At 46.8% G+C, this 66,779-nt stretch overlaps 1 protein-coding gene and 1 pseudogene across 9 annotated transcripts; one reads left to right on the top strand and one right to left on the bottom strand.

Annotated features, from left to right (window-relative positions):
* Nucleotides 1–10,369: 10,369 nt before the first annotated feature.
* On the bottom strand, nt 10,370–11,881 carry LOC123454213 (annotated as a pseudogene).
* Nucleotides 11,882–27,398: 15,517 nt separating this feature from the next.
* On the top strand, nt 27,399–35,529 carry LOC123454153 (sperm motility kinase 2B-like). Of its 9 annotated transcripts, none has more exons than XM_045132732.1 (7): nt 27,399–27,443; nt 27,707–28,584; nt 31,895–33,787; nt 33,886–34,028; nt 34,277–34,656; nt 34,905–35,006; nt 35,257–35,529. In XM_045132732.1, exon 3 carries the CDS (start codon nt 31,905–31,907, stop codon nt 33,585–33,587), a length of 1,683 nt encoding a protein of 560 aa, XP_044988667.1. In that variant the 5' UTR covers nt 27,399–27,443; nt 27,707–28,584; nt 31,895–31,904; the 3' UTR covers nt 33,588–33,787; nt 33,886–34,028; nt 34,277–34,656; nt 34,905–35,006; nt 35,257–35,529. The 9 variants fall into 9 exon arrangements, with proteins under 9 accessions (XP_044988667.1, XP_044988669.1, XP_044988665.1 ...); XM_045132734.1 differs by having other exon boundaries at nt 27,399–28,584; nt 34,277–34,334; nt 34,511–34,656; XM_045132730.1 differs by having other exon boundaries at nt 27,399–28,584; nt 34,277–34,412; nt 34,511–34,656.
* The last annotated feature ends 31,250 nt before the right edge of the window (nt 35,530–66,779 follow it).

The raw sequence follows: 66,779 nt of genomic DNA, 5'->3' as shown, positions 1-66,779 counted from the left end.
TGCCCATTCTTTCTCTCTTTCCCTCTCTCCGTCTCAAATAAATAAAAAATATGTTCAACAAGGCTGGGTGTGGTGACACACCCCTTTAAACCAAGCACTCAGGAGGCAAAGGTAGGTGAATTCCACACAGTGAATTCCAGGTCAGCCTGGGCTAGCAAGTGAGACTCTACCTTGAAAAGCCAAAAGGAAAAAAAAAGCATACGTGTGTGTTTAGGATGGGCATGGTTGCACATGCCTTTAATCCCAGCACTCAGGAGGCAGAGCTTGGAGAATCGCCATGAGTTCAAGGCCACCCTGAGACTACATAGTGAGTTCCAGGTCAGCCTGAGCTAAAGTGAGACCCTACCTTGAAAAAAGAAACAAAAAACACCTCTATTTATTTATTTGGAAGGAGAGATGGAGAAAAAGGAGAAGGAGCGGAGGAGCAGAAGGAGGTGTGGACAACTCCCAACACTTGCACCCTTTTGTGCGTTTGACTTTATATGGGTACTGGGAAATTGAACGTGGGATGGTAGGTTTTGCAAGCAAGCATCTTTAACCACTGAACAATCTCTCCATCACCCTGTTGTCGGAATTTTAAGTTTGTTTTCCAAGTAATGAGCTTAAGTAGCATATGTTTTTGGTGTTGTTTTGAAGTTCCACCATTATTAATGATGTTAAACAACTTTAAAGTCTTTTCAAAATACTTTTTAAAGAATTTAAAAAATTTCTGTTTATTTTTATTTATTTGAGAGCAACAGACAGAGAGAAAGAGGGAAAGGGAGGGAGGGAGGGAAGGAGAGAGAGAGAGAATGGGTACGCCAGGTCCTCAGGCCACTGCAAACGAACTCCAGATGCATGTGCCACCTTATGCATCTGGCTTATGTTGGTCCTGCGGAATCGAACCTCAAACCCAAGTCCTTAGGCTTCACAGGTAAATGCTTAACCACTAAGCCACCTCTCTAACCCCCAAAATGTTTTTATTAACTTACTTGGAGAAAGAGAGAAATATGAATATGAATGAAGGAGAATGGGTGTGCCAGGACCTCTTACCACTGCAGATGAACTCCAGACACACATGTGCCACTTTGTGCCTCTGGCATGTTTGTATACATGCATGCACGCGTACACACACACACAAATATACTTTGTATTTTTATTTATTTGTTTGAGAGAGGGAAAGAGGCAGAATGAGAGAGAAAGAGAGAGAATGGACATGCCAGGGCTTCCAGCCACTGCAAATGAACTCCAGATGCCATGTACCACCTGCGCATCTGGCTTACACGGGTCCTGGGGAATCAAACTGAGATCCTTTGGCTTGTAGGCAAGCACCTTAACCACTAAGCAACCTCTCCAGCCCTACTTTGTATTTTGTTGTTGCTTTGAGGTGGCATCTCACTCTAGCCCAGGATGACCTGGAATTCACTATGTATTCTCAGGGTGGCCTTGAACTAATGGCATCCTCCTACCTCTGCCTCTCTAGTGCTGGGATTAAAGGTGTGCACCACTACGTCTGACCTTACTTTATATTTTTTGAAATAGGGCCATCCCTAGTTGGGAACTCATTATATATCCCAGGCTGCCTGGAATTTTCAGTCCAGACACTGGCTCTGGAGTTATTTCTGTTTCTCAGATAGAGATTGTCGGAATACTGTTGTAGTGTGTGGCAACCACTCCTCTACCAAATAAGGATCCTTCTGCATAGTGAAAAATGGTTCTCTTTTATTAGCAATGGCCTATCTCTGGACAGAACATGCAGTATCATAAGAAATGGGCATGGATCAGTGAGGTGGGATGGACTAAACTGCCCAGCCAGTCAGATCAACAGAGTCTGCCCTGAGGATGAGCGGTGGCTTATTTCACAGCCAAATCACCCTCCCATTCTGGTTTTATTATTTAATTAGCTTTTTCTTAAGTTGTTATTTTAAGAGGAGGTCTCATATAGCCTAGGGCAACTTTGAATTTGTCATGTCACTCAAAGGTTATCTTGAACTTCTGATTCTTCTGTCTCTGCCACTCCCGTTCTTGGCTTATAGGTGTGAGCATCATGCTCAGTTGATGGAGTGGTGGGACTGAACCCAGGGCTTTGTAGGTACTACGCAAGAATTCTAAACAGCTAAGGTTTATCCCCAGCCCAAGATTTTTTAAAATAGTGTTATTTATTTGAAAGAAGAGAGGAGGAGAGGGAGAAAGGAGGAGAGGGAGAAGGAAAGAAATAGGGGGAAGAGGGAAAGAACTTGGAGAAGGAAAGGAGACAAAGGGAGGGAGAGATGGAGAGAGGGCAGAGGAAGGGGAGAGAGAAAGAGGGTTGTGTGCATGTGCATGTACAGATCAGAGCCTCCTGACACTATAAATGAACTTCAGATGCATGCACCTCCTTGTGTATCTGGCTTTACATGGGTACTAGGGAATCAAACTCAGGTCCTTAAGCTTTGCTGGTGATGCATGCCTTGCTGTGCATGATCCACTCTTCTGCTCTTGGGTATTTGTGATGGCATTCTGCCTGATGGTACTATACGTATGTGTCCCTAAAACACATGCAAAACCATTTCTCAGGTACAATTTGAGGAATTGAATTAGTGGCTCAGAGAGTATATGACTGTTGCATTTCATGATAAAATATTAAACTACTTTCTAAAATGATTCTATTCGTTTCCACCAAGAGCAGTGTGCAATAGCTTCTGTTATCTGTACTCTCTTAAGCACTTGGCATTTCAGACTTTTAAGTTTTGCCAAGTAATGATTGTGACTGTGGTATTGTCTTAAATCCCCTTATCACTAATGATGTCACAGATCTTTTTTGTTTGTTTCTTTTGACTTTGGAGAACATACTTGGAGGTTTTTGGAGGTTCTTTTGGGGAACATGACTACTCCTACATCCAACCCTGTGGCAGGGCAGCAAGTTAAGATCTGCCTAACCTATAGGATGACTAAAGACCAAAATGAGTAATAATGTAAAACTAAAAATAAAAGAAACCTGGGTATGTGGCTTATCCCTGAGTAGAATCTTCACTACCTAAGGGAGAGAGAGAGGTGAAAGGGAAACAGGAGGAGAGACAGAGAGAGAAGAAACATGTGGTAAGCGTTTTTAAAATCTGAAGGGCTGGCTCAACAGTTAAAGGTACTTGTTTGTAAAGCTTGACCACCCAGCTTCGACTCTCCAGTAACCACATAAAGCCAGATGCACAAACTGTCCCTACATCTGGAGTAGGTTTGTAGTAGCAAAGGCCCTGGTGTGCCCATTTATTCATGTTCATTTTCATTCTCTTTCATTTATATTCTCCCATATTCATTCATTAATTTATTTGTTCATTCATTCATTGATCCATCCATCCATTCCCCCCCCCCCACCTCTTCCCCTCTCCTGGCAAATAAATAAATAAATAAATGTATTAAAAAAAGAAAACCTGAAATCTCAGACTGAAGCATAAATATTACCAGTTCTAGGGCAAAGGGGTCACATATTTGTTACTGCATGCATGGACTATAGAATGTCTCTCTCTCTCTATAGCAAGAGAAAAAAAAAAATTAAGGACAATAGAAGAGAACATTATTCAGTGCTGAATCATGACTATGAACCCAGCTCTTGGGAGTCTGAGCAAAGGGAATAGAGAGTTTCATTACTCCCTGGAGCACAAAGTAGAAACCACACCAGCCTGGGCTAACTAAAGAAACCTGCTCGAAACACCGTCAAAAGTGAATGATAACGGGAAGAAATAAAAAACTGTACGTGAGGAAAAGCTGAGTAGCTCCTGAAAATTGTAATAAATTGCTAATTGTGAAAGCGGGTACCCATTCAAGGGCTGGGGCGGGGCGCGGGGAGTGAAGGACTTAGAAAGTTCCTGAAAATAACCAGACTCCTGAGGAGGCCTGGCAATTCTGGAAACCTTCTACCTACCTCCAGGACAAGACCTGGAATCTACGAAGTCAAACTGTTAAGATCAGGATCACAGGAGAAAGTGCACAATGCCAGGAGTCACTTCCCACCAGGACACGCAGTGAGCACCGGCGGCAGACGTCCTGCATCGCCCTCTACTGGCAGAGCGTACAACCCGGTGCCCAGTGAGAAAGTGGCACATGCATACAGCTCCGGGATTACACAATGGAGGGAAGGGGAAAAGTTGAAGCATTCCCGTTAAGTCTGGACCTGAAGAGGAGTGTCCACACTCACCATGCTTTTCAACATATCATCCAAAGTCTTAGCTGAAGCAATAAGGCAAAAGAAATGAATGAAAGGGCTACAAATGGGAGAGAAAGAAGCCACACTAGCACTACTTGCAGATGCCATGATTCTACACATATATGCCTGTAAGATTCCACCAAAATCTCCAGGCCAGCCTCACATACAATGAGAGGCTCTCCAACAAAACGAACAAATCAAACCAGGTGAGTATGAAATGGGAGTCTGCTGTAAAATATGTCACCATGCTACCACACTGAGCAGCAAGGTTCATTCTCCTAGACTAGAACATTCTCCCATGCTCCCCCACTGATCCTAATGTGTCTCTCAGGCCTGCTCTGTGCTCTGAGGAAGACAACCTTCCAGAGGAGGACTCTTCTTCCCGCGCAGGAAGGCTGCTCTTGGTGGAGGACGTAGCAGGAGCTGTCCTTCCCTGGTAAAACCTCTAAACAAGCTCTCCAGGAAACAGAAAAAAAAAAAAAAAAACAGTTGTCCAATATTAATAATAGTAAGAGGAGGTCAGGTCTTACCACAGTCCCAGGCTTATGACTTAGAAAATGTTAAAATTCTCACACTAACAAGGTCTCACGCCATATTTCAGCACAATCTTTTCTATGCATTACATTACTCTTAGTAAAGATAGAATATCTATAGAAAATGATTTAACCCTTTATCATGAACAACAGTCACATAATGTAATTAAATAATTCCACCCTGTCATGTACCCAGAAAACTCTCACATTTATTCTAGGGGGAGGTATAGCCTTGCTAGCATTTCACGTGATAACCAAAAGTCTGAAACCAATACAAACGCGGACAGAAGAGCGTATTAATCCACTGCAGGACATGCACACAGAGCACACTCTATATGCATTCAAATAAATCACAAGTACACCAATATGAATGGGTACGATGCAAACATTCCATACATTTTCACACACTTTTTGAAAATTTAAAATTAGTAGAAAACAGGATTTGTGCCAGGCTGGTGTTGCTTCTGAGGCAAGAAAGTGGCAGATGCAAAACCCAACTCAGGGCTGAAGGGATGGCTTAGCGGTTAAGGTGTTTGCCTGCAAAGCCAAAGGACACAGGTTTGATTCCCCAAGACCCACATTAGCCAGACGCACAAGAGGGCGCACGCGGCCGGAGCTCATTAGCAGTGGCTGAAGGCCCTGGTGCGCCCATTATCTCTCACTCTTCCCCTCCCTCTTTCTCTGTCAAATAAATAAATAATTTTTTTTTTTAAAAAAAACCTACCTCAGCTACATGGTGACTGAAGATGTGAATAGAGAACCTAGTGGGACACTGACTCAAAATAAAAGAGCACAAGGAAGACTGCTGAGATGGCTCAGCAGTTAAAAGCCTTTGCTTCCAAAGCCTGCCGTCGGGGGTTCCATCTCGCAGGGCCCCGGTAAAGGCAGATGCAGAGTCCGTTTGCAGCCGGGAGGCCCTGGCATGCCGGTGCCCGTGTTCTCCCTCTTTCTCCTCTATCTCCCTCCCTCTCCCCTTACTGATAAGTACAATTAAACAGCCAAAAGAGACCTGGGAGTATGGCATCTGCCTAAGGTGAGGTCCCCAGTACCTATGGGAAGGAGGGGCACAGAGCAAAGACGGGTGAGGAGAAGCGGGGCGGGGAGGAGGAGATGGGCAGAGCCAAAGGGGGGCAGGAGGAGGACTAAGAAGAAAAACCAAAATAAAAAGTAGTTTTAGCGCCCGAAATCCCATCGCTCGGCAGGCAGAGGCGGAACCCTCACCAGCTCCAGGCGGGGTCCAGCACCCGGCTTCGGGCTCCGTCGAGGCTGCGCCGGGCGGCCCGCTGGGGAGAGCGGCGGCGCGGACCGTCCAGCACGCAGGGCGCCTGGCCGCCTGGGCGAGGGACGCTCAGCGCAGAGCCACGAGGACACCGGACACGCCGCCTCGAAGGCAGGACGCGCCGTGGCCCTTGGAAACGTGGCAGGGGAAAGCGGGGTTCCAGAAGGTTCCAGAAGGCAGCACACCCACCAAGGTGAGAGGCAGACTCCTGAGAAGGCCCAGCAGTGTCAGAAATCCCACCGACTGCCATAATGAGGAATGGGACCCACGCGGCCCAACGGAGACCAGCATCTCCCGGGGAGCAGCCCACGCGGCCCAGAAAACTCGAGGCTCCACGGGGCCAACGGGCCTGGCGCAGTCCGTTAGGCGCAGCGAGCGGACCGGAAGTGAGCGGGAAGCAGCGCACGGCGCCCCCTGCTGGCGGCGCGACGGCGCGGTCCGGGAAAGTGCGCCTCCAGAGGCCGGGCTGAGCAGTGCATGGAGCGGGAGGAGGTGACTTGAGTCTCCGCTCCAGTTTTCCAAACCGTTGGACTAGCCTAGACGTTGGAAGTGGGTTTACAAAATTCAGCACAGAGCTAACGTTGACGGCACAGAAGGAAGAAAAATGGAGGAAATACAATGTTCCTTGTCTCCTTTCTGTGTTTCTTTTCCAGATTAGAACACTTGACATGAGATCTTATCGTTTAACAAACTTTGTTGTGCACACTATACTATGGGTAACTGTCACATTATGTCCTCCTTGACGGTGCTCTGACGTTACTCAGCTGAACTTCCCACCTTACACCACCCTTGGTGACTGGTTCAAGATGGCATCTACCTCATGCACCATCTGTAATCCCTGCTTGGGACTTACTAGTAATTTACCCTCAGAAACAGAGCCTCCTCTTGTTTAGATGACCACATCTCTCGTGTTATTAAGCATGAGGTTCAAAGGGAACTACAGAAACAAGGGACCTCCAGTTTCAGTGAGACACTGTTTCAGGGAAATAAAACAAGAGCAGAAGGCTAACAGAGAAGGACACCCCATGTGTTTCCTTGGCCCCCAAACATGTGACCAATGGAGAACACATCTGCAATACACCTCTCATAACACACACACACACACACACACACACACACACACACACACATCTTAACAAAAGCAGTTTACAGATTTAATGAAATTCCCATCAAGATTCTAGTGTCATTCTTTTCAATGGAAGTAGAATTCTAGGACTGGAGAGATGGCTCAGAAGTTAAATGTGCTTCCTGTATAAACATGATGGTCTGGAGGGCCCAGTTGTAACCCTAGTCTCCCAAAGAGGAGCAGAGACCAGGGAATCACCTGGGCTGGCAAAAAGCAGCAAGCTCTAGTATCAGTAAGAGACTCCAGCTCACACAAGAAGGGGTAGAAAAACGATGTAGGGACACCTGATGCTCTGCTCTGGCAACCACAGATGAGTGCACACACCACAGGCAAGGGTATAGGGTACCACAAGGGCACATACACATGCACACACAATACACACAGAGACAGACTCTCACAAACACACCACATTACACACTCATACACAAGCAGAACAGTAAAAAAAATCTCAAAGTTCATTTGAAAACACTAAATACCTATGCAGTCCTGAGAAACAAAAATGAGGCTGGGGGAATCACCATAATTGGCTTCAAGGTCTATTACAGAGCCACAGTAATAAAAACAGCACGGTCCAGGCACAAAACCAACATGCAGATCAATAGAACAGAATAGAGGATCCAGATATAAGCCCATGCAGCAAAAGCTGGTTTTTTTTTTTTTTTGGACAAAAATGCCAAAACTCACTGAAAAAAGCAAAACAGTATTTTTAACAGATTTGGATGCCTATATGTAGAAGAATGAAACTAGATCCTTATTTCTGTTCATGCACAGGACTCCAAATGGATCAGAGATCTTAACATCAGATCCGAAACTCCTAAAAGAGAAAGTAGTGGAAACACTTCAACATAGGCACTGCAAGGACGTCTGAACAGAATTCCAGTCACCCAGGAAATAAGGCCAAGAATCAACCAGCATCCAAAATGAGAGAAAATATCTGCCAGCTATACATTGGACCAGATGGTTAATATCTAGAACATACAAACAACTCAACAAAACTAAATAGTAAGAAAAACACCTCAATTAAAGATGGGATTTTGCCAGGTGTGGTGGCACAAACCTTTAATCCCAGCATTTGCGGGCTGAGGTAGGAAGGCTGACATGAGTTCAAGGCCAACCTGAGACTTAATATTGACTTTCAGGTCAGCCTGGGCTAGAATGAGAACCTACCTCAACATGCCCCTAAATGGGCTATAGAACTGAATATAGAGTACTCAAAAGAAGTAATACTCTAAATAAATAAATAAACTTAAAAAAGTAGAACAGCAATAAACTTAGTTTTTAAAAATATTTTGTTATTTATGTCTTTTATGACAAAGAGAGAGAGAGAGACAGAGAGAGAGGGAGAGAGGGAGGGAGGAAGGGAGAGAATGAGTAACTCAGCCTTCAGCCACTGCAAACAAACTCCAGACTCATGCACCCCCCTGTGCATCTGGCTTATGTGGGTCCTGGGAAATTGAACTGGGGTCCTTTGGCTTTGCAGGCATCTCTCCAGCCCTAAACTTACAGTTATTGACTAGATATAATCCCTAGTAAAAGGGGGGGGGTGAGTGAGAGAAGGAAAAATAGCCACAAAAACTAGGAGGTGGGGCTGGAGAGATGGTTTAGTGGTTAAGGCACTTACCTGCAAAGCCTAAGCACTCATGTTCAAATCTGCAGGTTCCATATAGCCACATGCACAGTTGCGTAAGTGCGCAATGTTGTGCATGCGCCACAAGGGGGGGGGTTCATTGACAGCAGGCTGAAGGTCCTGGCACGTCCATTCTGTCTCTGCCTCTTTCTCTCAAAAACAAACAAACAAAAAACCCTAGGAGATGGGCATAGTGCTGGAAAGTGCTCTGAGAGCAGGTGGAAAATAACAGATGCCAACTGATTTATTAAGTAGGAGATCCTGCCAGTTACCAAGTCAACCAGCCGGTCAAGAAGTACACGTTCCTGCAGTAGTGGCATACGGCTGATGGAGGCAACCAACTGCTCACGGATCGGACGTGAGACCAGCTCCGTGGGGTAAACCTGTGTGTGGCTCTGCGAACCAGGCCAGAGTCCCTAGAACAAGAAACCAGCAGGCTCCAGAGAGAACCTCCACTGCTCTAACAAGAGCGGATATACACACCAATATATCCTTCTAACGACCGCTGACTGTCTGCCAGGCGATGGGCCTCCTCCGCCTCATCTGCCCGGACCAGACGTCATTATAGGGGAAGTGGTGACAAGAATCCTGCTGTCACGGCTAGCCAGTTTCAGGGAGATGGCGAGAGACACGGGTCATGCAAACCTCATAAAATCAGATCCAGTCTGCAGAGAAAGCAAGACTGAATCAGATGTCCAGCTTTCCCACCAAGGCTGGGGAGCCTCACAGAACAGGGGCGGGAGGATTGGAAGAGCCTTGGGGCGGGAGGAAATAGCTGAGACGCCATGTTTCTCCATCCCTGCAGAGACCGACTGAGGCCTCTTGGTCCCCAGAATGAATTACCAAAACCCACCCAAGACCCTCAGCAGAACTGGGGTGGGAGAGAGGGATTATGTGTGCAACCTCTTTAGAATAAAATTTACTTTTTTCAAAAAATGATAGTCAATTAGTTAAAAGCCTACAAGGAGGGGCTGGGACGATGGATTAGGGAATAAAACATTTGCCATGTAAGTGTGGGCTCCTGAGTTCAGATCCCCAAACCCACCCACAATGGGTGATTACTTTCCAGATGTTACTATGACAATGCTTTGTACCTTAACTTTTGTGACCCTAGACACTCAAATAGAAGAATATGGAAAAGGTTCCCAATAAGTCAGCTAAGCATTCAGCCTTAGAAGACAGAGCACACAGGGCTGGGGATGTAGCTCCGGAGGCAGGGTGCTTGCCCAGCATGCACTGTTTGGCTTCAGTGCACAGCACCTAATGAAGCTGGGCATAGTAGGGCACCTCTGTGATGTCAGCGCTGCGGAGCTGGAGGCAGAAGAATCAGCAGTTCAAGGTCGTCAGTGGGGCTGGGGAGATAGCTCAGTGGATGACACATTTGTCTGTAACTCTCTTGAGTACTTGAGTTCAGATACCCAGATCCCACGTAAAAGCCTGAAGCATGACAGACTCTGTCTCAAATGAAGTGGAAGGCAATGATCAACTCCAGAAAGTCATTCTCTGACCTCCCCGTGTAAACCATGGCATGTGCACGCCCGCAGTCGTACACATAACTACATGTCATATACATGCAACCACATTTTTTTTTTTTTTTAGAAATGGAAAGAAAATTCTCTTTACTCCCTTTTAGTCCCACCTGCCCTTCTAGCTGCCAGGACAGAATCAGCTGTAGGAGAAACAGTAAAGGTTCTGCTGGAAGGCTGTGAGCAGCCCTGGGGCTCCCCGAAGTCCCCCGAGCCAGGAGGAGAAGGCCACACTTGGAATGTCAGCCTTGGAGGCAGGATATGGGGAAGGTATGGTTCTGAGCAGGTGGGCATCATGGAGGCTCCAGATTCTTGTGTAGCAGTCTTGACCCACTGCCACCAGGATTCCTTCCTCCTCGTGCACATGCAGGGGAAGGTAGGTGTACTCATTCACATGGCCTTCATACTGCCTCACACACTTAGTAGCCCGCAGGTCCCACAGCTTGATCTTTCCGGCCATGTCTGATGCCATCAGGTACTGCTCCTCCTGCAGGATCCGCACAGAGGTCATCGCTGAGTCATGCCTTCCAGCCCTTGCCTTGACTTGGAGAGCGCAGATCAATGGCAAAGATCTCCCCAGATAGACAGCCATTAAACAGCAAAGGAGTCGTGACAGCAAACTGCTGGGCCAAGACATCGGTGCTGATTCCGTACGACTGCCGGTGTCCTGTCACCACGTTGGTCAGCAGGACCCTCGGGGACAAACCAGTACTGAAGCAGTTATTTGTCTGCATGTTCAGGGACCACGCACAGGACCAGGCCCCGAGGATCCGGAAACTGCAGAGCATGCCGGGCCGGTCTGCACCTGCTGGCTGCCTATTGACAAGCAGTGATGCAGGGAGCAGAGTGGCGCAGCCGGGTGTCTCTGCAAGGCCCATGAGGCACAACAGAACGCTGGGAGTCCAAGTGATTCAGCGAGGCCCAGCACACAGAGTTCACCTTGCAGTTGGTAGAGGTTTTCATGCATGTGCACCTTGAACATGGGAGCTTTCAGACCATGCAGGTCAATGATGCCATACTTGGAGCCTCCGATTTTGACATCATTCACTGTGAAGAGCCGGTCACTGTTGGTATCTGCCAGGATGAAGTTAAAGCGGTCGCTGGACAAAGCTGAGGGGTCCGAGCTCTGAATCTGGACCTTTTTCCTTTCCGTGCAGCTCACTCGCGGCTCGTGGGCTAAACGGCAATAACTGGTGATGTTGAGGAAACCCAGCTGGTTTTTCCACAGCAAGGAAGATGTATTAAATCCCATTCTAGCTACTTTCTTCTGCTTGGTCTCTTCCTCCAGCAGCTGCAATCTTTTCCTCTCCATTTCCTTGTGCTGGATACCTTCATTCGTGAGGGGGTTGCAGTTGTTATGACCAGGGAGCAAGCGGAAGTAGCGGTTCTTTTCAGGATCGAAGTAATACCCTGGTAGTTCTGGCACGGAGGATTGCCCAGCTGCACTGGATGAGGTGGAGTGGAGGGGGACTGCCATCACTGACGCGAGAATCCTGTGGGCTCTGCAGTGCCCCTGGGGTGCTGCACCTCTCACTAGAATCATGCTGTCCGAGCCCAGGGTCTGCTGGCGGCTTCTTCTCCCCTGTCTTCTCCTACCCTGCCAGCTGCTCCTATTCATTTCTGTTCCTGCCGGGACGGTGCTCCCCGCTCCCTCAGGCCCGGCCCCACAGGAGTCCCGGCGATATATTTATATTTATATTTATATTTATATTTATATTTATATTTATATATATTTGGTTATTTGAGGTAGGGTTTCTCTGGCACAGGCTGACCTGGAATTAACTATGTCATCTCAGGGTGGCCTTGAACTCACGGCAATCCTCCTACCTCTGCCTCCTGAGTGCTGGGATTAAAGACATTCGCGATCATGCTCAGCTACACAAATTTTTTTAAAAAAACATTAAAACTTTAGGGCTGGAGAGATGGCTTAGCAGTTAAGCGCTTGCCTGTGAAGCCTAAGGACCCTGGTTCGAGGCTCGGTTCCCCAGGTCCCACGTTAGCCAGATGCACAAGGGGGCGCACGCGTCTGGAGTTCGTTTGCAGAGGCTGGAAGCCCTGGTGCGTCCATTCTCTCTCTCTCCCTCTATCTGTCTTTCTCTCTGTGTCTGTCGCTCTCAAATAAATAAATAAAATAAAAAGTTTAAAAAAAAAACATTAAAACTTTAAACAAAGAAGCTCAAGTTCATTCTCTGCTACAAAGCAACTTCAAGGCCAACATGAGCTACATGGGAACTCATCTCAAAAAAGAAGTTAGGAGAAATCACCAGTGAAGATACTCAACAGTGGATGCTGCCAGCCTTATGTTTGGCCAGCCAGGGCAAATGAGCCAACTGGTGCAATAGTGGCACATCTGTCATGGTGGAAACCAACTGCCCTCTAGTTGGACTGGAGGCCTGCTCCATGGAAGGGAATATATCCTGATACTGAAAACTTAACACAGGGGTAGTCATGAGCCCTAAGAGTGTAACATCTGCTGCTGTCTGGCTAAAAGTATATACTATGTTTATCAAACTGCCCAGTAAGCATACATAACATTTAGTTAAAAAACTAGGTGAATGTAAGCCAGGTGTGGTGGCGCACACCTTTAATTCCAGCACTCTTGAGGCAGAGGTAGGAGGACTGCTCTGAGTTTGAGGCCACCCTGAGGCTACATAGTGAATTCCTGGGCTAGAGTAAGCCTCTATCTCAAGACCACCCCAAAAAAAGAAAGAAAATACAAAAGGAAAAAAACTACAAATAATGTCAAATAAATGAAAAACAGAAAATAGAGAATAACAAAGCTGAAAAAAATAACAGCAATTATATCGGATCCGTGTACACCACATACATGTACAGAAATTACATGTGGAATTTTGTTAATAAGCACAATTTATATGTGTTAGTGAAAGGCACAAATGATTCACACATTCACCCAGTGTTTTGTTTTTGTTTTGTTTTGCAAGGAAGGGTTCTGCTCTAGTCCAAGTTAATCTGGAATTCACTACATAGTCTCAGGGTGGCCTGGAACTCACAGTGATCCTCCTACCTCTGCCTCCCGAGTGCTGGGATTAAAGGTGTGCGCCACCACGCCTGGCTTACATTCACCTAGTTTTAACTAAATTAATCTGTAGAATCATGAAATTCCTATCAAATTCCAAAAGTTGTTCTTTTTGTATAAACTTTCTCTTGGGGCTTCTTGCCCCTGGGCAGTCGTGGTATTTTGAGTTCTCTGATGTTCTGTTCTTGGGGACCTGGCTGCACATGGGGGGCATTCAGCAGTATCCTCACTCCGACTTACCATGCAGCACCTGGAACAACAAAGATGACTACGGACACTGCCAACTGTCCCAGAGACGTGGGGGACTGATAAAATCGACAATGATGAATCTGTATTTTTTCAGGAAAAGATTAAAACAACAAGAATGTTCATATACACATACACACACACATGCACTTATATGTGTGTGAATATTTACAAAGTGATTCCAGCTACTCAAGAAGATGAGGCAAGTGTACTACAAGCTGGAGGCCCAGAGTGGGCCTTCAAACCAGCTCGGTAATGTAGTGAGACACTCTGCCACAAGAGAGAGAGGAAAAAAAGAAGAAAATGATTCCCTGCGTGCCTATACCTATAATCCCAGCATGCACAGGTGGGAGAATCATGAGTTCATGTCAGGCTAAAAGACATATCACATGCCAGGCTATCTTGGGTTAATAAGAACATCATATCCCAAAAAATAAAAGTTCAACCATTAATAGATGTTAGACAGTATAATTACAGCACCAGAGTAAGGAAAGCAGACACAGAGTTCTGGTCTAGCATAGGAAACACAGTGAAGAGCTATTATGACAAAAAAGACAGGAAGGACATCTCCTGTGACATCTTTCATGACACCAATGACCAGGGCTTATTCCTGTGACCTGGCCAGGTGAGTCTCCCTTCCCCTTCGCTGCCCCACATGTATTCCTCCTAAGCTGCAAGTTACGTCCAGTCGAAACAGATTGCAGATACAGCCGATCCGTGTCCCCATCTAGGAGGACTGTTACTCAGTCAAGGGTCTAAGAGAAGCTGAACTTCCTTAAAAGATCATCCAAATATGTTCTCAAAAACAGAGAAAAGGCTGGGCATGGTGGTGCATGCCTTTAATCCCAGCACCCAGGAGGCAGAGGTAGGAGGATTACCATGAGTTTCAGGCCACCCTGAGACTACATAGTGAATTTGACTTCTAGGTCAGCCTGGGCTACAGCAAGACCCTACCATGAAAAAAGAAGCAAAACAAACAACAACAACAAAACCCAGAGGAAAAAAGGTTGTTCAACATCATTAAGAGAATTCGCCATGAGTTTGAGGCCACCCTGAGACTACATAGTTAATTCCAGGTCAGCCTGGGCCAGAGTGAGACCCTACCTTGAAAAAAGAAAAAGAGAATTCAAACCAATACCACAATCACAAATGCTTTAAAAAGGTAGAACTTGGCATAATGATTTATGTGTTTTTTTTAAAATTATTTATTTATTTGAGAGTGACAGATACAGAGAGAAAGACAGATAGAGGGAGAGAGAGAGAATGGGCGCTCCAGGACTTCCAGCCTCTGCAAACGAACTCCAGACACGTGCACCCCCTTGTGCATCTGGCTAACGTGGGACCTGGGGAACCGAGCCTCGAACCGGGGTCCTTAGGCTTCACAGGCAAGCGCTTAACCGCTAAGCCATCTCTCCAGCCCGATTTATGTTTTTAATTCTAGCATTCCAGAGACTGAGGTAAAGTAAGTTCCAGATCAGCCTGGACTAAAGAGGGACCCTGTCTTTGCTGGGTGTGGTGGTGCATGCCTTCCTAGCACTTGGGAGGCAGAGGTAGGAGGATTGCTGTGAGTTCGAGGCCACCCTGAGACTACACAGTGAATTCCAGGTCAGCCTGAGCTAGAGTGAGACCCTACCTCGAAAAACAAAATAAATGAGAGAGAGACACCTTGTCTCAAAAAAAAAAAAAAAAATCAGAAAAATCAATGTTCAGGACTTAGCAAATTGTTAAAATCTGATTACATCCAGTGCCAACAAGAATACAGAACATAGAGCCAGGCGTGGTGGTGTATGCCTTTAATCCTTGCACTCAGGAGGCAGAGGGAGGAGGATCACCATGAATTCAAGGCCACCCTGAGACTACAGAGTGAATTCCAGATCAGCATGAGCTAGAGTGAAACCCTATCTACATAAACAAGAACAAGAACAAGAACAATACACACACACACACACACACACACACACACACACACACACACACACACACAATACAGAGCAACAGAATCTTTTCCACATTGCTTTGGGAATTGATAACATTGCCATAAAACTGCTTTAATTCTACATTATGAATTACAACAGTCACATACTCTCTGGACCATTAATTCTACACTTAAATATGACCCTGAGAAGTTATTACATGTGTCCTAAGGACAGTTACATACAGTCACTATACCATTAGATATGACACCCAAAATCTGACAGCACAAAAATACCCCTGAACAGAAGAGTGGCCTGAGCTAATGTGGGGTTGCACACAGGAGCACAGTGCGCATGCACTGAAGGGGAATACACTTCAGCAACGCCACTCAAGGGTGATCGCTCTGTGCGTGATTAACATTGCATAGCTGGGCCTGGTGGCTCACACCTATAACCCCAGCACTGGGGAGACTGAGGTAGAGGGGTGCCTATAAGTTGGCTAGCCTAGGCTACAGAGTGAGTTCTAGATCAGCCTGAGCTAGAATAAGATGTTGTCTTTAAAAAAAAAGATTACATTGTGTAAACAAGTATACATGCTAATACCACACACAATTTCATATTTTTTAGTTAACAGCTTCCATACTTACAGATAATAAACAATCATAACCCCCCACACACACTTCACAAATCCACTCTCCATCACATCTCCCTCTCTCCACTAGTCTCTCTTTTATTTTGATATCATCATCTTTTCCTCCTATTATGAGGGTCTTGTGAAGGCAGTGTCAGGTACTGAGAGGTCATGGATATTGAGGCCAATTTCTGTCTGGACGATTGCATTGTAAGGAGTCCTACCCTTCCTTTGGCTCTTATATTCTTTCTGCCACCTCTTCCACAATGGATCCTGAGGCTTGGAAGGTGTGATAGAGATGTTTCAGTGCTGAGCACTCTTCTGGATGAGCCATGAAAATCACTTTCAATCATCAGTACAGTGCTCTATAAGGTGAGATAAACTGGGAATGGAAAGCAGTGAAAACTCTGCTCTTGGGCTGGAGAGATTTCTTAGCAGTTAAAGGGGCTTGTTTGCAAAGCCTGACTTCCCAGGTTTGATTCCTTAGTAGGCACATAAATCCAGATGCACAAAGTGGTGCATACATCCTGGAGTTGTTTGCCGTGGAAAGAGGCCCTGACGTGTTCATTCATATTCTCTCTCTCTCCTCCCTGAAGTTCTCAGATGTGGAGGCTTGACAGCTGACGTAACACCACCACTAAGTTAATGACCATTTGGTAGAGTTAACATGAATAGAACAGAACTTGACCATTTAAAACAAAGACAGTATTTTCAGATATGAAAACCTTCTAATAGAAAATTTAAAATCCTTAATCTCAACACTTGGTTTCCCAGAAGCTAAGAACTTTAAAAAACTTGTAAATCTGCTTGCGTCTGAGATAAAGGGGAGCTTGACCTTGAACTCACTCGGCTAGTAACACTCTTTAAATAGCCCATGCCAGTGTAGTAATTATAATTTCCTTATCTGGAGCAAGAAATGGTGATAGAACAGAGAGCAAGCATAACGGCACTCTAACCTGGTACGTGCAGTCTTAAACAGAAAGGCCTTTGACTAGGAGAGAAAAAGGTCAGTCTCTGATCATCTGTAGGCCACTCAAGCAGTGCAGCAAAGAAGATCAGGAGCTACAGCGGGCTTTGAGCACCGAGGGAATCTCAGTGTGGGGAGGCGGGAGAGCTGAGTCTGCCTTGATCCCCGACTTCTAGTCTGCTGGTGTCAGCAACCATGGGAGACTGGGCGGGGTTGGGGGCGGGGGCGCGATCACACTTAGGACCACTGGGGCTATGCCGCTTCCCCACTCTGCTTTGAGATCGCCTTTGTTTGCGCTGACACAGGAAAGAGGAAAACTGAAGGAGAATTACACCTGTGTTGGTGGCACACCAAGGTGACAGTGTCTTGCCTTTAGACCTGTACCCAGAGAGGGCATTGCACTGTGCTTATGACACAAGACGGGGCTTGATCTGTGTCTGGCCTGCTTAGGCCATTCTACAAAGAAGCAAAGCAACTCAAGTCCACTTTAGAAAGGCTAGGGATGGTATGGCTCCTGCATGACTGCCACCCCCATGTGAAGTGGATGCATCCTACAGCATGGTCCTGACACCCCACAATGTGGAGAACAAACCCTTCCCCTCCCTACTTCCCCACAAGAAGACTAAAGTTCTCTCCCAGGCTGGAGAGATGGCTCAGTGGCTAAGGCACTTGCCTGCAAAGCCTAACGACCCAAGATTGATTCTCTAGTACCTATGTAAAGCCAGATGCACAGAGTAGCACATGCATCTGGAGTTCGTTTGCAATGGCAAGAGGTCCTGGCATGCCCATTGCCTCCCTCTCTTCTCTCTTTGTAAATAAATAAGATATTTAATAAAAAAAAAAACCCTGCAACCCCACTGAGGAGCATCCCATTGGAATGGGGACAGAGACGAGGGAAAAGAGGGTACCCACATATGATATATTGAGACGAAACATCTTGTTAATAATAATAAACATTAAAAATGATAGTAAAAATATATAAGCCAAGCATGTTGGTGCAAGCCTTTAATCCCAGCATTTGGGAGTCAGAGGTAGGAGGATCACCATGAGTTCAAGGCCACCCTGAGCCTACATAGTGAATTCCAGGTCAGCCTGAGCTAGAGTGAAAGCCTACTTTGAAAACCAAACAAACAAACTATATGTGTGTGTGCATACATACATACATATATATGTGACAATTTGCTATAAAATAAAAAGAAAGATATTGAAAGATAAATAAATAAGGACTGGAGAGATGGCTTAGCAGTTAAGGCACTTGCCTGTGAAGCCTAAGGACCCAGACTCAGTTCCCCAGAACCCAGGTAAGCTAGATGCACATGGTAGCATGTGTTTGGTGTTCGTTTGCACTGGCTAGAGGCCCTGGCTTTACCCATTCTCTTTCAAATGTGTAAATAAAAAAATAAATATTTAGAGGGAGGGAATTACCATGGGACTTTTTTTTTATAATCATGGAAAATGTTAATAAAAATTTAAAAATTAAAAAAAATATTTAAAATAATAATATTTATTTACAAGCAGAGATATAGAGAAGAGACAGAGTGGCATGCCACAGCCTTTAGGCATTGCAAATTAACTCGACATACATACCACTTTATACATCTGACTTACTTGGGTACTGGGGAATCAAACCCAAGTCATTAGGCTTTTCAGGCAAGCACCATTAGCCATTGAGTCATCTCTCCAGCCCTTATTTTATTATGTTTTTAGCTTTTTATTTTTGAGGTAGGATTTCATCTGGATCTCAGTCTGTAGTCCCAGGTTGGCCTCGAACTCACAGTGATTCTCCTACCTCTGCCTCTAAGTGCTGGCTATACACAATGACCATTTGTCTATATTCTATTGTACTGTTTGCTGCACCCATCCATCCACCCACCCATCCATTCACATTTGACTAGCAATAAGTGATCATTGAATGAATGAATGAACATCTGTAAATTCGTTCATTTAAGGACATTTGTTGACTGGTTCTATTTCCCCATTTTTTTTTTAATTTTTTTTTGGTTTATTTTTATTTATTTATTTGAGAGCAACAGACAGAGAACGAGGCAGAGAGATAGAGAGAGAGAGAGAGGGAGAGAGAATGGGCGTGCCAGGGCTACCAGCCACTGCAAACGAACTCCAGACGCGTGCGCCCCCTTGTGCATCTGGCTAACGTGGGACCTGGGGAACCGAGCCTTGAACCGGGGTCCTTAGGCTTCACAGGCAAGCGCTTAACCGCTAAGCCATCTCTCCAGCCCTTGTTTTTGTTTTTTGAGGTAGGGTCTCACTCTGGTCCAGGTTGACCTGGAATTAACTATGTAGTCTCAGGGTGGCCTCGATCTCACGGAGATCCTCCTACCTCTGCCTCCCAAGTGCTGGGATTGAATGCGTGCGCCACCATGCCCAGCCTTGGTTTTGTTTTTTCAGGTAGGGTCTCACTCTAGCTCAGGCTGACCTGGAATTGACTATGTAGTCTCAGGGTGGCCTCAAACTTATGGTGATCCTCCTACCTCTGCCTCCCGAGTGCTAGGATTGTAGGCATGCACCCTCATGCCCGGCTTTTTTCTTTTTATTTGCAAGAGAGAGACACACACACACACATACACTGGGAAATGGAATATGGGTCATTAGGTTTTGTAGGCTGCTGTTTTTTTTTTAATTTAATTTTTATTAACATTTCCCATGATTATAAAAAAAAAATCCCATGGTAATACTCTCCCTCCCCCCACACTTTCCCCTTTGACATTCCATTCTGCTGTTTTTTTAAATTAAAGATTTATTTATATTTACTTATTTGTTAGAGATAGAGAGGGGGGAGAGAAAGAAAATGGGTGTGCCAGGGCCTCTAGTCACTGCAAATGAACCACAGACACATGAGCCACCACGTGCATCTGGCTTATGTGGGACCTGGAGAATTGAACCTGGGTCCTTAGGCTTTGCAGACAAACACCTTAACCGCTAAGCCATGCTCCAGAAAAAAAAAGTCTCTACATTTGAACAACAGAAACCCTTAGGAAATATGGTACTTCCCTTGGTGGTGAGAATGAGAAATTTTTCATTTCATTTTCCACAGGGAAAATGGAATTACACATGATTTTTAACTTCTTTACTCCCTTTTCATTCTACATAAGCTCTTCCTAACAAATACCTGTTACTTTTGTGATCGTTAAGAAGCTCTGCTAAAGAGATCCCCAGAGGTCACTGTTTACTCACATCCATGTCAGAGAGGCATCCTGTCACTGTGACGGCCTTTGCTTCCCATGCAGTTTCAACAAGTGACGTGAACTTGGAGCTACATCTCCTTAGTAAATCCTAATAAGGGATAAACATGTAAGTTTTTCAAAAATTAGAAACTCTCAGGGTTGGAGAGATGACTCAGTGGTTAAAGGTGCTTATTTTCAAAGTCTGCATACTCAGGCTCAGCAGTTAAGGTGTTTGCCTACACAAAGCCAAAGGACCCAGGTTCAATTCCCCAGTGCCCACATAAGCCAGATGCACAAGGTGGCACATGCATCAATTTGCAGCAGCTAAAGGCACTGGTGCTAAAGTAAATTAAAAAAAAATTAAAAATAGTGAATTGGGGCATTTGCTTGCAAAGCCAAAGGACCTAGGTTTGATTCTCCAGTACCCATATAAACCAGATGCACAAAGTGGTGCATGCATCTAGAGTTCTTTTGCAGTGGCAAGAGGCCCTGGTATGGCCATTCTGTATCTGCTTCTTTCTCTCTCTCCTTTGAAAAAATAAAATGCAAAAAATAAAAAAAGTGAAATGGACACTCGTTTGTAGCAGACAGAAAGAGACCCTGGCACCCACACCCACATACACAAGTAAATAGAAACAAATTAGAAACTCACTGAAAATAAAGAAAACAGCTCGGTGTGGTGGCTATTGCCTTTAGTGGCAGCACTCGGGAGGCAGAGGTAGGAGGTTCACCATGAGTTCAAGGTCACCCTGAGACTACATAGTGAATTCCAGGTCAACTTTGACTAGAGTGAGACCCTACCTCAAAAAAAAAAAAAAAAAATCGTCTCTGGGGCTAGAGATGGCACAGGAGTTAAGGTACTTGCCTACAAAGCCTAATGCCCCAGGGTTAGATACCCTAGTACCCTCATAAAGCCAGATGCACAAGGTGGCATATGCATCAGGAGTTCATTTGCAGTGCCTGGAGGGCCTGGCATGCCCATTCTTTTGCAAATAAATAAAATATTTTAATAATTCATTTCTGATAATTATATAAACAGAAAACAACATAAGTAGCAATGAATTTATACTACTTACTAAACTTAAGTATGAATTTATGATTGAGTATTCATCAGAAGTCATGCAAACAAAATTCATGAAAACTTACCTTCATTTGAACCATCTTTGTCAATAATGAGATTCCATTAAGTACACTGATACTCATCATTAGCCTTCTCAACAAAAGCCTAATAGCAAGTGAATTTCAAACGATAAGATTAAATAGCAAAATAACAATGAGGAAGCCCTATTTATCAATCACCATCAGAAATAATTCTGTCTGTATTCTAAACACTTTAGTTTGAGAATGGAAAAATCATTGTTTAGTTTATGGTTTGTCAAGGCAGGGTCTCCCTCTAGCTCAGGCCGAGCTGGAACTCCAGGCTCAAGGTGGCCTTGAACTCACGGAGATCCTCCTATGTCTGCCTCCTGAGTGCTGGGATTAAAGGCACGTTGTCATCATGCCTATCAATTATTTCATTTTTTTAAAAAATTTTTATTAACATTTTCCATGATTATAAAATATATCCCATGGTAATTCCCTCCCTCCCCACCCCCACCAATTATTTCATTTTTTTAAGGCAGGCTCCCACTCTAGCCCAGGCTGATCTTGAACTCACTCTGTAGCCCCAGGCTTGAACTCATAGAAGTTATTTATGGTCCTATATCTCAACCTCCCAAGTACTGGGATCAAAGGCAGGCAACACCATGCCAAGCCCTTCTTTTACGTTAAACACAAGTTAAGTAAAAACTTGCTAAAGTATTAGTTAAATAAGAGATTATTTAAATGGAAATTAAGATCTTACATTAGTGAATAAGGTTTGCTTTGATGTTACATGAATAAGATGTAAGTTGCCACTTCTCTCCCCAGTGAAAAGAAAATTTCCTTCTTGACACAGGCAAACTATATCCACTTCAGTATATGAAAATTTAAAATCAATGTTACAAGCTTCCTTCAAAAATGCTTGCCAGGGCCGGGTGTGGTGGCACATGCCTTTAATCCCAGCACTCAGGAGGCGGAGGTAGGAGGATCGCCATGAGTTCGAGGCCACCCTGAGACTACATAGCGAATTCCAGGTCATCCTGGGCTAGAGTGAGACCCTACCTCGAAAAACAAAACAAAACAAAACAAAACAAAAGTTCATTTTCAGATGGCTGAACAATTAAGCCACTTGCCTGCAAAGCACGAAAGGTCGCACATGTGCACAAGATGGTGCATGTGTCTGTCCAGAGTTCAACTGCAGTGGCTGCAGATACTGGCATGCCAATTCTCTCTGTCTCTCTCATGCTCTCTCTCTTTCTCACTCTCTCATAAAAAGAAAAAGAAAAAAATGCTTATTTTCAGCCAGATGTTGTAGTGCTTGCCTTTAATCCCAGTACTCAGGAGGCAGAGATAGGAGGATCGTTGTGAGTTTGAGGCCACCCTGAGAGTACACAGTGAATTCCAGGTCAGCTTGGGCTAGAGGGAAGCCCTACCTCAAAAAACCAAAGAAAGTTTACTTATTTATTTGCATGTTTGTGTGTGCATGTGGATGCACACCAGGACATCCAGCCACTGCAAACAAATACCAGATGCTTGGGTCACTTGGTGCGTCTGGCTTTTCCTAGGTGGCTCAGGAATCAAACCTGTTCTGGTAGGCTTTGGAAGCAAGTACCTTTATCTACTGAGCCATAATGCCAACCAATTAATTTATTCTTAAATTTACGTTCACATGTACTTAAAGCTCTTTAACTCAAAGAATTAATTCACACATATACTAAAATTTTGATTCCCTTTAATTTTATTTACTTTTTTATTTTCAAGGTAGGGTCTCGCTCTAGCCTAGGCTGACCTGGAAATAATCACTATGTATTCTCAGGGTGGCCTGGAACTCTTGGTGATCCTCCTACCTCTGCCTCCCAAGTGCTGGGATTAAAGGCGCATGCCACCATGCTTGGCTTACTAAAAGACTTCTATGGTGCTCTGTGTTTTAAAACTATTCAAATATCTGCTGATGACATTGAAAATATAAACAAGATTTAGGAACTTGAGCATGAACTCAAACACAAAAGCTACAAAGCAATGCAAAAATGATTTTTTAAATGCGGCAAGGCTGATGCCTCAGTTGTTAAAGCATGTACCATGCAAGCTTGAATGCCTCAGCTTGGATGCCCAAGCACGCACACAACGTCAGGCACGGAGGTGAATGTGTGTAGTCCCAAGGCACAGCTGGCATAGCTGGCAGATCCCCAAAGGAAGCTGGCTAGCTAGGCTGCCACAGTGAGTTCAAGGAGAGACGCCATCTCAATAAATAAGGTGAAGAGGAACTGAAGACACCAAATAAGAAAGAAACCTCTAGCTTATATATACACAGAAACACATGTGCTCACACACATAAGAAAACATATATGCGCACACCACACACATTCAAAATTAGACATAATTTTTAAAAAATCACAATAATCTGGAAGAAAATTAAATCATTGCTTTATGCGTGTGTTTCCCCTCAGACATATGAAATCTACAGATTATCCCAGAATCCTTTGTTCTAGGGCCCAATGAAAGGACACTCAAGATTCTCTTGAAAGTAACGTAAAGTTTGTTTCTTAGAAACAATGCAGGGCTGGAGAGATGCTGTAGCAGTTAAGAAGCTTGCCTGGAAAGTCAAAGGACCTAGGTCCAATTCCCCAGGACCCACATAGGCCAGATGTACAAGGTGGCACATGTGTCTGGAGTTTGTTTGCAATGGCTGGAGGCTACAATGTGCCCATTCTCTCTAGGTATCTGTCTCTTTCTTGTTTTCTTTCTAATAGATAAATAAAAATATTTCTAAAGAATGGAATAATGAAAATGTAGCCCATAAGAAATCAATGGCATGGTAAATTTGACTTCTGATGTATTTAGTTTAATTTTTAAAGAATACTTATTTATTAACTATAAGCACTATTTCATCTCTCTAGTCCCCTCCCCCCTTTTAAATCTTTAATATCATCCTTGAGTCTACTTTTTAAAATATATTTTACTCTTCTTTTTTACTTTACTTTATTTTATTTATTTTTATTTATTTATTTGAAAGCAAAGGACAGAGAGAGAGAGAGAGAGAGAGAATGCAAATGAACTCCAGACGTGTGCGCCCCCTTGTGCATCTGGCTAACATGGGTCCTGGGGAAATGAGCCTCAAACCGGGGTCCTTAGGCTTCACAGGCAAGCACTTAACCACTAAGCCCTATCTCCAGCCCTAAAATAACATTTTACTCTTATGTGTTTATTTGATAGAGAAAGCAGGAGAGAGAGAAGAGAGAAGAGAGAATGTGGCATGCCAGGGCCGCCAGGCACTGCAAATGAACTCCAGATGCATGCACAACCTTGTGCATCTGGCTTATGTGGGTTCTGGGGAATCAAACCTGGCTTTGCAGGCTACTTAACCACATACTTAACCACTAAGCAATCTCTACAGCCCATCTCCAGCCCTTTGTAAAATTTTTTATTTTTATTTATTTATTTGAGAGAGAGAAAGGGGGAGAGAGAGAATGGGCATGCCAGAGCATCCAGCTACTGCAAACAAACTCCTTGGCTTACATGGGTCCTGTCCAGCCCTTTAAAAATATATGTATTAATTTACTTATGGGGGGGGAGAGAGAAACAGAGAGAGAAATAGGAAGACACACAGGCAGAAGTTTAAGACTTACCAAATATAAGATATAATTGAAGTGATTTGCAAATACTGTCAAGGAGTATCACTGATTGTTCGGCTAGAATTAAAAAGCCATCACTTAAGCAACATGCTTGTATCTTTGGATTTAATGAGGCCTGTGAGTGGGGAAAACATGACCAAAATTTAAATATTTTTATATAAGCATAACAATGTTTAACAATAACATCCTCATATACCCACATAACCAGCTAAGACAGGGCAAAACATGACTTTTTTCTTCAGTTTACCCATTAAGCTAGTCATCAGGTTTTTCTTTGAATGGTATATCTTAAATTCTACCAGGATTCTGGGGAAAGAGTCCAGCATAGACAGGGAACAGCAAAGGATTCTTGCATAATCCATTGTCTTCAAACAGGTGATATGTTATATGATCCATGCATTAACATGAATAAATGAATCAGGCCTCACCAGCATCTTCTTCTTTTTTTTAATATAGTTATTTATTTATTTGACAGAGAAAGGGAAAGAGAGAGATAATGGATGTGCCAGGGCCTCCAGCCACTGCAAATGAACTCCAGATCCATGCGCCCCCTTGTGCATCTGGCTAACATGGGTTCTGGGGAATCAAACCTGGATCCTTTGGCTTTTCAGGCAAATGTCTTAACCGCTAAGCCATCCCTCCTGCCCTCTTTCTTTTTAGAGGTAGGCTGACCTGAAATTCACTATGTAATCTCAGGGGGGCCTCAATCTCACAGTGATCCTCCTACCTCTACCTCCCGAGTGCTGGGATTAAGGAATATGCCACAACACCCAGTTTTTCTTTCTTTTTGTTAATTTTTTTTTCTTTATTTATTTGAGAGAGAGAGAGAGAAAGAGAGAAAGAGAGAGAGAGAGAGAGAGAGAGAGAGAGAGAGAAAGTGAGTGATAGAGAGAAAGAAAGTGAAAGAATGAGCCCGCTAGGGCCTCCAGCCACTACAAATGAACTACAGATGCATGTACCCCCTTGTGCATCTGGCTTACATGGGTCCTGGGGAACTGAACTTAGGTCCTTTGGCTTTGCAGGCATGTGCCTTAACCAGTAAGCCATTTCTCCAGCCCAAGCCTCATCCTTTTCATTTCTTCTCAAGGTAAGGTCTTACTCCAGCACAGGCTGACCTGGAACTGAAAGCCCTAAGCCGAGCATAGAAACTCCATTTTGTTAAACATCCTCCATTTTGTTCATGTACTCTTTTTCACCTCAAGTTCAAGGAATAACCAAGCTATTTCCCTGTACCTGAGCCAACCAGTAAGAAGTCAGATCCCCTCTCAGCATACCCGACAAGCTTGCCAACATCCTGGAACCAAAACAACTAGTTTCTTAGCTACAGTTACAAACTATCTCTCCACCTGGGTCCCACCAGTCCTGTTAAAGGTCACCCCAACTCCTCCCCGAAACCGTTACCTTGTTTGTCCAGCAGTTGGTTGTGGCCCTGCACATGGTGGCCTATAATCCAAACATTTGAGAAGCTGAGGCAGGACAAAGAGAAACTCAAGGCCATCCTCAGCAACGCAGGGAGTTTCAGGCCAGCATGAGTTAAGAGCCCTTGACTCAAAAAGAGACTACGAGGCTGGACACATGGCTTAGCGGTTAAGGCATTGAACTGTGAAGCCTAAGAATTCAGGATCAATTCTGCATTATCCACTTCCCCAGGACCCACGTAAGCCAGATGCACAAGGCGGCACAAGCATTTGGACATTGTTTACAGTGGCTGGAGACCCTGGCATGCCCATTCTCTCTCTCTCTCTCTCAAATAAATAAATAAAAATAAAGTTTTAAGACAGAAAAAATACTTAAAAAAAAATCTCAAGCTGGCCATGATGGCACACGCCTTTCATCCCACACTCAGAAGGCAGAGGTAGGAGGATCACAGTGAGCTCGAGGCCACCCTGAGACTGTACACAGTGAATTCCAAGTCAGCTAGACCAGAGTGAAACAAAACAAACCACATTTATCATTACAGAACGAGAGGGAGAGAGGGAGGGAATGGGTGTGCCAGGGCCTCTAGCCATTGCAAATGAACTCAGGATGTCTAAGGCTCTAGTGAGTGCTCTTACCTGCTGAGCCATCTGCCCACCTTCTATCTTATTTATTTATATTTGTTTATTTTGTTATTTTATTTGAGAGCAAGAGACAGGGAAAAACAGGCAGACAAACTCCAGATGTGCGCCCCCTTATGCATCTGGCCAATGTGGATCCTGGGAAATCGAGCTTTGAACCTGGGTCCTTAGGCATCACACGCAAGCGCTTAGCCACTAAGCCATCTCTCCACCCTGTTTTATTTTTTGAGGTGGGGTTTCATATATACCAAGCTGGCCCCAAACTCACTATGTAGCCGAGGATGACCCTGAACTCCTGATCCTCCTGCCTCCACCTCCAGATCCTGAGTGTGGGTTTTACAGATGGACAACAACACGCGAGTCTCTGCAGCACTGGAGATTGAACTCCGGGCTTTGTGCATGCTGGGCCAGCACTCTGCCCCTGCGCCCCGGCCCGGCCCCTTCCACGGTGGGTCTAGCAGCATTTCTGCATCTTGTCTTCCCTGCTGCAGGGCTAAGGAGGCGGTGGAGGGGCACAGCACTTTCTCAGCGTGCATTTGACCTCACTGCTCTCCAGCACAGCAAAACTGAACAACAACACAACACGTCACCTCTACTGGTGGAGCAAGTGGCAAATCTGTATGCTTCTTCTGAGGTCTTGAGGGCCTTGTTTCTGACGGGGCTTGTCAGGCAGGAGGTGCTCTATTGATACTAAACAGTTTGCCTCAACAGGACAGCTGACTCACCTCCCTCCCCGCCTCCCTGGTGCTCCTGGCCCTGACAACTGCCCAGCACCTCCCTGCTGAAGCTTCACAGAAGTGGGAACGCTCCCCCTCAGGACAGCAAAGACAAGTATCTTTTCTCCTCCCCTGCCCCATGTCTCCTCTCTCTAGACAAGGGAAACAAAAGACCAGGAGACACTGTGGCACAGAGGATGTGTCCTCAAACTGTGAGCTGAAGAAATCTGATCTCAGGCTCTGGATGTGACACAGAGGACGTGGTAACTTTGCAGGGATCCCGGCACCTCAGTTAGCTCTCACCTGCCAAAAAGGACTGATAACGCTCAGGTCTACGCCGGGGACCCTTGTGAGTGCCGAGTGCAGGAGATGAGTCTGCGGCATGTGAGAGGCCTGTCCACGTTTCTGAAGCGCTCACTGTTAGGCAATATTGGGGACACTGCCAGGATCCTCAGACAGCCATTTCCATCCTCAAGATCCGGATGACGCCGAGACCAGGATGTGAGCGCTCTACTTGAGAGGTGACGTCGGGAGACACCGTGGCAAGACGATGTGCAAGTTCTCTAGTCAATGCCTGTGATGGGAAGCAAGCCCCATTCCTGTTGGCACCGAGGAGCCAGCACAGCTCATAAACCCACGCAGTGCACTGAGGAGTAAGCGAGCTGAGGTTCGCACACACTCACCCACGTCACTTGTCACAGCGAAGACCAATGGAGCTGAGAGGTTTGCACACACCGACCTCTGCCTCTGTTCAGGAGCTGCCCGCTCAGGGTGTCCACTCCGACACTGCTGCCCTGACACTTTCAGGTTGAGCTGCCTCAGGTGGTGGAAAGTGAACCTTTGGGTTGAGTCTAGAAGAGTGACCGAAGACAGGTGAGCATGCCAAAGATGGAAGATGCTACCAGGCATTGGCTACTGCTCTTTCTTCTTCCCAGATATCATGTATAGTACAGTAATCACCATCTTATAGTTTCCATACGTGTGTGCATATGTATGGTGTACACATGTATGTTAATACCGTGTGAGTGCAGACAGGTGCAGGTGTGTGTACCCTGAGTTCAATTCCCACAAAGCACCTTATCAGAAAAGCAACTTACAGCCTCTTCCCTGAGCAAGGACAGGGCACTGGAAGTGGTAGAAACAAGGACGGAAAAATTTAAAAAGCAGTTTATGTATCAGCTGTCAACAGCATATTCCACTGACAACCCTGGAGACTCTGTCCTACAGGACTAGGGATAAATGCCAGGGTCACGTGGCAGGCCATGTGGCCACTCAGTATGGCCACAGCCAATATGGCCAGTCATGTTTAGCTGAATACCTTCATAGACACACAAAATGACACCATTAATATAGTGCGTTGAATGGGAAATGTTTGGGGATTAAATAAAACTATCTTAGAAATCAAACCAAGAAAGGGATCTTCACATCAACTTCTTAGATGTTAACAGACACTGGGTTGGGTTTTATGAGCAGAACACGCCGGACAGTATCAGGGAAGGGGCAGCACGTGCTTGAGACCATCACTGAGAATGAGAGGGAGGTAGCCTGGCCAGTGGAGAAACCAAGAGATCTGTGAAACAGAAGGGATCACAGGTGTCAGCGAGGAGCCCAAAGGACATGAAGCATCCTCGGGGCTTTAATTTCCCCAAGCCTCAATGTGAACCTCTGCGGCCCACCTGAACCCCACACTGTCAAGGTCCCTTCTGTGAATGTTGGTCATGGCCACCTGTGATTGGTCCAGTCCATGTTCTCTATGACCTCAGATGGGTGGGGCCATTGTGAGGTAGTCCCCCCAAAAGCAGATATAAGGAGGCCTGGAGGGCCCTGGATTTGTCCGGGCCAATAGAGAGGAGAGAGAGAGAGAGAGAGAGAGAGAGAGGATAGAGAGAGTGGACCCGGACTGAGGAGAGTTGGTGGGGAGATATTTGCGATTATTGAGAGGAGAGGAGAGGAGAGGAGAGGAGAGGAGAGGAGAGGAGAGGAGAGGAGAGGAGAGGAGAGGAGAGGAGGAGAGGAGAGGAGGCGAGGCGAGGCGAGGAGAGAGGACAGGAGAGAGGACAGGAGAGGAGGGGAGGAAGAGAGGTGAGGAGAGGAGGGTAGAGGAGGAGAGAGAGGAGGGGAGAGGAGGAGAGAGAGGAGAGGAGAGGAGAAGGTAGAGTTTATTTTTTTTGCTTTTGGCTTTTTGCCTTTTAATTTTATTTTTTTGGCTCTTTTGAATTTACTTTCTGGTTCGTTTTCTTTGGGTACGCTTTGGTGAGGGATTTCTGTTTTATTCCAGCTTGGTTTTCAGTTTTGATTTTTATTTTGAGTTTTTATTTTACTTTCTTTTGTTAAGTACATCTTTCATTTCCTTTTTTACTTTTATCTTTATTTTTGTTCTTTTGCTTTTGGCTTTTGGCCTTTGACTTTATTTTTTTGGCTCTTTGGCATTTACTTTCTGGTTCGTTTGCTTTGGGTAGACTTTGGTGTGGGATTTGTTTTATTCCAGCTTGCTTTTCAGTTTTGATTTTTATTTTGATTTTTTATTTTGCTTTCTTTTGTTAACTACGTCTTTCATTTCCTTTTTTACTTTTATCTTTATTTTTGTTCTTTTGTTTTGGCTTTTTGCCTTTGAATTTATTTTTTTGGCTCTTTGGCATTTACTTTCTGGTTCGTTTGCTTTGGGTAGACTTTGGTGTGGGATTTGTTTTATTCCAGCTTGGTTTTCAGTTTTGATTTTTATTTTGATTTTTTATTTTGCTTTCTTTTGTTAACTACATCCTTCATTTCCTCTTTTACTTTTGTCTTTATTTTTGTTCTTTTGCTTTTGGCTTTTTGCCTTTAAACTTTTTTTTTTTGGCCCCTTTAAATTTTATTTTTGTTTCATTTTCTTTGGGTAGACTTTGGTGTGGGATTTGTTTTATTCCAGCTTGCTTTTCAGTTTTGATTTTTATTTTGATTTTTTATTTTGCTTTCTTTTGTTAACTACATCTTTCATTTCCTTTTTTACTTTTATCTTTATTTTTGTTCTTTTGTTTTGGCTTTTGGCCTTTGACTTTATTTTTTTGGCTCTTTGGCATTTACTTTCTGGTTCGTTTGCTTTGGGTAGACTTTGGTGTGGGATTTGTTTTATTCCAGCTTGCTTTTCAGTTTTGATTTTTATTTTGATTTTTTATTTTGCTTTCTTTTGTTAACTACGTCTTTCATTTCCTTTTTTACTTTTATCTTCTTTGGTTGGGATTTGTTTTATTCCAGCTTGCTTTTCAGTTTTGATTTTTATTTTGATTTTTTATTTTGCTTTCTTTTGTTAACTACATCCTTCATTTCCTCTTTTACTTTTGTCTTTATTTTTGTTCTTTTGCTTTTGGCTTTTTGCCTTTAAACTTTTTTTTTTTGGCCCCTTTAAATTTTATTTTTGTTTCATTTTCTTTGGGTAGACTTTGGTGTGGGATTTGTTTTATTCCAGCTTGCTTTTCAGTTTTGATTTTTATTTTGATTTTTTATTTTGCTTTCTTTTGTTAACTACATCCTTCATTTCCTCTTTTACTTTTGTCTTTATTTTTGTTCTTTTGCTTTTGGCTTTTGCCTTTAAACTTTTTTTTTTTGGCCCCTTTAAATTTTATTTTTGTTTCATTTTCTTTGGGTAGACTTTGGTGTGGGATTTGTTTTATTCCAGCTTGCTTTTCAGTTTTGATTTTTATTTTGATTTTTTATTTTGCTTTCTTTTGTTAACTACGTCTTTCATTTCCTTTTTTACTTTTATCTTTATTTTTGTTCTTTTGCTTTTGGCTTTTTGCCTTTGAATTTATTTTTTTGGCTCTTTGGCATTTACTTTCTGGTTCGTTTGCTTTGGGTAGACTTTGGTGTGGGATTTGTTTTATTCCAGCTTGCTTTTCAGTTTTGATTTTTATTTTGATTTTTTATTTTGCTTTCTTTTGTTAACTACATCCTTCATTTCCTCTTTTACTTTTATCTTTATTTTTGTTCTTTTGCTTTTGGCTTTTTGCCTTTAAACTTTTTTTTTTTTGGCCCCTTTAAATTTTATTTTTGTTTCATTTTCTTTGGGTAGACTTTGGTGTGGGATTTGTTTTATCATTGATTGGTTTCCAGTTTTGATTTTTATTTTGATTGTTTATTTTACTTTCTTTTGTTAGCTACCTATTTCCTTTACCTTTTACTTTAACATTTTCTTTGGTATTCGTAGCTCTGCTACGATGTCTCTGACGGAGGAGACCCTGTGGTCTCAGTACGAGGACCTGGGCGTCATCGGCACGGGCGCCTATTCGAGCGTCCGAAAGGCTCGCCACCGCTCCACAGGAGTCACGGTGGCCATCAAGGTCCTGGAGAAGCGGCGGAGAATTCGCGCAGTTCTACAGGAGGTGGAAATAATGAAGATGCTGGCACACCCCAACACGGTGTCGCTATTTCAGATAGTTGACACGAAAGACAACGTCTACTTAGTTCTAGAGTTCTGTCAGAATGAGCTGCTGGAACACATCTCCATGAAGGGCTGCCTGCAGGAGGACGAGGCCCGCCGGATGTTCAGACAAATCATAGATGCCATCTTCTACTGCCACAGCCTCGGCATAGTGCATCAAGACATAAAGCCGGACAACATCATGGTGGACGACGGGGGCAAGGTCACAGTCATAGACTTCGGCCTGGCCAGCCGGTTTTGGCCAGGACAGATGCTGCGCAAGTTTTGTGGCACGTACAAGTACATGCCTCCAGAAGCTATCTCTTTCGAAGCCTACGACGGCCCGAAAAAGGACATGTGGTCCCTGGGGGTCCTTCTCTACTACATGGTGACCGGGACCATCCCTTTTAACTCCGACGTGCGCGGGAAACTCTGCCTGAAAATCATAACGGGGGATTACAAGCTACCCGAAGGCCTCTCGGCTGAATTAAAGGACCTCATTAGGCAGTTACTGACAGTAGATCCAAAACGCAGGCCAACAACTCAAATTAGGACCCACCCTTGGCTCCAGCAGGGCCAAGGGGGTTCAGATAATCCCAAACCACTCCCTAGAGAGCTGGACAGGAACATCATATCAGCCATGGGATTCATGAAATTCAACGAAGACAACATCCTCAAAGCTATCCAGAAAAACAAGTACGATGAGATCATGGCCACGTACCTCATTTTACAATCCCAGAAACAGGACACGATGAGGCAGAAGGCTGAAGACAAGCCTGTCTGGCCAGGATCGACGCCTTTCCCCAGCACCTCTGAGCCCGCTGCCTTCCCGATGCCCCCCAAGAGGAAACATCCCGAGCCTGGCTTCCGCACACTGTCTCTGGGCTTATCGGCATCGGAACAGCCTGAGGACAGGCAGCGGGCAGAGCATGAGGAGTTCAGCAGTGCCAGTCTACCCGACCTGTACACATCCCGGCCAGAGAAGAGGACCACTGCCAAGCCGCGTCCTGAACGTGCTCGCCCCTACACCGCTGCAGCCTCCCTCTGTCCCGGCCCCGGTCCACAGCTCCCGCAGAAGGCAGGGCCTGTGACTAAGGACCGCCGTCCCAAGGCCCCGCAGCACACCATCAGCCCCAAGGCGAAAGAACGCAAGCTGGCAGCATCAACCCAGGGCAGCCAGGAGCCAGGGAGGTGGCTGGAGCTCCCGCAGCCGACGGCCAGCACCGCGGAAGGGGACACTGAGCCCGCGAGCCGGGGCCTGCGCAGCTGCCTGAAGGCCTTGCGGGGCAGGATCCAGAGCTGCCTGAGCAGAACGTTTCACCGCCGGCCCGCCTGGACCCGCCACCTCTTCCAGAAGCGCGTGTCCCCACAGCAAGCGGTGGACATCAGTGCAGACGATGACGACCCCGTCACGCCAGAAGACACAACCTTGTGTATACCGTGTATGCGTGGCCGAAGAGGCAAGATAAGACCCTCCTGAGCAGTCATCATGGGACCCTCTTCTGCCAGCTCCCCTCTCCTTGCTGCTCCTCCTGCATCCGCTTCTCCCAGAGCCTGGAGAGAACACATGGCCTGTCTCCACAAACCACCGTGCAGTCTGAGGGGACGTCCTGTCAACTCGGACCCACCCTGTATTCTCACATGAAGTTCTGTCTCCATAGACCCACAGTGTGGTTTGAGGTGACGTTCTGTCTCCACAGACCCACCACGCAGTCTGACATGACATCCTGTCTCCAAAGCCCCACACTGCTGTCTGACGTGATGCCCTGTCTCCACAGACCCACCATGCAGTCCAAGCTGATGTCCTGTCACGACAGACGACCCTCCTGCAGTGTCCCGCGATGTCCTGTCTCTAGAGGGCCACCAGGCAGTCCTATGTGAGGTCCTGTCTCCACAAACCCACCCTGCAGTATTACATGAGGTAATGTCTCCACAGATGCACCCTACAGTCCAACAAGACGTCCTGTCTCCACACACCTACCATGCAGTCGATGTGACTTCCTGTTTCCACAGACCCACCATGCAGACCAACTTAACTTCCTGTCTGCACAGACCCACCTTGCAGTGTGACATTATGTTCTGTCTCTAGAGATCCACCTTGCAGTATTACATAAGGAAATGTCTCCACAGACCCACCATGCAGTCTAACATGACGTCCTGTCTCCACAGACTCACCGTGCAGCCTGACGTGAGGTCTTACCTCCACAGACTATGCGCGCAGTCTGAGGTGATGTCCTGTCTCCACACACCCACCATGCAGTCCAATGTGACATCCTGTCTCCATAGACCCATCGTGTAGTATGAGGTGACATCCTGTCTCCACAGACCCACCCTGTATTCTCACGTGATGTCCTGTCTACATAGACCCACTGTGCAGTCTGAGGTGACATCCTCTCTCAACAGACCCACCATGCAGTCTGACATGATATCCTGTCTCCAAAGACCACGCCCCCGCTGCAGTGTCACGTGATGTCCTGTCTCTAGAGAACCTCCAGGCAGTCCGATGTGAGGTCCTGTCACCACAAACCCACCCTGCAGTATTACATGAGGTAATGTCTCCACAGACACACCATGCAGTCTGACAAGACGTCCTCTCTCCACACACCCACCGTGCAGTCGACGTGACTTCCTGTCTCCACAGACCCACTCTGCAGGCTGACATGACGTCCTCTCTGCGCAGATCCACTCTGCAGTCCTACGTGACATCCTGTCTCCCCAGACCCACCATGCAGTATTACATGATGTCCTGTCTCCACAGACTCACAGTGCACTCCAATATGATGTCCTGTCTCCACAGATCCACCCTGCAGTGGGACATATTGTCCTGTCTCTAGAGACTAACCAGGCAATCGGATGTGAGGTCCTGTCTCCATAGACCCACCTTGCAGTATTACATGAGGTAATGTCTCCAGACGCACCATGCCGTGCGACAAGAGGTTCTGTCTCCACCCACCCACCCACCGTGCAGTCCGATGTGACATCCTGTCTTCAGAGACCCACTGTGCAGTCTGAGGTGACATCCTGTCTCCACAGACCCATAGTGCACTATGATGTGAGTCCTGTCTCCACAGACCCACCATGCAGTATGATATGACTTCCTATCTCCACACATCCACCATGCAGTCTCGCATGATGTCCTGTCTCCACAGACCTACCCTGCAGTCTGAGGTGATGTCCTTCCTCCAAAGACCCACCTTGCAGTATGACGTGATGTACTGTCTCCAGAGATCCACAGTGCAGTCCGAAGTGATGTCCTGTCTCCACAGACCCACCATGCAGTCTGAGTAGACGTACTGTGTCTGTAGACGCAACATGCATTCTTAGATTAGAGGGTTTGTATATGCAGACCCACCATGCAGTACTGACGTCCAGTTTCCCCAGACCCACCAAGCAGTCTGCCATGACTGTACCCATGAAAAGTCACATGCAAAGCTGCTCATGCAACTGGAGTTTGTTTGCAGTGGCTGCAGGCCCTGGTGCGGCCATTCTGTGTCTCTTCTCTGCTTACAAATAAATAAAAACATTTCAAATTTATATACACTTATGTATGCATATATAAACTTAAAGACAGAAGAATAACTATGAATCTGGAACAAGGATATAACTGTGAGCACTTTTGAGAAAAAGCAGTCAATTTATAAAATGCCAAGACAAGCCACGCCTGATGGTACAAGGCCTGCAGCTCCAGCTACTTGGAAGGCAGAGGCAGAGGGATTTAAAATCTCCAAGCCTCCTGGAAGTGGAGAGTTCGGTGTCAGTGACTGTCAAGCATGTATGAGACTCTGGATCCACTCCCTGACACTGCTCCTCCCACTCCCCCCAAAACTCAAGGTCTGCCTGAACTACAGTGTGTGCTGAAGACCAGCTTGCACTACTTAGTAAAACACCATCTCAAATTAAAAATTAAGAGGGCCAGGCATGGTGGCGCACACCTTTCATCCCAGCACTTGGGAGGCAGAGGTAGGATGATTGCCATGCGTTCGAGGTCACCCTGAGACTACAGAGTGAATTCCAGGTCAGCCTGGGCTAGAGTGAAACCCTACCTCAAAATACAAAACAAAAAACAAACAAACCAACAAAAAAACAAAAACAAACATACATATATAGAGAGAGGAGTTTAAATGTCTCTTCCCTCATGCTATGGCTCTAGGGACTGTAGACTCTCCCAATAGTAGACTGTACCTGGGCAGGATTGATAAAGCACTTAGATTCATCATAAACTGGGCATGGAAGCACATGCCTTTACTCCCAGCACTTGGCACAGGTAGGAGAATTACTGTGAGTTTAAGGCCATCCTGGAACTACAGAATGAATTCTAGGGCAGTCTGGGCTAGAGTGAGACCCTAGCTTAAAAAAAAAGAGATTCATTATGGAATATATGATTTTTTTTGGAGGCTGATTATTTAACTAAAGCATGGTATTATGAGCCTTTGTTTTATTTCTTCTGCCAGTAAATTCACCAATATAAAATGTGACCATGGGCTGGGCGTGGTGGCGCACACCTTTAATCCCAGCACTCAGGAGGCAGAGGTAGAAGGATTGTCATGAGTTCAAAGCCACCCTGAGACTCCATAGTGAATTCCAGGTCAGCCTGGGCTACAGTGAGACCCTACCTCGAAAAACCAAAAAAAAAAAAAAAAAACAATGTGACCATGGTTTGATAAGAAAGATGAAGATAATATATGAAGAGTCTTGGAAATCACTAATAGATTTCAATTACCCAGGAGACTCTTACTGATGGTGATTCAGCTGGACAACGTGTTACTTTTTGTTTGTTTTTTTGTTGCCCGTACTGGGGACTGAACCTAGGGTTTCTCATACATGCAAGGCAGGCACTGCACCCGAGTCTTCTCTTTGCTACTTAGAAGCCATAGCTGTCCGTGGTCTTCTTTTACGCAAGCACACAAGGACTGTGTTTATCTGCAAGCAGACAGGCTGGAGAGATGGCTTAGTGATTAAGGCACTTACCTGCAAAGCCAAAGGACCCAGGTTCAATTCCCCAGTCCATGTAAGCCACATGCACAAGGGAGTGCATGCACCTGGAGTTCATTTGCAGCAGCTAGAGGACCTGCTACACCCACTCTCTCTCAAATAAACAAATATTTGAAGAGAGAGAGAGCGTGTGAGCACATGCATGCACACCAAGACCTCTAGTCACTGCAAACAAAGTCCAGATGCATGTGCCACGCTGTGCATTTGGCTTACATGGGGACTGGGAAATTGAACCTGGGTCATTACGCTTTGCAGGCAAGTGCCTTAGCTAAGCCATCTCTCCAGCCCATGTTCTTCTTTTTAGACTTTTTTAAAAAATTTATTTGCAAGGAGAAAGAGTTAATGGATGTGCCAGAGCCTCTTGCCACTGCAAACAAACTCCAGATGCATAAGCCACTTTGGGCATCTGGCTGTACGTGAGTACCAGGGGAATCAAACGTGAGCTAGCAGTGTGTGCAAGCAAGTGCCTTTAGCACAATCACCTCACCCATTTTTTTTTTTTTTTGTTGTTGTTGTTCTTTGAGACTGGGTTCCATGTAGCCCAAGCTTGTCTTCAACCTGACATGTAGTCAAGAATGACGAGCAATTACCAATCCTCCTGCTTCCATTTCTCAAGTGCTGGCTTGATGGTAGCGTGTCGCTATGCCTGACTTCTTTTTGCCAACAACATATATTTTATGTGCATTTCTAAATATAAAGATGCTCACTTCCTCAGTCCTATGAGCTCATTTATAAGATAAACAAAAACTGATTGATGATCATGGAAACAACCTGCAGTAATACTTTGGTTGTTTTGTTTTTCTGAGGTAGGGTTTCACAATAGCCCAGGTTGGCCTGGACCTGACACTATAGCCTCAGGCTGGCCTTAAACTCATGATGATCCTCCTGCTTCAGTAATGGAACTAAAGGCATGGCCCACTATACCTGGCCCGATTTTTTTTATTGGCAATTTTTATATCTGAACATAACATAACTTAATCAAATCCTCTCCCAATATCTTTTGTGTCCCTTTGCACCCCCCACCACTTTTACTGCACTCCTTCCCAAGTAGATTATTTTGATTAATTTTTTTGTCCTCCTCACCATCTGCAAGCACATTGTCTACATATATATATACTTTTTTTTTTTCTATTTGCTATCAAAGTAGTATACAGTAAAGTTAAAAAGAATAAATACTGGGCTGGAGAGATGGCTCAGTCGTTAAGGCACTTGCCTACAAAGCTTGACCACCTGGATTTGATTCCTCATGTAAAGCCAGATGTACACGGTGGTATACGCACCTACAGTTCGTTTGTACTGGCTGGAAGCCCTGGCGCACCCTTTCTCTTGGTCTCTGCTTACAAATGAAGTACTTAAAAAAAATTACACAGGGCTGGAGAGATGGCTCAGCAGTTAAGATACTTGCCTGCAATGCCTAGCCACCTGGGTTTAATTCCCCAGCATCCATGGAAAAGCCAGATACACAAAGTGGTGCATTCATCTGGAGTTCATTTGCAGTGGCTAGAGGTCTTGGTGGACCCATTCTCATTCTCTCCTTGAAAATAAGTAAGTTAATCACTTTTTAAAAAATATAGGCCTAGAGAGATGGCTTAGCAGTTAAGGTGCTTGCTTACAAAAAGGACCCATGTTCGATTCCCTAGGGCCCATGTAAGCCAGATGCACAAGATGTCACATATGTTTGGGATTCATATGCAGTGGATGAAGGCTCTGATGCGCCAATTCTCTCTCTCTCAAATAAATAAAATTTTGAAAACTAAAATAAAGGCTGGGAAGTGGCTTAGCAGTTAAGGTGTGTGCCTGTGATACCAAACGAACAAGGTTTGATTCCCTAGGACCCACATAAGACAGATACACAAGGGGCACATGAGTCTGGAGTTCATTTGCAGTGGCTACAGGCCCTGGCATGCCCATTTTCTCTCTGTCTCTCTTCTTTCTCCTTGCACATAAGTAAATCAGCCTGGGCCAGAGTGAGAGCCTACCTCAAAAAAAGAAAAAAAAATTACAGCATTTGAGAGGCAGAGGTAGGAGATTCACTGTGAGTTCAAGGCCAACCTGAGACTACATAGTGAATTACAGGTCAACCTGGGCTACAGTGAGACCCTACCTGGGAAAACAAACAAATACATACACACATGGATGTATGTATGTATGGATGGATGGATAGATGGATGGATGGATAAATGAGTAACATTGCTAGGAATGTAGCTCAGTGGTAACACATTGGACTGCACATCTTAGGTCCTGTGTTCAACCCTCAGCATCACAGGAAAATAAAAAGCAAACACAACAATAAGGGAAAGTCTAGGCTGAAATAATCAACCCCACAGTGTTAGGATTACTTAGTATTAAACTTATCGAAGTTTAACTTTGGTGTCTATAAAGGAAAACTACCTGGGGCTGGGGAAATGGCTCAATGCTTAAAAGCATTTCTTCCCATTTTCTCTCTCTCAAAAAAGTAAGATTCCCCTGTGGGCCCCCCCCACACCAAAAAAAAAAAAAGTAGGCTAGAGAGATGACTTAGAGGTTAAGGCATTTGCCTAGAACCCATGTCCAATTCCCCAGGACCCACGTTAACCAGATGTATTGGGTGGTGCATGTGTCTGAAGTTTGTTTGCAGGGCTAGAAGCCCTTCCCCCCTCTACTCTCTCCTCTTTTCTCTCTCAAACCAAAAACAAAAAATTAAATAAAAAATAAAGTCATCACAGAGTAACTGCCTTCATAGGACCTCTGTCACCAGAGGTCACGTAGAGATGACTGCGCAAGGACCCGTGTTTGCTGTAAAACTGCTCAGCGCTGCAAAGCTGCTGTGGTTGTGTGTTTAACTCTCAAACTTACAGAATACAGTAAAGTCAAAATAAAGAAAAGTCATTAGTTGTACTTACATCTCTTATGTCACACATTTGGGTCCATGTGAAGACTTGATCTGGGGATGGATAGATGGTGTAATGTTTTCTTTCTTCTGCAACAAATCCCATTAGCTGATTTAAAAGACAAGCTAGATTTAAAATCAGATTCTCATTTGAAAAGCAAAAGAAAGCTTCTCAGAAGATCTGTGTGTAGCCTCATCTGACATTTCCGATACAAACTCTTTAAAAACAATGTACAAACCAGGTGTGGTGGCGCAAGCCTTTAATCCCAGCATTGGGGAGGCAGAGGTGGGAGGAGGGGCCACCCAGAGACTACATAGTGAATTCCAGGGTAGCCTTGCTTAGAGTGAGGCCCTACTTCAAAAAACAAAAACCATACAGAGCCAGTGAAGTTGCTCAATTGCATCAATTCGCTTGTTCACTCCAGGCTGATCAATATTTGGCCAGAGGCTTTAATTTCCCAATGATGCCATTCCCCACCTAACTGCTGTGGGATCTTTTCGTTTGTTTTGTTGACAAGATCTCACTCGAACCCACAAGGGCCTCCCAACTTGTTCAACAGCTGAGGCTAGCTGGCCTTGAACTTCTGATCCTCCTTCATTTGAACCCACACCAGCGTGCGGATTCAAGTCGCGACGGCACTGAATTTCCACCCTTTTGCAATGCAAAGAGTATTCCAGGCTGGAAAATATGCACCTGCGAGAGTCAACTATCCTATCCATGCAGACGTCGAGGGCTACACTACCAGGCTAGCTGCCTGCCTGCATGCACGCTGCACCCCTGGGAGAGGTTCAGTTCCTTCCTTACCTTGATAAAGTAGGGTTTCCCCCGAATTCTCCGCTAGGTTGCCTCTTCCTGCTGTCACCAAAGCTCGTGGGCACGCGGCGGGCTGAGAGTCTCAGCAGGGCCGCGGCCTTGTTCTTTTGAATCCAGATCAGCTCTTCGGGACTCAAGTGCGAGGACGGAGAGGTTCCGGGCTCATCCTGCCCGGCGCGGGCTTTTTCGGCGGGAATCGCCGCATGGACGGGTCATTGACCGCGCGCCCTTCTTTTCCAAGAAGCCCGTAGGCTCCGCGCCAAACCCACTATAGGTGGGGGAGGAAGGAGCCAAAGCCAAGCGAACCTAGGGCTGGGCCCAGTCCAAAGACGGAATCTGGTCAGATGGCCAGCGTGGTGGAGACGCACCCGCCACGATGCCCAGGAGCAGAGACTGGCCTTCCGAACGCCCCGCCCCGAGGGATGCGCCCCTTGCATCCACACGTGGCCTTTGCGCGGCAAAACCCCCAAGTCCAGCCCTCCGCTCCACGTGATTGGGAGATGGCATCAACCGGCGCACGCCGATTGGCTCCGCGGTTCCCGGAGGCTCGTCCCCATTGGCTGGCACTGCGGGAGCACGGCGTCCAGGGGACACAGCGGTTGTTTTGAACACGTGAAAGGCGCGGTTTACCGACTCGCTCGCTCCCATTCCCGTGTGTGTAACTGTCTACAACTAGACATACATACAACTATGTATGTTCTACAACTGTCAGCACTGCTACTATAGTGGAACAGGCGGACATCATTTGAAGATGTCACAGGTTGGGTTTACTCAGGAGATGGCTGCTAAGACAAAGTGTACTTCCTTGTCCTCTTGGACCTGGCCCCTGGGAGGGCAATGGAGGCAGGCATGAACAGAGGAAGGAGGTATCCTGCACTGTGGACAGTGACAACCTTAGCCAGTCCTGCAACAAGCTCTGGAGCTCGAACGACCCTTTGGAGGCAAGGCCTCTGTAAGCCTGTCCTGTGGTCCACTCGAGAAGAGTGGATGACCCTGGGCTTGGCAGCTGAGGACACCTAGGAAGGGCTGATGATCAGAGGCTTCAGGGAGGTCTCCGTGCAGCACGAGGCAAAGCAGAAGTCGCCTGGAGGAGGTGGCATCCGAGCTAACCCAAGGATTACTGAGTGGCTCCTGGCAAGGTGATGGGAAGTGCGAGGCGGGAGTGTCTACAGGAAGCCTCGCACATGAGCAGTGCAGAGGGCAGGTCAGGGGGAAAGTGACAGGATGGTCATGGCTGCCTGTCATCCGCTAAGCATCTTCCCGTGTCCTGGACGTGCGCTTCCACATACCGGCTGCAATCACTTTCTCTCCTCCTCCGGGCCTCCTGGAAAACCATCTGAGGAGCAGATGAGGAGCTGGGGACTCTAACAAGGTGACCCCGTGACTCTGCTTACCGGATCCTGAATCACTCCCCAGCCTTCTTCACTGCCTGATGTCCCATCACCAAATGGAGGAGAAGATGCTGTTTCCCCGTGCAAAGGACACACATCAAGGGCAGGGACTGGCAGCATGTCCCTCCATATCCCCAGCATCCTGAACAGGTCAGAGACTCAAGCACATCCCCTGACTGTATCCTGTGAGCCAAGGGCATCTCGGAATGAAGAGCAGTGAAGGTCAGGTGGTAAAACATAAGGTTGCTAGAACGTGTGTCTAAATGGCCTAGGAATGAGGGACTAGACAAGACCTGAGGCAGGGTCTGGTTTCTCCTCAGAGGTACTGACAACCAGAGTAGACAAGAGTAGCTTTGATTCCAAACTCCTGGAGAGACGGGAACCTGAGTGGCAGCTGACAGGATGTATCTATCTGCCTTGTCCATGCACCAGATGGTCCCTAAGCCATCCCACGGGTTCACCTCGCCTGCCTCCCCAGAGCTGGCCCCTCCCACAGTCCCCCTCCTCATCTTGCCTTGAAGTCGCACCTTCCCGGGCAGGATATTCCTTTATTGCACTCCCCCCCCCCAAAGCTGATTGTTCTCAGAACCAAGCCTTTGATGGTTTTATTGTCCCTAAATCTACACCAGGCTCCAGTAACTGCAGAGCAGGTAGAGAGTGCAGAGCGGGAGGGCTGGGAAGCAGGCAGCCAGGATCAGTGGTAGGGGAGAATAACTTCTACGTCTGTGGAAGCAGACTTGGCTCTGAAGCCTTCCACGTGTGGGGGAGGCGGGTCCTGGATCTCTGGCCCTGGAACACCCAGGCTAAGTGGATCAAGGTGGCCTCTACTTCCAACAAAATCTCTGGAGCCCACCTGCCTCTCCTGTGTAGAGTAGTCACTCCGTGTAGCCCTCCCTGTCTCTAGCAACTAAGCCTGGAGCTGAGTGCCTTTGGAGGCCACTGTCGATAAGATCTGCTGGGTTCAGAACACACCAGCCCATCCTAAGACCAGCTCAGCCAACTTACTGGCTCAAGATCCACTCCTGAAAGACCTCAAACCCATGAGGATTTGGGTCCAATGAGGCTCATTTATTTTCTTGCTTCATTTCTCCACTGTCTTACTTCCTGGAATGATTTCCAATTAAAAGTGAGGGGATCAGGCTGAAGAGCTTGCTTAGCAGTTAAAGTGCTTGCCTGAAGGACCCAAGTTCAACTCCCCAGTACCCACATAAGCTGGATGCACAAGGTGGCACATGTGTCTGGAGTTCATTTGCAGTGGCTAGAGGGCCTGGTATGCCCATTCTTTCTCTTTCTCTGCTTGCAAACAAATAGAATATTTTAATTTTAAAAGGTGAGAGGGCTACCCTGAGCACCTGGAATTTATTCTACAACTTTTGTCTGAATATTTGCCCCCAAATTCATATGGTAAGGTTGTAACCTCTAGTGCAATCTATTAGAACATGGGGCCTTTGGGACATTGTCAGACGTTATGAGGACAGAGCCTTCATCCCTTAAAATGGGGGGGGGGCTCATAAAAGAAGCCCCTAGAGGGTTACATTGCCCTTCCTCCTTCCCCACTTCTGAGACGGTACCATCTACACACTGAGAAACAGGCTCTCATCAGACCTGAACCTGGTGGGTCTTAGATTTCCAAAGACACTAACAGAGCTGTGTATGAACTGCCAAATCCTCTTAAACCAGTCCATGTGGACTAAAAGATGAGGGACCATTTGAGGGAGTGTTTGGAGCAAATCTAAGGTTTGTCCTTGGAGAAAGAGGGCGTGGACAGACATGGGGGTGATGGCTCAGTGGGTAGAATGCTGCCACATATGTATGAGGATGGGAATTTGGATTCCCCAGCATCCGGGTGTGGTGGCTGCCTGGAATCCCAGCCCTTGAGTCAGGCAGGAGATTGCTGAGGCAAGTTGGCTAGCCAAACCAGCAAGCTCGGGGTTCAAGTGAAAGACCCACTTCCATCAATAAAGTGGAGAGGAACCAGACATCAACCTCTGGCATCCAAACACATGCATGCACCCCACACATGTGAATGAAGAGGAAGCTTGTAGATTGTTGGCACCCCCCACACCAACCAATGAAAGATGGTGAGTGAGTGGTCCCTCTGGGTGTAAGCTAAAAGCTTCTGTATATTATGTGATCCCAGCATGCGCCTGTGATCAGAGAAAGCCCTCACGTGGAGTCTCTTGAGGTGTGAGGCCATCAATGTAGCGGCTGTGGGGACAAATGCTATGGACTGAAGTTGAAGGTGAACCTGAGAGCCAGCTGGGAGGATGGGAGAGGCTTGCACTGGGCTCTGGCTACACAAGTCTGTGCTGGATCCTCTCAGCAGCCTTTTAGTAATGCACACAGAAAGCACCTACTATGTGCCAGCAACTCTCCTAGCCCAAGGGGAGTGTGGAGCCACTCCGACACATTGAAGTCCCTGGAGAGATGTGGTTCCTCCAGACAGAGGAAGGGTCCCCTCATTCCCTTCTGCCTTTCCTCACACTACCTTTTCCATGAGCTCTTTTCTTCATACTTAATTGTGACCTTACCCTCTACTCCACCTCTTTGCTATGTATCTCTGTACAGGTTGCCCCAACTGAGGTTTCTTGGAATCCAGACTCCATGAGAGCTGGCTAGGATTTCTTATTTATGCTCATGGCAGATTCCCCCGGCACTGAATGGACCATATAACTTAAAGGGGGCATTGGGTTTAAGGGAGCCCCAGAAACCCAGCCTGCAAGAGTGGGGCAAGATGAGGAACTGATGGGAAGATGGATGGGGAATTAAGTTGCTGTGTTACTTCTCTTGTTGCTGCAACAAGTAAACCTGACAAAAGCAACTTGAGGGAGGAAGGGTTTGTTTTGGCTCATAGTTTGACAGAACAGGGACCATTACAGGGGGGAAGACATGGCACCAGGAGCACAAAGCCGCTGGTCACATTGTATCCACAGTCAGGAAGCAGAGATGAATGCTGGTGTTCAGCCTGGTTTCCCCTTCTTACACAGTCCAGAACCCCAGCTCGTGCCATGGTGCCACCACAGTGAGGGTGAATATTCCCACCTCAACTAACCTAATCTAGAAAATTTCTCACAGACATGCCCACACATGTTACCATGGTGATTCTAAATCCTGTGGTGCAGGCTTTTAATCCCAGGTAGGATTTTACCATGAGTTTGAGGCCAGAGCCTGGGGCTACAGAGTGAGTTCCAAGTTAGCCTGGGTTAGAGTGAGACCCTACCTCGGAAAAAAAATAAGATAAAGGAAGGAAGAAACTCCTACTGTTGCGTGACTAGGTGGATATGCTGTGCCCATCAGATTGCCCTCTAAATACTCACATTTGTGCCCATAGACTAGTGCTTCTCTCCCCTTTGGGTGAGAAGCTTTTTGTAGTTGGTGACTATTGGAGAGACTCAAAACTCCATCACAGTTCTGAGAATAAGTGACTGTGGAGTGCTCAGTGCTAAATGAGACCTCCATATCACCCCCTCCAAGGCTTGAGGAAACATTGCGGGAGAGGTGGCAGAAAGAATGTACAAGCTAAAAGAATGGGGAAGACGGCTTTGGAATATGGCCTTCCAGACTGAAGTGGCCTCACAGTGACTACTGTGACCCACACAAGACCAGCACAATACGGGGTCATTCTGTCATGGATGGTGAAGGAGGCAAAAACATGACGTCAAAGTAGGACGAGTTGAAAAGAAGGGGTTCTGTGGAAAGGGGGCGGAAGCAGGAGACAAGAAAAGGTCATTGTGGGTTATGATCCAAATATGTTATATGCACGTATAAAAATAATCTTTTAAACTTTCTCTTTATTTTAGAGAGGAAGAGAGAGAATTAGCATGCCAGGGCCTCAGCCACTGCAATCGAACTCCAGATGCTTGCACCACCTAGTGGGTATGTGCTGACTAAAAGGGAAGGATCTGGTCATATCACAGTTTTAAAAACATTAAATGTAGTGGATGTAAGAAACCATTTGCCATTGCTATCACAAAACATTAGTCTAGGAGCTTGATAAAGAAGAAGCATATCTAGCATATTTAGCTTTGGAGGCTGAACGTCCAAGGTCAGGCGGTCCTATCTATCTGTTCAGCCTCTAGTGAGGCCCTTGCAGCTGTCACGGTGTTCAAGATGACATGATAGAAGCACGTGTGAGAGGAAGAGACGAGAAGCCAGGCGTGCCGTTCTCTAGCAATCCATTCTCACAGCCCTCACTCCAAGACCAGCACTAATGGCTCCCAAGGGCACAGCCCCAGTGGCCTGACTACCTTCCCCTGGACTCTTCCTCTTAAAGGACCCATCACTTTTCCACATCGCCACGTGAGGGTAAGCAGACTTCCACACATAACCCCTCAGATGTGGATAAACTCCATCCAATCCACAACAATGGTTTAGAAGGAATCATGTGAAAGTGGTAGTGATGGAGTTTCTGGGTGGTTCCAGGCTCAGCCAGGCTTTTGTGTGCATGTCTTGTCAGCCAGGAGCTGGGGAGGCAGCTCAGCTGACTTCTGCCTGGGCTTTCTCGCATGCTTGGGAATCAATCTATGCCACAGGGATCTAAAATGGTCTTGCAGGGGACAGCTCTGGCATGTGACCTGTCATGCTCCAGCAAATTCCTTCCCATCACGATAGCACATTTTCTCCACTCTTTAGAGCCTAAAGTAGGGGATGTCACAGTGTGCCACCAACACCTCCTCTTTCAGGATGGAGATCTTGTTGCCCTGGGTGCTATGAATTTGGGGTGTTGGTGACCTGCAGCCCACTGCTCCCCAGAAACTACCCTCTACAGAAGTGAATGCATCCACCACATGATCTTCTCAGGACCCCCCCCCCTCCACTTTCCAATCCTCACTCCAATTTGGGACAACTCTGAGAGCCAGCTCAGTGACACAAACCAGGATGCAGGATGAGGACTCTGTCACCTTTGGAAATTTGATATTCCTTCCCTGGGATTCCCTCCAGGAAAGATTCTTGGAACTCCCCACCCCAACACACACACATACACACACACACACACACACACAAAACTCACCCTTCCCCAGGGGCTATTCTTGCAATGAACTGAAGAGTTTTATATGCCTTTTAACATTTCTCAACATGTTACTAGTTATGTGAAAGCAACCATTTCCCAAGAGAATGCTATTTTTTTCATGTCTGCTAGTTTCCATGATGTAAGTACTCCATCCTCGTAATTCCATACTGCCACCTCCAAGTCACCCTGGGGAATCCAGAAGAGGTGATCAAAACAGGCTTTCATGAATCAGGGGTAAGTTGGCTCCAGGAGACCTCTCATCTGAGGCCAGCATTGCCACATACATGTCTATGTCTGTATAATTTACTTTACTCATTGCTGTGACCAAATATCCAACAAGAAGCAACTTCAGGATTCGTCGTGGCTCACAGTTCAAGGGGACACAGTCCATGATGGTGGGAAAGGCAGGAGCAGAGGCAGATGGTCACATTGTATCTGCAGTCAGGAAGCAGAGCTCAAACAGGAAGTGAGGCTTGGCCCTTGAGCCTCATGGCCTGCCTCCAGGGACTCTCAGCAAAGCTACTGCTCCTAAAGGAAACACAATCTTCTAAATCAGCTCCACTCCTGGGAACCAAGTGTTTAAACACTTGAACCTGTGGGGGCCATTTCACACTCAAACCCCAACAATGTCATTGGAACAAAAGTATCTTGAAGTAACCTGCCTTTCTAGTGAACTGACTTATTTTTCCATTTTCTTATATTTTATTTATTCATTTGAGGGAGAGAGAGAGAGAGAGAGAGAGAGAGAGAGAGAATGGGCATGCCAAGGCCTCCAGCCACTGCATGAAAACTCCGGACATATGCACCCTATTATGCATCTGACTAACATAGGTCCCAGGGAATCAAACCTGGGTCCTTTGGCTTTGCAGGCCAATGCCTTAACTGCTAAACCATCCCTCCAGCCCTCTTCCATTTTTTTATAATTTCATGTTTTTAAGAATAACTTATCTGCAAACGGAGAGAATGGGCCCACCAGGGCCTCTGGCCACTGCACATGAGCTCCAGATGCATGTGCTTCTTTGTATATCTGGCTTTATGTGGGTACTGGAAAATTGAACCTGGGTCAGTAGGCGTTGCAGGGAAGTGCTTTAAACACTGGGCCATCTCTCCAGCCCTATTTCATGTGTTTAAAGTCTCTCTCAAGCCACCAGATGACTGTTACATCCTTGAATGGGGTCTGCTCCGCAGTTCATCATGTATGCATTAGGTGTGGGCAGCCTGGCAGAAGGAGCAACAGGTGGGTGCTGGATGGAGGGAGGTCCTCCCAGATGTCCAAGTATGGCTTTTGTGAAGACTGAAAAGCTTACAGAGTCTCTTTAAAGACTAAGCTCTCTGGAGTCCTTCACTTAAGCTGTCTCAGGATGCCCAAGAAGAGGTTTTACAAAAGTGAGAATGAAGTTATCCAAGAGCCAATTTACCAGCATGGCTGATACCAAGAAAGGCCTGTCCTTCCCCAACCTGCCCACCCACCACACACGTGCATACAAACAAACAAAACCTCCTGGGTGGTTCCAATGCCATGATGACACCATCAAGTCACAAGTTATCAGATGAATCTGCTAACACACTGCCATGCAGTGACGTCACCTCTCAGAATGAGCTGACACTTCCTGTCCCTCCAACATCAGCCAGCTAGCTGCAGAGAGGCCTAACTCAGCTGTACACATCATTAAGCTACATTTTCTCTTATTGTCCTTTTGAGCCCACTGGTATATTTTGGTTACACTTTGCTCATAGCTGAAGTTTCCTGTGCTCAGCTTGGTCCCCATCTTTCAATAGTGGGAGGAGGGAGGAGCCCATGTGAGCCTCAAACCAATGACCCTGGTGCCTCAGCCTCCTGAGTGATGGGATCACAGACATTCACCACTATGCCTGGCTATGTCCACGTCACTGGCTTGGGCCAACAGAAATTGAACATAAAAATGTAGACTTTGCTGGGTGTGGTGGCACACATTTTCAATCACAACACTTGGGAGGCAGAGATAGGATCACTGTGAGTTTAAGTCCACCCTGAGACTGCATAGTGAATTCCAGGTCAGCCTGGCCTAGAGTGAAATCCTACCTCAAAAAAAAAAAAATGCAGACTTTGTGGGAGGCACCATATACTATCCAAAATATGACAAGAAGGAACCCACACTCTCCTCTGGTGATCTCATGACATCTATTCAGAAAGGTCCTCAAGACATAAGGTCCCAACAAGGAACAAGAGTTCCACAAATCTCTCAGATAACTTTGCGCACCCCATTTAACTCAAGCTTCTCTCTCTTGGTTGGAGAATCTGCTTTATTTTATAGATGGCAAAGAAAACAGAGTTGATCCATTGATAAAATAAGAATAGCTGACTGCCCACCACAAGACCCGCCACCTCTTCCACACCTGCCACAGCCCAAGAGAACTTGTAGTGAAAGTGGTGCCATGAATACTGCTCCCACTGCTAGCCTGACAACCAGCTCCAGGGCGGCAGACATAGTGATCAAGTAAAACTCATCAAAGCAGAAGTCCAGAGGCTACAGAGAACACTAAATCAAACTGCCAACAGGCCTGCCATGGCTCAGTGGATATTGTGGAGGAGGGGGTGGAAAGATGACAAGAGCCACAGTGGGTAGAAATACCCAGAGGCACAGTCCCTGCACTATCCCGTTGGGACTGACTGAGGCCTTCATGATCCCACAGTGAATACCATAACTCCACTGAGGAGGGCCCCAGGGTAGTGATAGTAGGAGAGAGGGAATAAAAAAGTATAATCTACTAAATAAAATTTAATTTTAAAGAAGTTTAGGACCCCTTCCCCCCACCCTCACCAAGAGAGCAACAGCAGATGTTACAGTCCTAGAAAATTCTAGAATTCTTCCACTGCACAGCATAGATCTAAGCAGCCCAGGAAGGCAAGGGCTGATTTTAGCCAAACAGGAAGAATGCCTCATTTCTAACCCACACCCTCCACCACCAACCACGGCCCACCACGGCCCTCTCCTTGGCCGTCTGTAATCGGATGGAAATGGTGGCCTCCTGGCTAGGCTTCTCTTCCCGGGCAGCTGAGCCCCTCTATCTCTTTGAAGATTACAGGGCTTTAGTGTGCCTTTAAAGTGAATTTTTCCCCCTGTGTTTTATTATAATTAATGACCAGAAAACTCTTCTCTTTCCCCTCCCTTTATCTCTTAAATATGTTTCTTCCCTCTTTAAAAATGTAGTATTTCTTTTAAACCAGGATATGGATGAGCCTGTCCGTAGCAGGGCAGACCCGGCTTCATCTGTCAACTTGATTATGCAAAGCCTCTGTTCTCAGCTGGCATCCGAGGTGGATTTCAAAGCCCTGACTCACGTGGGCTTCCAGACAGCAAGCTAAGCCAGTGCCCAGTCATTCGGTGCAGGTGGGGCTGGCTGAGCTGAGCGAGAGGATCCCTCCAAGGCCCCCTGGCCCAAGGCCTCTTGGGACTGTCCCTCTCTCTGTCTCTCTCTCTCTCTCTCTCTCTCTCTCTCTCTCTTTCTCTCCCCCCCCCCATGTGTGTGTCTGCATGCACACAGGTATGCGCTAACAATGCATAGTTCTGCAGACCTGATCTGAATGACTTTTACTGGCACCCAAGAGTCATCCACGCAGACACATCTGCAATTGCTCAGAGGACTGGAAGTGAGAATTCATCATAGGAACATACAAAGATGGCTGAAGAGGTGTCTCTGTGGTTAAGATGCTTGCCTGCATGCAAAGTCTGATGGCCTGGATTTGATTCCCCAGGACCCACATAAATCCAGATGCACATTGTGGTGCATGCATCTGGAGTCTGTCTCCAGTGGCTTGAAGCCCATGTGCAAAGATGTAGGTAGGGCTATGTCTGAATATGTCTGAGGTGATGACTGCTCTCTTCCCTAAATGCTCCTCAGCGTGCCTAGAACAGAGCCACACTGTTCAGAGCATGTGCCATACTGTGCCACAGAATAGAGCCCAGAAGAGCAAATGCAGAGCACTGATTACAGCGCGCATGGCCACGTATGTGTGTGCGCACAGGAGATGTCTAGGACGTGGCTTCTCGACCTCAATGCTCACCATATCTGGGGATGGATAATCCTTGAGGATGTGGTCTACACATTGTGGGATGTGTGGCAGAGTCTCTGACCTCTGCCTACACACGGCGGTCATGCTATCTGTGTCTGACAACTAAAACCCTCCCCGTATTCCTGAGTGTGCCCAGGGCAAAACTGGGAACATTAAAGATGGCTCAGGAGGTAGCTGTGCTTCCTGCACAAGCATGAGGGCCTGAGACCTCCTGAGTTCGACTCTTGAGAATCCACATAAGTACCAGGTATGGCCATTCATGCCCCCATCCTATGGGGAGCAGAGACTCTAGAGAATCCCACAGGCTCTCAAACAGCAAAAGAGACTCTCTCACTAGGAAAACCAAACCAAGTGGGTGAGTGACAAAGCGGTACCCAATGTTCTGGCCACTGCAGAAAAGCCCACCAGACAGTGCGGGCCAGCTCACAGGGCACCATATCCACACATATGCCACACGTGCCACACACACTAATCTCTAAAGACTCACACCAAAATGCCAGCTCTGAGTTCTGGGCAGCAGCATCAGGAAGGGGAGATGTGTGGGAGCTCTGACTAGTTGAGCAACATTGTCTTGTATGACTTCTCAGGGCGGGGACACTAAGGTGAGGCCAGGGGACCTGACGATAAAGGCACGATCGCAAAGGGAGGTGTTCAAAACTCCAAGTCTGTGGACTTAGAGCTTCTTGCTGGAGCCATGACTATATGAGCGGTCTTCCCGGGAACATTCATACAGAGCCCTTGGGAGACTTGCATTCAGGGTATGTTGTGTGAACCCTTTTCTTGGAAGGTGCTGACGAGCATCCGCCCTGCCCACCTAGGGTGCCAACAGCAGACTGACGTGGGATTGGGATGCCAGCAAAGGTATTCCTGATGAACCCAAGGAGTTCACTGTGCTTCCTTACAAAGCGTGGGCGAGGGGTTACTTACAGGAGCGCTGGGGATCCCAAAACGGTCTCATCCCATTGAGGATGCTGACTTCCCCACTAGCTGCATGGGTGGATCTTCTACCCTCTCTATACTCTGTCTCCTGAGGCACAGTCTCATGTGCATGGCCTACCACTGTCAAGGTTGGCAGATCCTCACCTGAGATCTCAGCTGTACCCCATTCTTGCCCCCTCCATCTCCCATAGGCCCAGTCTCCAGGGTCTCTCATGAGAGGTCGCAGCTGCTGCCCCTGACAAAGATGGCAAGTTGATCTGCTCAGAGGACAGTGTCACACAGCAGGGAGTAAGTGCACGCTGAACAGGAGACGATGCTGGCACACATTTTGCACTAGACGGAACCTCTGCATGGGCAGAGCTCTGCATCATGCAATCTGCCCTGCCCTTGTTTGCCAAGAATCTTTCAACCCTCATTGTTCAGTAGGTGGAGTGCAGATCCCCCAATATGGTAAGGGAAGGGACTGGCTTGTTTTGTCTTCACTAACATCCTCCATGTGTGGACACTTAACTGGGATGGTATAGGAAGGACCAGAGGCCAACTTTGCCCAGCCCACTCCTGAACCCTTAAAGGGTGCCTCTCTCCTTGTCCCTCCTAATCTTAGAGACCTGACTACTCCGTGAAGACAGGGCAGTGTCATATTAGGAAGTGGAGCCAGGGTCACAGCTCCTGGGTCTGATTTGATCCAGCGTCCCAAGCCCCATCCCTGGGATCTGATCTCAGTGGGTCTGGGTTGGGGCCCAGACTTCTGCATGCTTCCTGCCTCTCAAGCACTCGGCTGGATCATTGCTTTGTCTTCTGCATGATCTTCTACAAGAGTTCATGGTCCGACCTTCACTGTTAAATGGAATGGAGCTGGGGTTGTCATGTGCTGATCCAACATAGCAAGAGACTTGGGGGTGGGAGGGACATGGGAAAGATGCCCTATGGGAGGGTCCCTGGGCCTTTGGCTATGGGGAGAGCTCTGTCTCAGTTGGTCCCTGTGTGGTGGACAGGAAGGGGCCCTTTCATGCTTGCATAAAGCCAGCAACAGCAGCTGTGCCTCAGCAGGGTCGCAGCCCCACCTCTGACTCATGTGGCAGAATGGCCAGCTGGACTTATCAGAACACAGCATTGAGTGAGGAACTCAAAGCCCCAGGCTTTGGGCCCCCAACTCTGATCTATCTCTATGCCTAGAGCTGGGCCGCCTGGGGGAAGCGGGGCTGGGTAACCACATAGTATGGGTTTGTTTGCTAACAAGAATGGATGCCCCATGCCACCTGCCCTGCCCGAGGTCACACAGCCTGGTCTTGGGCAGGCCTTGGTTAGAAAACACACCTCTCTCCCTTATCCCTATAGCATGGAGCTGGTTCCTATAGATATTGAGTCTCCATTTTGTCATGGGCACAAGGACACAAGTGGGAAGTCTAAATAAAACCTGGAGTTTAGTTAATAGCGACATGTGCAGGTTAATTGCTTCGTTCTAAGAAGGTCATAGGGGAAGATGTGAACGCAGGGGAAGATGGGCTGGGAGTATAGGGAACGTTGTACACTGTGCATGCTAGACCACGTGAGGGACAGGCTGGCCACTGGCCCCGGTTAGGATCAGAGTTCATGTCCATCTCTCACCCAGCTCTACCACCCAACAGAATCTTATGAGGAAACAGGCTGGAGAAGTTCCCGGACCTTCACCTCTCTTCCTCTGTAGCATGGTGCTCATAGAGCCTGTGGGGGAGGGGAGAGCGGTATCGGACTCAGCATGATGTGGCACATTTGCACACACTGCCACTTTGCTGCTTTGACATGTGGCTACTGAATGCCAATCAGCTGTCTGTTCAGACCTTCTTAGACCAGTTCCAGGCAATTGTCTAGTCTCTTCTCCATGGATGGCCAGGTAGAGTGTGTAGCACTATTTTCAAAATGGCCCCAAACTCACATGGAAGATCTTAGCAGCCTTTCTGCCTCCCACCCCACTGAGCATGCTCACTGGCCTAGAGCCAGCTATTTCTCCCTACCCTGAATGGATGAATTATAAGGATGTGCCATGTAGCTCTCGTTGGAAGTAGCCCAAGTGTCTACAGAGAGGGGGTAGTACATGGGAGGCACGCCCATGCCCTGCCAATAGCCAAAGTGAACGACGAGGCCAATCCACCTGTGGAAATGACCTCCAGATGACCAAGAAATTGCCAGTGTAGATGGTCTACACCGCATAAAAATTGTGAAAAGGGCTGGAGAAATGGCTCAGCAGTTAAGGTGCTTGCCTGCAAAGCCAAAGGACCCGGGTCTGATTCCCCAGGACTGTCCTGGATTTAAAAAAAAAAAAAAAAAAAGCAGACACTTGAAGTACCTTTGATTAAAGGTAATAGTCGAAACCAAAGTGCTTTTTGGTTCTAGGCTTAGTTCATTCAAGAACTCTGATGGGGCAACCACACAGCAACATGATGGAAAACTGGCATCTGATCTTGGGAGCCTCAAGCTTGACCTAGGGACCACCTGTTACCTGGCCCTAGCATGTATGCCAGATGCACAAAGGGGCACATGTGTCAAGTTTGTTTGCAGTGGCTGAAAGCCCTGATGTGCCCTTTCTCTCTCTCTCCTCCTGTCTGTCTCCAACAACAACAACAAAAAATTTAATTGAGTGAGAAAACAGGTGTGCATTTACAGAAAATCATGAGACAACTTGTACAGGAGAGATCATGGACAGAAGGTCCTGTGTGTTGTTGTGTCCAGGGTAGTGTGGACCATAGAGCATTGAAAAGGTAGCCAGTGTGACTGAGGGCCTGAATGGTACTCTATTCCAATTAATTAAAATTAAATTGCCTCATTGGCTAATAGGTCCCTTACTGGACAATGAGGGTCTAGAAGGCGACAGGGCAAATCTACTGGGCAGAGGACAGGAGGCAAAGAGAACTGTGTGGGGTGTGGCTTGTTTAGGAACCTTAATCCCGTATGGTTAGAATTGAATGCTTCCTCGAATGCAGTGTGGAGCCTGGGCTGGAACCCAGGACAGATAAAGAGCAACAGCAGGCACCTGCTGAAATCCGAATGGGTTCAGGAATTAGTAGTAGATGGGCCAATGGTTTTTCCTTAACAACTGCACAGTGATGTGACAGGTTAGTGCTAGGGGAGGCTGCGCAAAGGGTCTGCAGGACTCTGGCGTGGCAGCTCGCCTATAAGTAAAATCATTCCAAAAGCAGGTATTCAAAAATTCACACTCTGGCTAGAGAGATGGCCTGCAGTTAAAGGCAGTTGCTTGCAAAGCCTTCTGACTGGGGTTCGATTCCCCCAGCACCCATGTAAATCCAGATGGACAGTGGATGCATGTGTCTGGAGTTTATTTGCAGTGGCAGGAGGCCCTGGCACACCTATACTCTCTGTGTGTGTGTGTGTGTGTGTGTGTCTCAATAAATATTTTTAGACAATAAATTTTTTTTTAATTTTTTATTTATTTATTTGAATTTTTTTTATTTATTTATTTGAGAGCGACAGACACAGAGAGAAAGACAGATAGAGGGAGAGAGAGAGAATGGGCGCGCCAGGGCTTCCAGCCTCTGCTAACGAACTCCAGACGCGTGCGCCCCCTTGTGCATCTGGCTAACGTGGGACCTGGGGAACCGAGCCTCGAACCGGGGTTCTTAGGCTTCACAGGCAAGCGCTTAACCGCTAAGCCATCTCTCCAGCCCAATAAATATTTTTAAAAGTCATACTTAGTGGTTTTCTGATAGGTCTGTCCTGGATTTAAAAAAAAAAAAAAGACACTTGAAATACCTTTGATTAAAGGTAATAGTCGAAACCAAAGTGATTTTTGGTTCTAGGCTTAGTTCATTCAAGAACTCTGATGGGGCAACCACACAGCAACATGATGGAAAACTGGCATCTGATCTTGGGAGCCTCAAGCTTGACCTAGGGACCACCTGTTACCTGGCCCTAGCATGAGGTGGAGAACTCAGTTCACACCTATCCTGACTGATGGTGATGGCCTGCCAAATGATATAGCCAACGCTAGTTCCTGAGGCCCACCCAGCTCACTGTGAATACAGGTTAAACTACGCAAATGCTGGAGGACAAAGAGCTGTGTGTCCCACAGCGGCCTTGTTCTTCACAGTCCACCCTATGACAGGAGAGAGATGTTTCCTACTTCCATCCTAACCCTGAGCTCCAAGGTCACAGAGGAGGCCAGGAGTTCAGCAACTCAAACAGCTGAGAACCCTAATGAGTCCATCAGGTGCCCGCCTACACTGTGGACGATGGCAGGGGCCCTGAGGCACCGGGGTTAAGGTCCTGCACAGCCATGTGGACTCTATGGAGCCAGGCAGACCTGAGTTGTGTTCATACCACATCCTAGCTGAGAGGAAGGACCTGGGTGAACACATGTCTCGAGAGCTACAAGCCAGTTCACTTTCTCATCAGTGAACTGTGAGTGACAATTTGGGACTACAATGAGAATCACAGGAAATAGAATTAAAGCACTGATAATGAACTGATATGTCATGACTTGTACTGCTTCCTCACAGCCACGGTTTCTACGGGAAGCAGAAGAGACTCCCGAACCACATCCTTTTCTGGAAAGTTCAGTTGAGCTGGGGAAAAAAAGATCCAAGTCTTGATGGTGTCATTTCTAGTTGGGGCTTCAAAAGAACACTAGAGAGATGGCTGAAGTCTCTACTTCAGGTGTCGGGACATTCATAAACCTTCTATGGACATCAAAACCGACTAGTTTGCCTGGTCTGAAAGACCGGTGATGGATGTCTTCTGAGAATGGGAAAGAAACCTTGATAAATGTACGTGTCGCCTCCTAAGCATCACGTGATGTTAAGGTCTCCTGTGTCATTGGGCAAGCTTCCACCTCAGTCCGAGTGTCACATGGCAGCATCTGCCTTCCTGGACGCTGTTCCCGACATGGGTAAATAATGATGGCTAAATCAAAAACAGACCACACCTCCCTCACTCAGGGAGAACTCACCAGCGTCGGCCTCACCTCTGGCCCTGGGCTTCTGTGTCAGAGGTCTGGGGCGGTGGGGGGGGGGGTGTCTGTCTTCATGGACTAAAAACAGCTCCTTCAGGCAATTTTCTTCTCTACAGAAGCTAGCAGGTCCCTCTGAAGGTGAGAAGGAGTGCATGTTCCTGGGGATCACTTCCTCTGTCCTCATGGGACACATGGGATACTTAGTCAGGTCCCACTGCTGCCTTTTCCCGTGGGAATACTCCAGGGCTGAGATGCGATGGGAGATGTGAATAAAGAGACCCTTGACGTGCCATCTGTGGCTGTGTTTTCTCAGATGGCTTTGTAATGAAATTTTCTAGATGGTTCCCTGGCTGCCTTAGTGTCCCCAGCCCTGTTACCCTGGTGTCTGGTGGCAGAGCTCACAGGGACACCCAGGATGGCATGCAGAAGATTCACATTCCATTCATGCCAACAAGAAATGGAGCAACGCCTCTACCTCCTACTGACTGCCCCTGGGAGGACTGAGGTTCCCGTGACCCTGGCAGTTGCCCTGGGGCTCCAGTGAGCAGTCTAGCCATGGCTACTTATAACCAAGGAAGTTCACTTCTCCTGGCTCCTTTTAAAGGTGCCCAAGAGCCAATCGCCAGGGTCTGGCTGCCCCCGGCCCCTCCCACAGGACTTTGCACAGGAGACTGCCTGAGCTCTTCCCATTCAACAGCCAGGTCCCCAGGAGTCCTGGCTGCTGCCGTTTGCCAGCCTGCGTCCTCAGTGTCCTGTCCCCGGGGGTAATAGCACAGACCAGCCCACGTGTTGCAATTTGAACTGTGTTCAAAGACCTTGAATGTAGGATAAAAGGCCATGGTGGCTGTGGTTTGAATCACATGTCCCCCATAAACTCACGTGTTTTGGAATGCTTGGCCCCTAGCTAATGGCAGTTTGGAAGGTGAAGTCTTGCTGGAGGAGGTATGTTGTCGGGGGTGGACTTAAGGTGTTACAGCCAGCTCTCCCTTGCTGGAGTTCAGCTCACTCTCCTGTTGCTGTTGTCCATCTGCTGTGGCAGAGGTGACGTCCAGCCTCTGCTCATGCCATGCCTTCCCCTGCCATCATGGAGCTTCCCCTGGAGACTATAGCCAAAATAAACCCTTTCCTGCCATCAGCTGCTTTGGTTGGGTGCTTTATCCCAGCAACAAGAGAAGGTAACTGAAGCAGTGGCCAACACCTGAACACCCACTGCATGCCCCTACAAGTGCATTTTACAACCTTGTTCACCTGAGCCTGTTTTCCTACCTGTGAAATGAAAATGGGGTATTAGTGCCTATCTCAGAATTATTCCATGGGTCACATGGGCAAATAGTTTAATCACTGGGAACGATGCCTGGCATGTCTCACCAAGATTTCATGAAGGGAGGATTAATGGGCTGCAAGCCTCCTATAGGTGAGGAAACCAGTCAGATAGGCTCTGTGACTCACAACCAAAATTATCAGGTAGGGCTGAAGAGACGGCTTGATGGTTAAGGCACTTGCCTGCAAAGCCTAAGGACCCAGGTTCGAGTCCCCAGAACCTGCAGAAGCCAGATGCACAAGGGGGCGCACACACCTGGAGTTCGTGGTGCACCCATATTCTCTCTCTCAAATAAAGAATAAATAAAATATATTTTTAAAAAATTTTAAAGTGAATATGGCCAGGCATGGTGGCACACACCTTGAATTCCAGCGCTCAGGAGGAGCGCCGTGAGTTCAAGGCCACCCTGAGACTACATAGTGAATTCCAGATCACCCGGGGCTAGAATGAGACCATACCTCGAAAAACCAAGATCAAAAAAAAAAAAAAAGTGAATATACCTGAGGAAAGACCCAAGGTTGACCTCAGCCTCTACCAGCATGTCCACATGCATTCACGTGCCCTCAAATAGTATACAAATAAAACTTTATTATCAGTGAATGTGTATTTTAAATGGTTCTTTGGTGTAAAAATTATGTAGACATGAACAAGCACACACATTCAGCCACAACTTGATTTTATCTTTAATAAATGATAATATAAAGATGTCTTGACTGGATATTTAATATTGTAGGATGTACGGTATCTAATGGTTTTCAGAGTTGAGGTTTTGATTTTTTTTTTTTCAGGCAAGCCCAACAGACTGACCTTTTTATTTAAGTGTGTGTGAGAGAGAATTGGCATGCCAGGGCCTCCAGCCACTGCAATCGAACTCCAGATGTGTGCCCCGCTTGTGCGACCTTGTGCCCTGTGTCACTGTGCATCTGGCTTGTGTGGAACCTGGAGAGTCCTTAGCCTTTGTAGGCAAGCGCCTGCGCCACTAAGCCATCTCTCCAGCCCATGATGTTTTGATTTTACAACAGTCAATTCTAAAAATGGCACTTTGCAGAAAAACACGATATGCAATGGCAAAAGCATGTTTGAGAACATTACAGAAATCGCTGGAAATTTTGTCATAGACCCAAGCCAAAATTGATTCTTTTCATAAAACCCACACTGGCAACTCAAGTTAAAAAGAATTTTTTTTTTTTTTTTGAGGTAGGGCCTCACTCTAGTCCAGGCTGACCTGGAACTCCAGAACAGCCTCAAACTCATGGTGAGCCTCCCAAGTGCTGAGTTTGACACACACCACGCGCCCACCTAATCAAACAGCCATTGTTAAAATCAAATATTCTAACGCAATACAATCCAAAGACGTACTAATTTTATACTCACGAACTGAGGAATGAAGCTAGGAAAGTATTGTCTTTGTTTTGCATTATTAAGCTATTATGTGCCTTTAAGAACAGAAACATGTGCACGGAAAAGCCACCGCCGTTCAGAACACACTCTAGTCCTGAACGTGCGCTGCGGCGCTCTGGACAGCATGCGGGGCGCAGGGCAGACGGGGTGTGGGCTCCAAACCGAGGCTGCAGGGAAGCCACGGACGCGACTCAAGGGAACCCTGTCAGAAATAACCTCAGATTCATGGCACGCCTGACTTTGAGTGTTGGGTCCTTGTGTGTTCAAAAACCTTTGACTGGTGCCAAACTTTTCACAAGCCCCACATTCACTCTGAGGTTGTGGGATGTCCCCCATCAACGCGCGTGTTTTGAACACTTGGTCCCCAGCTGATGGCAACTTGGGAGGTGGAGCCTTGCTGGGGGAGGTGTGTCACTGGAGGTGGACCTTGAGATTTATTAGCCCCTAGTTCTCCACTGTCAGCCCAGCTCACTCTCCTGCTGCTGTTGTCCACCTGCTGTGGCAGAGATGATGTCCAGCCTCTGCTCATACCAGGCTTTCCCCTGTCCTTATGAAGCTTCCCCTTGAGACGATAAGCCAAAATAAAAGATTTTTATCCCATAGCTGCTTTTGGTCAGGTGCTTTGTCCCAGCCAGAAGACAGCTGCAACAGGTTTCAACCTACAGAAGCTGACCTACCCTGTCTATTAAAACTGACTATAGGGATGGAGAGATGGCTCAGCAGTTAAGGTGCTTGCCTGCAAAGCCTAATGGCCTGGGCTCGATTCCTAAGTACCCAGATAAAACCAGATGCAAAAAATGGGGTGTGTGTCTGAAGTGTATTTGCAGAAGCAAGAGGGCCTGGCACACCCATGCTTTCTTTCTCTCCCCCTCCTCACTCTTCCCCTCTCGCTCGCTCTCGCTCTTCCCCTCTCGCTCTTCCCCTCTCGCTCTTCCCCTCTTGCTTTCTCTCTCTCTCGCTTTTCCCCTCTCTGATTCTCTCCCCCAACTCCTCTGTCCTCCCCCTTTGCTCTTTGCAAATGAATAATTTTTTTTTTTTTTTTTTTTTTTTGGCCAGGCGTGGTGGCACATGCCTTTAATCCCAGCCCTCAGGACGCAGAAGTAAGAGGATTGCTGTGAGTTCAAGGCCACCCTGAGACTACACAGTGAATTCCAGGTCAGCCTGAGCTAGAGTGAGACCTTACCTAAAAAAAAAAAAAAAAAAAAAAGAGAGAGAGAGAGAGATAGGTTCTTCCTCTAGCCCAAGCTGATCTGGAATTCATTATGTAGTCTCAGGGTGGCCTCAAACTCTTAACGATCCTACCTCTGTCTCCGTAGTGCTGGGATTAAAGGTGCATGCCATCATGCCTAGTTTATGAATAATTTTTTAAACTGATTACATAGGTGTTGAGGCTATAGCTCAGTGCTGCACATACCTGCCATGCACAGGGGCCTGGGTTCTGGCCCCAATGCAAGAGAGTTAATGCTAAAGCTTTAGTGACACCTAAATTGAACATAGTGTATCCCATACTCTTATAAATATGTTTCATATGTTTAAAAAAGTCTCTGTGCCTCAGTTTCCCCACCTGTACCATTGGCAAGGGCAACTGAAGACCCAATAAGCTCACTGACCTTCAAGGATCACACAGTGAACACAGAGTTAGCACATGAACTAGCTTAGGACTTTGAACATGGCACACACGGTGTGATTTTGGGATAATCCTCCTGGTGATGGTCCCTGGTCCATTTTTTCCTAAGTCATGTGGGACCCTTGAGCATCCTTAGGGCCCTGCATCCCATCTCTGCTCTTGAAAGCCATTGCACTGTGGCACCAGGGCAAGATGGGTGCCTGCCCTACCTCCTGGGATGGGGGAAGGCATCGTCCACAGAGGACATTGAGTAATAACTAGAGAAAAATCCACTCTGGTTCCCAAATAAACAAGCTCATGAGTGATGAGGGGACCCCCTTCTCGCCCACCCCCAACCGGGGCAGCTGGGCCTTGCCAGCACCCTGGACACGTTTCTTACACGCGGGCAAATAAACACCCGCAAAACCCACTTCAAAAGGCTCCAAGGGCAGGGCAGAGGGGCAGCTGCTGCTGATGGAAGCAGCGTGCCTTTGGGGGGCTGGGGTGGCCTCTGGCAACAGACAGCCCCGAGACGTCCAAATACATCAGTGTGACTGCCTCAAAGGCCCAGAGACTGAGAGCAGGAAAAATAAATAATTCCGTTATCTCTGATGAATTTTTGCCTTTGATCTCATCCCCCCACCCTCTCCTTCCATTGCTCTTTCTCCCCACCCCCTTCCTTGATTTTTTTCCCTCTCCCCACTACCTCTTTTTAAACCTCTCCTCCTTGCCGCCATTTGATTTATGCCCCAAACAGCTCTGAGAGGCTGACATCGCCTGATGAATTGGTGGGGTGGCTGTGTTCAGAAACCCCAAACAGGCGGCTGTGGATAGGGCATGGGTAGGTAGGAACGGTTCCTTGCGCACAGGGAAATGCCCATCTCTGGTGAGGGACGTGTGTACACACATGTGTGCAGGTGTGTAGGTGTGCTCCCGTGTGCACACCCATGTTAGTTGAAGCTTGGGCCCCCTCTTCCTCCACGACTTGCCTTTTGTTTTGAGCTATCAGGACTAAGAAAGAGAATTTCTGGGTCTTCCCTGGAGAGTAATCCATACAGAAACCTATCATGATTCTATTGCATTCAAAGCCCTAAGAAGTGAGGGGCGCCTATGACCATACTGGAGCAACCAGAGGACGGCAGTGGTTCTCGGCCATGAGCAGATTATCATGCAAAGACCTCAGCCTCTGTAACCAGGCTGCCCAGGTTCAAGTTCTAGCTCTGCCGTTCACTGGCTGTATGACCTGACCTTAAGAGGCTTAACCTCTCTTGCCCCAGCTTCCTCAGATAAAATAGGGTAATAAAGTCTGTGTCCTAGGATTAAATGGGCTGGTATGGAAAGCATTCACCAGCCACTGGCCAGACTTTTATCAGCCAATAGTGCAAAAGTCAGCAAAAGAAAAGCAGCAAGCTCGGAAGTTTCTAACAGAGCTATGCAAACTAGCTAGAGATTTCAGAGACGAGTTTCCCAACAGCATGTGCAAAGGTCCCAGGGCTGAAGCATGCAAGAAACTAAAAGCTATGAGCATTAAGGCTGGGACATTCAAGGGACAAGAGGAGCAATGAGGGAGCTGGGGGCTGAGCCTCCTCTCCCTCCCTCCCTCTCTCTCTCTCTCTCTCTCTCTCTCTCTCTCACCCCTCCCATGTCTCTAATAAGTAAATAAAAATCTTTTTAAAAATCTACATGAGTGAGAGCTCAGGAGATGGTTCTGTGGTTAAATGTGCTTGCTTGCAAAGCTTGCTGGCCCAGGTTCAATTCCCCAGTACCCACATAAAGCCAGATGCACAAAAGTGATGCATGAATTTGGAGTGTCTATCCCAAATATATTTTTTAAATTATATTTAAAAAATGTAAACAACCTATGCCAGAGGCCTGGGGCTAAAGTGGAGGCTTGGAGGGTTACTCATGGTTAGAGCTTTTTGGATGAGCACAGACAGTGGCTTGAGTCAGCATGACTCTCTTCACAGCCAGTCGTGAGGGATTCTAGGCAGAACTCTACGAGACTTGACATGAAAAGTCAAGGCAGCCTCCCAAGTTCAAGATCATCCCACGGTTGGGCGAGGGAGGGGGGTGGAATCAATGGTAGTGGGAAAGGTGACCACGTTTTTATTTTAATTTCTAAACACCAAAAGAAGTCACTGGAGCAGCTGATAGAAAGGGGGTGGTCTGAGTAACCAAGTGAATTGTACCTAAAACTCCATTTCAGAAGCTGATCATGGGAATTAACCAGTGCAAGTTGGGAAGTATGTGTTTGCACATGCACGTGCATGCGTGTGTGTGCACAGATGCACGTATCCTGTGTACGTGCACAGAGAGTCCAAGCATGCAGGGGCAGATGTTGGATTGCCCCTCCGTCACCCTTCTGCCTTATTTTCTTGAGACAGCATCTCACTGAGCCTGGAGATCCGCTGTTCAGCTGCATGGCTGACCAGTGAGCCCTGGTGGTCCTCTTGCCTCTGTTTCCCTTAGCATTAGGGTTATGGGTGGACATGGTCACATCCAGCTTTTTGGGGGGAGCTGGGGATCAAACTGAGGCCCTCATGCTTTCACAGCAAATGCTTTTTACCTCCTGAGCCATCTCCCCAACTACCCACCCCCATTTTTTTTATGTATATCTGGCTCTACATGGGTCCTGGAGAATTGAACCTGAGCCATCAAGCTTTGCAAGCAAGCACCTTAACTGCTGAGCTATCTTTCCAGCCCATTTTAAACCATATATATATATTGTTGTTGTTGTTGTTTTTGAGAGAGAGAGAGACAGATAGAATGGGAACACCAGGGCACCCTGCCACTACAAACAAACTCCAGATGCATGTGCCACCCCTCTTATTTTATTTTGGGAATTTTTTTCAGTATCAATGCTTGCCTTCTACACCAAGATGTTTATCTGTATGAAGTGTGAACTTGGTTGGTTTCTGGGGGTTAATTTGTTGGTTTGTCTCAAAGCTCCCAGGTGATTCCAGTGTAGTGGGAAACTAGAGACGCAGTGTGATTATAACACATACAGGAGTGGCAGAACTCAGGCCAGACAGATCATCCAACTCCATCACAACCTCACTGAAGGTGTTTCTCACCTGTGCAAGGAAGCAAGAAATGCCGGTTAAACCATTTGCCCCAGTGAGGCAAGGCGTGTGTGGATGGTGTTTGAAAGAGAACCATCAGACCGCAGCTGCTAGACTCATAACCACTGGACGGTACACTGCCTCCTGCTCTGGGGTAGAACTGGGAAAGAAGTTTGGTTGGGCTTGTAGCCCATGTGGCTTTGGAGTGCAGACCTGAAGGTGGGCAGGGGTGGGAGATACAGCTTCAGCTTCTCCAATCACATGGGCCACGCAGATAAAGCCACCCGCTGGATAATTAAAACTAGGTTCCCAATAAGCCTGGGCCCTGTGTCAGCATCTTTCCTTGGCCAGGTCCAGCCCCTGCTGTGGGTTCTATCTAAACGACTTCCCAGTCATTAGTACCTCACAGCCCCTACTGCCTGCCTCCCTGTGCTTATACTGTGTTCCTCCCTCGCCGTCAGAGTCCAGTGAGCCTCCTGCCTTGATTCTTAGAGGTGTTTTCTTTGTTGTTGTTGTTTTGAGATAGGGTCTCACTGCAGCTCAGGCTGACCTAGAATTCACTGTGTAGTCTCAGGGTGGCCTCGAAGTCACAGTGATCCTCCTGCCTCTGCCTCCCAAGTGCTGGGATTAAAGGCGTGTGCCACCACGCCCAGCGAGAATTTTTTACTGTGTTACAATCATAGGCTATTCAATGACTGCCTTCCACTTGGATTAAGAGCCAGGACTGGAGAGATGGCTTAGTGGTTAAGGTGCTTGCCTGCAAAGTCTAAGAACCCATGTTCAACTCCCCAAGTCCCACATAAGACAGATTCACAAGGTGATGCAAGGACAAAGGTCACACATGCGTACAAGGTGGCGCAAGCGTCTGGAGTTCACTTGAGTTGTTGCAGTTGCTGGAGGCCCTGGTTCACCAATTCTCTCTCTCAAAAAAAAAAAAAAAAAAAAAGGAAAAGAAAAAGTGTGAAAAGGAGACCACATAAGGGTTGAGGAATTTTTCTGTATAACTCAGAAATCCACCCACAGCCAGAGCTTGGACAGATGTGTGTATGCATGTGTGGGCCGAGTGGGCATTGCTAAGGGCTTCTGGGACAGGCAGGTAAAGGCCCTTCATTTCAATCCTTGTGTCAGACACCTTTATGTCCACATTTCCTGCTGGCTGCCCCATCAAACAAGAATGAAGTCCTAAGTGGACACTTTTCCAAGCACAGGGTAGAAGAAGCCCATGAACAAGACAGAGGAAACTTGAAAAGGTAAAAATAAGTGCAATCGTGGACAGCAGCGTTTCTAGCAAGGTTAACACTCGGACTCTAGGCCCTGGAAGAAACCTGCCCTTGTCCACTGACCACTCACCCTCCCAGGCCGTGTGGCAGCAGACAGGTTTGAAAAGGGCGCCTGCCTTCCCCGGGGTGGATCCCCTGTTTGGCACATAGTAAAGTTGTCTCTTCCTGCTTGCAACCAGATTCAATGAGCCCCTGAGCAGACATGAAAGTGATAAATGCCATGATAGTGGAACACAGGTGAAATGAAGGCCGAATCAACTGGGGGGCCTAGGAGCAAAATCCGCCCCCCCCCCCAAGATGGGTGTTCTTGGTGAGAGGCCGCTGAACAGCTCTTGTCTTGATTTCCAACCAAACAGGGCCTGTGCCACCCTCCTATTTTGCCTCTGGATGGATCCTGTGTGTCAAGCCCTCAGACTTCTTTCCACAAATATGTCTCCATAAAGAAAGTACATGGGCTGAAGAGATGGCTGATTGGTTAAGGTGCTTGCCTACAAAGCCTAAAGACGCAGGTTCGATTTCCCAGGACTCACATAAAACCAGATGCACAAGGTTGTGCATGTATCTGGAGTTTGTTTGCAGTGCCCAGAGGCCCTGGTGTGCCCATTCTCTTTTCTTTCTCACTCTTTCCCCCACCCCCACAGGTAAGGTTTCACTTTAGCCCCACCTGACCTGGAATTCACTATGTAATCTCAGGGTGGCCTTGAACTCAAGGCAATCCTCCTACCTCTGCCTCCCAAGTGCTGGGATTAAAGGCATGTGCCACCAAGCCTGGCTAAACGCCCATTCTCTATCTGCCTCTCACTCACTCTCACTCTCTCTACCTCTCTCAATAAATAAATATATATTTTTAAAAGCAGACAGAAGTCAGCATGGTGGTACATGCCTTTAATCCCAACATTTGAGAGGCAGGCAGAGGTAGGAGAATTGCTGTGCGTTTGAGACCACATAGTAAATGCCAGGTCCATCCTGAGCTAGTACAAGACCCTA

This window comes from Jaculus jaculus, chromosome 13 (assembly GCF_020740685.1).
Source record: "Jaculus jaculus isolate mJacJac1 chromosome 13, mJacJac1.mat.Y.cur, whole genome shotgun sequence".
Classification (NCBI taxonomy): domain Eukaryota; kingdom Metazoa; phylum Chordata; class Mammalia; order Rodentia; family Dipodidae; genus Jaculus; species Jaculus jaculus.
Note: the sequence above shows the minus strand (reverse complement) of the source record. Positions and strands in the feature narration are given on the sequence as shown.

Excerpts from the sequence above, each read along its gene's own strand:
- LOC123454153 (XM_045132732.1), top strand. The coding sequence starts at position 31,905 with ATGTCTCTGACGGAGGAGACCCTGTGGTCTCAGTACGAGGACCTGGGC.